This window comes from Cibotium barometz, chromosome 20, assembly GCF_041138505.1.
Source record: "Cibotium barometz isolate CiBa-2024 chromosome 20, ASM4113850v1, whole genome shotgun sequence".
Lineage (NCBI taxonomy): Eukaryota > Viridiplantae > Streptophyta > Polypodiopsida > Cyatheales > Cibotiaceae > Cibotium > Cibotium barometz.
The window spans coordinates 9490784-9553769 of record NC_141065.1 but is presented as its reverse complement, the minus strand read 5'-3'; the positions used below and the strand labels follow the sequence as shown (position 1 = coordinate 9553769).

At 41.7% G+C, this 62986-nt stretch overlaps 1 protein-coding gene across 1 annotated transcript; it reads right to left on the bottom strand.

Annotated features, from left to right (window-relative positions):
• Window positions 1-30321: 30321 nt before the first annotated feature.
• LOC147627526 (stomatal closure-related actin-binding protein 1-like) lies at window positions 30322-62559 on the bottom strand. The gene is made up of 12 exons (XM_086814449.1): window positions 61830-62559; window positions 61627-61755; window positions 61445-61537; window positions 45984-46124; window positions 45830-45898; window positions 45150-45233; window positions 33177-33357; window positions 32130-32249; window positions 31792-31850; window positions 31150-31284; window positions 30806-30955; window positions 30322-30699 (listed from the first exon to the last, which is right to left on the bottom strand). The coding sequence occupies exons 1-12, from the start codon at window positions 62145-62147 to the stop codon at window positions 30655-30657; spliced, it is 1524 nt and encodes a 507-aa protein (XP_086670575.1). The 5' UTR covers window positions 62148-62559; the 3' UTR covers window positions 30322-30654.
• Window positions 62560-62986: the final 427 nt, after the last annotated feature.

Sequence of the window (62986 nt, the reverse complement as noted above, 5' to 3'; positions counted from 1 at the left end):
TTGTAGGACTCGGATTGAAGTGCTTTAAAAACACACTTGTAGAGGATGGTAAGGGGCTGGTTTGAAGCCTCTTGCATCATTGAATGAGTGCAAGGATGATGAGTAAGAGCTTCTGCAAAAAACGCAAGCAAAAATTCTGCATGCAGGCATTCTGCGAAGAATAACTCAAAAACGGTGAGGAATTTGTGAAAACTTTCTTCTGCAAAGTTGTAGACCACGATGATTCCAGTAGGTGAAACGAGCACAACCCTCAAAAACGCATTCGTTTAGCAGAAAATCAAAGAATGAAAAAACGCAATTGAAAGCGGGGTTGTTGAAGAGGACTAGAGGTAGAGAGGAAGAAGGATAAGGAGGCTCTATGTGTGCCACCACCTTGCTCTGATACCATGTGAGAAAGAAGAGATGAGAGAAGAGACAATGTACTCAAGAACTCATCAATGATCCACTAGCCAACTTCATTAGAAATGAACTACAATGCCTTATATATATAGGAAAGTTCCTCCACCCAAAAAAGTGTGTAAATAGGAAAAAATGGAAATGAATGCTATAAATCCTAAAAATGCCTAGAGGCTAAAGAGTGTGCCACTAGCGTGACACCATCTGGAGATGACACTCTTCCATAGGGAAGGAATGGATGGATCCCCCCCAGCTCATTTTCCTCTAACATTCTAGACATTGTGTTTGTTTGGGAGTCCCCTTCTGTTCCTTCTGGAATCAGGGCTGGCATGTTCAATACCCTATTCTGGGTTAGCTCATCTCGTGGATAGATGGTATCCCTTACCCAGCTGGTCCTTAGCTTAGTTTCATGAAGTCGTTTTGGTACTCTTCGACTAAGGCCTTGGCATCTTCGAGCTTTCTTATTTCTTCGTTCGGCATTGGGATATTCACCAACCCCCTTAGGAGTTATTGGTTGTTCTCCTTGCTTTCCCTAGTCTAATCTTCCAAGATTGATCCCTTGACCCCCTCTCTTCCTTTGATTGGGTGGATCCGGTATCAATTGTATCTTCTTCGGATCCATCTTGGATTGTAACCCGCGTGTCCCCCTTACCTACTTTCTTCACTCCTCTTGCGGCCAGATCTGGCTGGTTTCTTCCCTTTTCTCCTAGTTGATCTTGAGCTCTTGTTAAGACATTGAGTGGTGTGATCTTCCCAGATTCTACACTAATGGTTCGGATGGTGGCCTGATTAGCAGTAGAAGCAGAGCCACTTGCTCAGTAGGGACAATCCTTGATCAAGTGATCAACTCCACGTTTAGTGCACAGGTGAGCACTGGCATGTCATTGGGCGAGGCCGCCACTTGTTGTGGTTGATGTGTATCATTCATATTCTTGTTTGGGCACTCGGCTACTCAATGTGGCCCTCCTCCGCAGCCAAAGCATTGTAAAGTTCCTCTTCTCAAATTCGAGTTTATGTCCTTGCCTTTCCATTGTACCGTGGTTTGAAACACAGGTAGTATTGGCGTGTTATTCTGTAGGACGACGTAGTATTCTGGCATAACCTCAACCGTATTCTCGTAGTATTCCTCGTTAAGTTCTATTTCTTGCACCATGTCAACATCTTCTGATGGCTCTTCAATCACTACTTGATTGATCTTCGCCTGTGGTGGTTATGGGTGGCGGTAGAACTAGTGGTGGTGGGGCAAGGGCGAAGCGTCTTGTACACCTGGAACATCCCCCTAGGTAAGTAGGAAGAGTTGGGTTGTCCAACAGTGGTGGTGATCTACAGGTGGTGCCGTCAAAGCCAATGGGGCTCTAAGTGTTGGTAGCTGTGCCACATTTTGAAACCTTGGATTTTTACACATTGAAGTGTCACGATTTCCCAATTTTACACAGTGAGCACAATAGAGTAATGGCCTTGCTCTTAACTATGGACATTCGGTGGTGGTATGATTTAATCTGCACATAGAGCACCACGCCAATTCCGTATGGAGGTAAAGGTGGTTATGCCCATGCCCAGATGTTTCTCTTTTCTCCCTGACTTTTAATTTTTCTAATATGGCAATATTGAGCTCCATCCACAATCATGTTTCCGACTTGCTTACTTCGATCTCCAATTTCTTGGTGACTCGAGACACACGAAGACGTGGTTGCTGCAGATGTTTTAACATCTTTGGGTTGTGGCGATTCTAACATATTATCTTCATATTCGATTGCCAATTCGCAGAGCAGGCATTAAGAGTAGCTAATCAGGCTAGTACCACGTAAAATGCATTTTATGGTCTCTAACCCCCCTCCAGAAGAAACAAGGCAACAATTGATCATCTGTCAACCTTTCCTGAAGTTTGCACCTTGAATTTAAGTGCTTCAGACGAGAGATAGTCTCTATCATCGACTCATCTTCCTTTTGTTTGATGTTATGTAACTGTACCACAGGGCTCCATTTGTCACCACTGCGGCGGCGGGAAAAATTGGGCACAAAAAAACACTTTCATAATTTAAAAAGGTTTGACACGTGGAAATGAGCAAAGAAATCATACAATATTTTATTGATAAAAATGCTATGAAAATGTTGAGAAAATGCCTCATAAATCTAGGACTTCTGTGCATGGGACTTGTGAGATATAGGAAGTTCTTCTAGCCATGTATAAATAGGTGGATATCTTACTAAGTGAGGTTAATGAAACACTCAGTTCTCTAGGATATAAACATATTTCACAACCCACTTTCTCCCAATTGTGGAATACAACATTCAAGATAGTTACTCTCTCAAAAACTAGCACATTTTCAAAGTGTGACATATGTACATCCATAAAGTTGAAATTAGAGTCAAAACAAAGAACCAAGTGGAGCATGTTAACTACTTTTTGGAGAGAAGAAGGCATATGCTACAATAAATGAAATGAAAAAATGAAGAAGAGACATATGCTACAGCAAATGAGCAAAAATGTGCACTATGGTTGGAGAATGTACTCAGAGTTGTTTGCAACAAAATATCTATGCATCATTCATGACAAAATGGACCAAAAGAAAACTTGCATACCATAAGTTACTCCAGTTCCTAAATCACTAAACCAAGTGATATCTCTTCCAATATCATTGACAGGAATTCTCACTCATGGTCATGGACAAAATGCTTATGGACACTTTGCAATCGGATTATAGCCAATTGTGATCCCAATTTCATAATTAGTTCTTTATCAAAATGTCTTGCAAACTTGGAGAGAAGAGATAGTCATGTGCATGGTGATTCGGCTAGTGGCACTACTCAAACATCACATAGTGTTCTTGATGTCTACAACATCATTAGATCATCATATGAGGATAAAAAGTGAAAAAATGTTATTTTGTGCATTAAATAATCCTAAGAAAATAAATTATATTGCAAATGGGGACACTCAAGATGGTAGTTCAATAGCAAAAGATGATGCAAATAAGAAAACAAATCAGGATAGTCAATATGGTAGTTCAATGGTGAAAGATGATGCAAATAAGCAAACAAATGAGGGCAGAGAAACAAATGATATCACAATTCAAGACACTCAACCTACCATTAAAATGGTGGACATATTCAAGAGATTGCCAAAGACATTGTTGCTTTAGTTGGATAGCTATGGATCTCAGAACAAGAACCGGTATGCATTTGCGTATTTATCATTCTTGGTGGAAAAAGGAGTTTTTGAGATGGTGCAACTTGGTTTTCTTATGGTGGGACACACACATAAGGATATTGATGCATTGTTTAGTCGGTTTTCTGAGAAGCTTAAAACCAATCAGACATTTACCTTTTCTCATTTGATGAGAAGTTTTAATGAGCACACAAGAATGAAACTGGCATATTTTCTTATGAAGGAGGTGCCAAATTTCAAGCAGTATGTGAAAGGGTACTTGCATGATGAGGCAGACAAATCAGTAGGCCATTCAAAGCCATTACAATTTAGATTTAACATGAATGATGTCATACTATTGATTCAATACAAAGTGCATCCGAAATCAAGTGAGTGGTTGTCTCAAAGTGGAATTGAATTATGGAAGCATAATGAGGAAGGGGCACCTATGTCTCAAGGTGTACCCAAGGTTTTTCCTATGTATGAATACATAAAGGATAACTTCCAGGTTGTACAAGGCCTCAATACCTTCTTGACCTGGTGAAAATGTTTTGTGGAAATTAAAGGAGATAGTTCAGCATATGCAAAATGGATTAAAATTATCATTGAGTATTGGGAGAACATGGTTGTTGCTTTGAACACTGCAAATGTGCAAGAGAGTGCTTTTGTCATGACTTTTGGCACAAAAGTATGTCTTCAAGGGATGCTTCCATTATGACGACCCTAACAACACAACGAGGTTACAATTGGACTAGAGGAGAATGAAGGGCACTATTGTGGACCATCACGTCGTAAGCTGAGAAAGGAGTTTAAACTAGAAGTTAATGTGACAAAAGATAACTTTGTTCATGTGCAACATGAGGATTAGGCACTCTTCGAGATGTTTTCAAAGGTAACTTTACACATATACTTCTATATGGTGAGCAGAGGTGAGGAAGCAAGACTTTATGCATGTATATTTTCCTTCGTTTATAGCTTAATGTGAAGTACTTTGGTTCCTACCCAAGTTTACTACTTGTGATACTATTATTATTTGGGTTACATATTGCCTTAGTTATGGATACTGAGACTTAAACATTTGTAATTGTGCTTTTTTATCATGGAAATAGCACTTGCCACAATTTCGTAACATGTTCTCTACATAATTATCAAGTTTGAGCCTAAAGTTCTTTGAATATTTATTTTTCTCAGGAATAATTTTTGTGGTGGTAAAAAATCAATTGAGGACATTAATAAGTGTCATGAAAAGGCACTGCCCTTTGTTGGAGTCCGCTTCTCTGCCAGCCTCAAACTTGAGATTGATCCTGAGGTAGAGGTTAAAACTTGAGATCAAGCCTTAAACTTGAGATTGAGCCAATGCTTGAGGCTTAAACTTGAGATCAAGCCTCAAACTTGAGATTGTGAGGCCCAACATGAAATAGAGGCTCAAAACTAATGTTTGGCGTATAAAAATACAACATGCAACAAGATAATATGAAAAGAAAGTTTGGAGCAAGAAGATGTGTATCTTTTAACTTCTTTGGATTTGTTTTGTGGCTATTGTACAAAGTTTGAGATCAGCATACATCGTCCTCCAGGATCGGCTTTTGGATAAACATCCATTCGGATAGTCACTCGATTGGATTGCCGTCTCGATGGATTGCCAAAGGGTTTTTTTCACTAGAGGATTTGACTATATATGAACGTCTATCCATCGATCCAAACTCTAGATGTGCACCTACCCCCTTCACTGGAGTCCACTTCTCTATCAGCCTCAAACCTAAGATTGAGCTTGAGGGAGAGGCTTAAACTTGAGATCAAGCCTCAAACCTAAGATTAAGCCTGAGCTTAAGGCTTAAACTTGAGATCAAGCCTCAAACATGAGATTGAGCCTAAGCTTGAGGCCCAAACATGAAATACAGGCTCAAAACTACTGTTCGGCATAGAAAAATAAAACACACAATAAGAAGACAAGCTATTGAGATCAACATCATTGTCCTCTGGAATCAGCTTCTAGATCAGCATCCGTTTCGGAATGTCCCTTGATCAGATTGTTCATCAGTGGTTCTACTGCTATAGGGTCCATCACCGGAGGATCTAGCTACATGAACATCTATCCATTGATCCAAATTCCAGATGTGCGCCTCTCCTTTGCTGGATTTCGCTTATCTTGCTTGCCTCGAGCCTGAGATTGAGCTTGAAACTTAAGATCAAGCCTCAAACCTGAAATTGAGTCTAAGCTTGAGGCTCACACTTGCGATCAAGCCTCAAACCTAAGATTGAGACCAAGCTTGAGGCCCAAACATAAAATAGAGGCACAAAACTAATGTTTGGCATAGAAAAATAAAACACACAACAAGAAGATATGTTATTGAGATTAGCATATGACGTCCTTTAGAATCGGCTTTTGGATCAGCATTTGTTTGGATAGTCCCCTGATAAGATTGTCCGTTGGTTCCATTACCCGGAGGGTCCATCACCAAAAGATCTAGCTGTATGAATGTGCATCCATCCATCCAAACTCTGGATGTGCACCTGCCCTTCATTGGAGTCTGCTTCTATGCCAACCCCAAACTTGAGATTGAGCCTGAGGGAGAGGCTAAAACTTGAGATGATCAAGCCTCAAATTTGAGATTGAACAAACCTGAGCTTGAAGTTAAAACTTGAGATCAAGCTTAAGGCCCAAATATGAAATAGAGGCTTAGAACTAATGTTTGGCATAGAAAAAGAAAACACGCAACAAGAAGATGTGTTATTAAGAACCTACTTTTTGTACACATTGTGATGTTGGATATGAAAAGAAAGTTTGGAGCAAGAAGATGTGTATTTTGTAGCTTCTTTGGGTTTGTTTTGTAAGGAATACACTTGAGTTCGAGCATGGCTATCATACAAACTTTAAGATCATCATCCATCTCCTCTAGAATCAGTAGAGGTGGAGTTAGGAATTTGTAAAGGGTAGGGGCTTGGGGGGCCTCAAGGTCCCCTGGCAATTTGGGGGATTTGAGGGGCCGGCAAGCCCCCTGGTGGTGAGGTAGGGGGTCTAGGGGGCCAATAGGCCCCCCCAATGTTGGGGTTTGAGGGCCACCCCACAGGCCCTCGAGATGATGGCTAGCTTGCAGAATAAATTGCTAAATTTTGCACCATTAACTCATCATATGTGAAAAACCCACTTTTGCATAAAAACAAGGCACTATCAAATCTGTTGACTCTACCTTTTTTTCATCACAATTCGGTGCATTAAATAAGGTAAGCTTGAGATTTGAATATTCTAAAAAATACCCTAATTTTGCTTTCTACGAACAAACAAAGCAAGGAATGAAACACCCAAGCTCCTTCACCACCATTGCTTGTACCTATGTCCCCGCCTTCTTCATTAAGCGGCCCTCCTTCTTTGTCAAGGTCTCATGCTTATGTCCCTCTTCCTCCTCAACAACCGTGTTTTCTTCTCCTTTTTCCATCCTATGTCTACGATTTTCTTCTTCTTATTAGCCTCCCCTTCTTCTCCACCATCACCATCCCCTCTATCTCCTTCTCCTACTTCAAAACCAAGTAAAACCCAAAATCCTCTGTTTTTTACTACGTGATTTTGGAGAGATCTATTCTCTCATACTATGAGAATAAATAAGGAATACTCCATTTCTTCACACTTCGTCTCTCACATAACAATCGGTTTGCTAATTATTCCTCTATGAAACACAAATCTTTATCAAACATTAGATTTCAAAGCATTCACATTTTATTATCTCTTCCTTTCTACCACACACACAACGTTTTATCATATAAATAATCAATAAAGTCACAAAGTGATGAATGGTACTTTCACTAATAATAATCAATAGAATCACATAGTGATAAACGGTACTTTATACCATATAAATAATTAATAAAATCACATAGTGATGAATGGTACTTTCACTAATAATAATCATTAGAAGTTATTACATGAAAGCATTGTTATGTCCTTGCCTGACTCTTATTCATTCCTCTTCTATCTATGTTGCATTTTGATGTAGGTTTAGGGTCGATAGCTTCACGCTAATTAAGAGCCTCTACTTTCCCATTTATACTTGTTGTAACCTCTTCTCCAAAGGTAATAATCGAAATGCCTATTCTTACTTGATAATTTGAATAAGGAAAAAGAGGGTTGAACCTATAAGAGAAGATGGAGAGGCTAAAACTTGAGTGGAGAGCCTCATGACACTTTCTCTCTGAACCGTTTGAGGCTTAAACTTGAGTTTGAGCCCTACACAACACAAATACACAAATACATGCTCAAACTCAAGTTTGAGCCTTGAGACACTTGACCATATTCTCTGAACCATTTGGAGAGAGGCGGTTCAAAACTCAAGTTTGAACCTCAAGACACATGCTCTCTCAACCATTGAGGCCTTACACAACACGAATACTCTAATATAAGATTAAAATCAAGTTTAAGCCTCAATGGTTGAGGGAGAAAGCATCATAAGAGGAGAGTCTCAAAATCAAGTTTGGACCTCAAGAAACTTTCTCTCTCAACCATTTATGCCTCCATAACACTAATACACTTACACGGGCTTAAACACAAGTTTTAGCCTCATGACATGACCATTCTCTTAACCATTGAGGCTCAAATTTTAGTTTGAACCCTACATAACACAAATACACCTATATAGGCTCAAACACAAAAATACACTAATACAACCTCCAACTTTGAGGCTATATTAGTGTATTTTTATGTTTGAACCCTAATAAAACAAATACACTTATATAGGCTCAAATACAAAAATACACTCATAAAGGCTCAAACAAGTTTGAGGCTGAAGATTCTTGTCCATACTAGGCTTCTCCATACTCTCAAAATGATTTCAGGCCAAACTTGAGTTTGAGCCTTGCATAAACAAATACACTAATACAGGCTCATGTTTGAGCCTCATGAAAGTTGTCCACTCTCGGCCATTGAGGCTTAAACTTGAGTTTGACCTCTACACACACAAATACACTAAAAAAGGCTCAAACTTGTCCATTCTCTAAACAATTTTAGAAGAGGCTCAAACTTTTTAGGAAAGGCTCAAACTGAAGTTTGAGCCTCAGGACACTTGTCTATTCTCTCACCATTGAGGCTCAAACATTTGTCCTACACACATATATACTCTAATACAAGCTCAAACTCAAGTTTGAGTTTCATGAAACTTGAGAGAGATCCAACACTAATGCATGATCAAGCTCAGCCTCCTTAGGACACTTTTCCATTGTCTCAACCAATTCAAGAGGGGTGCAAACATTTCAGGAGAGGCTAAAACTCAAGCTTGAGGATGAAGACGATTGTCCATACTCCCAATGATTCAAGGCTCAAACTTGAGTTTGAGCCTTGCATAAACAAATACACTAATACATGCTTGAACTCAAAGTTTGAGCCTTGCATAAGCAAATACACTAATACATGCTTGAACTCAAAGTTTGAGCCTCATGAAACTTTTTCACTCTCAGCCATTGAGGCTCAAACTTGAGTTTGATCCCTACACACAAAAATACACTAACACAGGCTAAACCTATAGTGTGAGCTTCAAGACACTTGTCCATTCTATCAATCACTTTAGGAAAGGAATATCTAGGGTCGAGAGACATGGTCTTCAAGACACAAATATCCCTATAGTGGCTCAAATTTGAGTTGAGCCTCTACAAACATTTGCTCCATGTTTCTATATAATAAGAAAGTCTCAAAATTCATTTTGAGCTTCAAGACACTTAGCCCTTGGCTTAAAATTGAGCTTGAGCTAATGAGCTTCATACACAAATATATTCAAGTATATACATTTATTATTTTCATAATGATACTCTGATATTTGATTTTTAGTCAAATGTTTACTATTCATGGTCTCCTCATGTTGTTATTTGTCTTTTGAAATTATTGTGAAGTGCAGGCATGGAGCCACAAAAGAAGACATTTTGCTTAGAGAGTGCTCCCCTTGCAAACAAACCCAAATACAATCCTCCCTGCCTCAAGATAGGAAAGAGGTATGACAATGGTGGGTAATAAAGAAGGGCTCAAGTGGTTCTTTGACACACAACCATAAAACTAAGTACAAAGGCGACATTCCCATATACTTAACAAAAGGTGATGAAGACTATGGAGACATAGGGATTGTTGAAAGATTGCAGTGCAAGAAGGAATTTCTTGTATCACTATTAGTGTGACTCCAAATGCCAAAGAGAAGTTAGCTAATGCAATGTCACTTCCATTCAATAGCTTACATCTTTTTTATATAAAAGGTAGCAAGGAGGGACTGGAGACCAAAAGTTCCAATACAGGAAGACAAACATCATAGTTAATTCCCTTCCAAAGTTATAAAGATAAACATCATAGTTAATTCCCTTCCAAAGTTTACTACTCTTATATCTAAGGATGCTAATATTTCTATTGCCAAGTCCATGCAAAAAGATCCTTTCTTGGATCATCTCACTCAAGCAAGGGGAAAATGGTTGGGATGTGGTAGACCACAAAGACCAAAACCTAGCATAAATGTCACAAAGAAAACCACCATGATTGGATCGTAAGTATTTCTCACAATTTCTCAAAAATATTGATGATCCTCAATAATTTCTTTTGTGAATATAGTTATCTTACTAGCTACCATTTCACGTTATTTTTTCAACACTTTGTGGACACAACCTAACATACACTTCATTGTGGCTTTTATAAGACATACGACCATCTTCTATTTTGTGAGGATGACATTTTCAAGAATTGGCAATTAATCTTGGATGAATATGAACATGGAAATCTACCAAATACAAAGGGAGAAGTAAAAGCTCCTACCTCTACCGATAAGATAAAGATAGAGAGTACTCTTAAGGGTGGCCAACTTAAGCAAGCTCCTGGCACTGTGTCACTAGGATCCACCTTGTTTAGATGTATTGTTGGCCTTTTACCAGATGAGGTAAGGACACTTCAAGCTAAAATAATGCAAGGAAAAGTTATATTAAAGAAATTAAAGACTGTGAGTGACTTTAAAGATATGGAGGAAGGGAAAAAAAATGAAAATAGATCGTGTTCTCAATGAGGAAATTGTAGGTTTTTATTATGACCTTACAACAACGTAGAAAGATTGGGATGAAACTTGTCAAACATAATAGATAGGGGAGGATGAGTACGATAAATTGTGCTCTTGATCTAGGGATTGGGTTAAAGATATGCTTAATCATACAAAAGTCACACCATCCCTACCTAAGGTAGTGATATACTTCCTACATTACTTATACAAGAAAGCAACTTGGCAAGTTTATGAAGAACAAGCACTTCCATGGATAATTTCAACAAAATTGGCCTAAACATGGAGAATATCAAAGAGATGAGTAGATTTGTTCATTCTATTGCTTTTGGTCATCCATGGAGATACATGTATCATCCACATGATGACCATGCATGATGTCATAGATCATGGCCTTGGATGGTCCATACATGTGTGGAATGGGTTGTATGGGATCTCTACATGCTTGGCCTTCTCTCAGTGTACTCTATTCCATCCATGTGATCTGCATATGATCATAATGGGCTCTATGTGATTTCTATATGCCTAGTCTTCTCAAGGTGTGCTCTGCCTTGTCCTTTGAGATATGTACATGGTCCAGATGGGTTGCCCAAGACATTTACATGCTCGGTGTCATCTTGGTGTGGTTTGCATGGCCTTGGATTATCCATATGGTATGTAAATGTGCAAGATGGGTTGTATGGGATCTCTACTTGCTCGGTCTTCTCCCGATGTGCTTTGTACGGCCCATGTGATCTCCATATGGTTGGTATGTGCTCTATGTGATTTCTATATGCTTAGTCTTCTCAACATGTGCTCTAGACCTCATCCTTTGTGATATGTCCATGGTCCAAATGGGCTACTCGAGACCTCTACATGCTCAATGTGCTCTACATGGCCTTCAATGGTGCATATGTTTTATACATGTGCGGAATGGGCTCCATGCAATTTTCATATGGCTGATCTTCTCAAGGTGTGCTTCTGAGACATGTTCATGGTGGTCTGAATGGGTTGCCCAATGCTCGGTGTCGTCTGCATGGTCTTGGATTATTCATATGGTATGTAAATGTGTGAGATAAGATGTATGGGATCTCCACGTGCTTGGTCTTCTCTCGATGTGCTTTGTATAGTCCATGTGATCCGCATATGGTTGGTCTATGCTCTATGTGATTTCTATATGCTCAGTCTTCTCAAGGTGTGCTCTACCTCATCCTTTGTGATCTATCCATAGTCCAGATGGGGCGAGACCTCTACATGCTTAGTGTTGTCTCGGTGTGGTCTACATGGCCTTGGATGGTCCGTATGGTCCGACATGTGCGGAATGGGCTCCATGTGATTTCTATATGCCCAGTCTTCTCAAGGTGTGCTCTGCCTTTTTCTTTGAGATATGTACATGGTCCAAATGGGTTTCCCAAAACATTTATATGCTCAGTGTCGTCTTGGTGTGGTCTGCATGGCCTTGGATTATCCATATGGTATGTAAATGTGCGAAATCGACTATATGGGATCTCCACATGCTTTGTCTTCTCCTGATGTGCTTTGTATGGTCCATGTGATTCGCATATGGTTGGTATGCGCTCTATATGATTTCTATATGCTTATTCTTCTCAATGTGTGCTCTACTTCATCCTTTGTGATTTTTCCATGGTTCAAATGGGCTTCTCGAGATCTCTACATGCTCGATGTTGTCTAGATGTAGTCTACATGACCTTCAATGGTCCATACATGTGCGAAATGGGCTCCATGCAATTTCTATATGCCTAGTCTCTCAAGGTGTGCTCTCCCTTGTTCTTTGAGATATGTACATGGTCTGAATGGGTTGCCCAAGACATTTGCATGATCGGTGTCATCTTGGTGTGATCTGCATGGCCGTGGTGGATGGATTTTTTATGATTCTAGATGGGTTGTATGTGCACAAAAGATGGGTTGTTTGTTGTGAGATGGATCGGTTGTATGTATAAAGGAGGGCTTGTATAGGCACCAAATAGGTTGTGTGTGCGTGATGAGATGTATGGATGTGGGATAGGGGTTGTATGTGCATGGGATGGGCTGAATGGCCATGAGCAGTATAAGTTGTATGTGTGCAAGATAGGTTGTATATGAGCATGATGGCCCTACATGTGTGCAAGACAGGCTGTATATGAGCGTGATGGACTACATATGTGCGTGGGATGGGCAAGATGGGATGTATGCCAATGGGATGGGCTATTTTTGATCTGGATGGGCTCTTTGTTGTCCATGATCGGCATCATATGTCCATGCTTAGATTGGTCTCAGAATGGATTTTCCAACTTGGAGAACACTTATTGCCAAAATAGGGAGAGATGTATGGCCATGCTTTCCATGGGATGTCCATGAAACACTTAGATTGGTCTCAGAATGGGTTGTTTAACTTGGAGAACACTTATTACCAGAACAAAGAGAGGTATGGCCGTGCTTACCCCGGGGGTTTTCCAACTGAATGGGGAGGCTTGCCAATGGGGCTCCAATTGGGCTATCCATGGTCGGAATGGTCTTCTATTTAAACAAAAGAGGAGAGGAAAAAATGGGGGGGAAAAAAGAAAGAGAGGAAAAATGAAAAAGGATTTAAACGAAAGAGAAAAAAAATAATTTAAATGAAAGAGAAAAAAACAAAAAAAAAACCAAAAGAGAGAAAAATGAAAAACACTTTAACCAAAAGAGAAAAAAGAGTGAAAGAGAGGAGATAAAAAAATGAGGGAAAAAATGAAAGAGAAAAAAAAACTAAAAATGATTTAAACAAAAGAGTAAAAGAAAATCAAAAGACAGAAAAAATGAAAGAAAAAAAAGGGGGGGAGGGCTATAGCGCTCGGCGCTACAACCCTCCCCTCTCTTTTTTTCTTAGGTTTAATTTAGAGAGAGAGAGAGAGAGAGAGAGAGAGAGAGAGAGAGAGAGAGAGAGAGAGAGAGAGAGAGAGAGAGAGAGAGAGAGAGAGAGAGAGAGAGAGGCATTAAACTAAGGAGAGAGAGAGAGAGAGAGAGAGAGAGAGAGAGAGAGAGAGAGAGAGAAGGCATTAAACCAAGGAGAAAGAGAGATAGAAGACATTAATGCATTAAACCAAGGAGAGAGAGAGAGAGAGAGAGAGAGAGAGAGAGAGAGAGAGAGAGAGAGAGAGAGAGAAGGCATTAAACCAAGGAGAAAGAGAGATAGAAGACATTAATGCATTAAACCAAGGAGAGAGAGAGAGAGAGAGAGAGAGAGAGAGAGAGAGAGAGAGAGAGAGAGAGAGAGAGAAGCACAGAGCACTTTAAACTAACAAATGTTCATTGACTGTTCAAATGTTGTTCTATATAGGAAATTTATTAAATTGAATATATTGTGTTCCTTTAATTCAATAGTTACTTGTAAAGTCCTAAACTTGGATCTCCAATCATTCATTGCCTTTCTAGCAAATGATTCACAAAAACAACTTACAATATCTTGGTATTGTATTATCTAGTTATTCCCTAGAGATGTCATAAATGGTTTACAAACAACATTCTAGAACATGGTTTGTTGGATAGGTGTCATCTCCAGATGGTGTCACGCTAGTGGCACACTCTTTAGCCTCTAGGAAATTTTGGGATTTATAGCATTCATTTCCATTTTTTCCTATTTACACATTTTTGGGTGGAGGAAAGGGTGGAGGAACTTTTCTAGAGATCCGTTCATCTTGTGCCTATATATATGAGGCATTGTAGTTCATTTCTAATCAAGTTGGCTAGTGGTTCATTGATGAGTTCTTGAGTACATTGTCTCTTCTCTCATCTCTTCTTTCTCACATGGTATCAGAGCAAGGTGGTGACGCACATAGAGCCTCCTTATCCTTCTTCCTCTCTACCTCTAGTCCTCTTCAACAACCTCGCTTTCAATAGCATTTTTTATTTTTTGATTTTCTGCAAAACGAATGCGTTTTTGAGGATTGTGCCCGCTACACCTACTGGAATCATTGTGGTCTACAACTTTGCAGAAGAAAGTTTTCGCAAATTTCTCACCGTTTTTTGAGTTATTCTTCGCAGACTGCCTGCATGAAGCCCTTACTTATCATCCTTGCACTCATTTAATGATGCAAAAGGCTTCAAACTAGCCCCTTACCATCCTCTACAAGTATGTTTTTAAAGCACTTCAATCCGAGTCCTACAACTCTACTTGCGGTGAAAACATTGCCAACTAGTTTTCCCTACATGCGGTAGCGTTTTTTTTTAAAGGCTTCTTGTGGAGAGATTTGTAGCCATTTCTTGGCTGCGTTTTCATCATCAACTTCAGTCCTCTTCATGGTGTTTTGAGGTACATATTCATCCTCTTTTCTACACCTTTCTATCGCGCGGCTGAAAATTCCACTTTGCTACTACACACTTTGTGTTTGCGTTTTTGTGGACAATCAACTCCTCCATACTCCTTCTACCTAAGGCTACATTCTCAGCCCTCTTTTGGTGGTTTCTACGGAGTCTATTGGTTCATATATCGACTGCGTTTTGTGGCTGCATTTTTGCACTATCTTTGTGCAGATACTTCCTTGGTGGACAGCCCATCTATTGGCTGCGTTTTTGGAGATACGACAGGTCTTGGGGTTTACTTTGATGGATGAACTGATTGAAATCATTGATAGACAGTCACTTTCTTGTGTGGCACATGGTTATCAAAATGCTGGGCTTTATCATATAAGCTCTTTTATAGCACAGTTGCCACCACATGAGTCTCATCTTCATCAATTATTTGCTTCTCCTAAAGCCCTTATTTCTAATGAAGATAGTGATCTATGGCATTTTCGCTTTGGCCATGTTCCTCTTGCTACTTCGCAACATCTTGTCTCACATAACATGGTTACAGGTCTACCAAAGCTTCAGAAACCTCGCCATCACATTTGTCCTTGTGCTCAAGGAAAGCAACATCGGGCTTCTTTTCCAAAGGAGGCTACTCATAGGGCCACACGCATACTTGAGCTTATTCATGCTGATCTTGCAGGACCTATGGAAGTACAATCGCTTGGTGGATCCAAGTATTATATGCTTCTTGTGGATGACTTCTCTCGCAAATCATCGGTTTATTTCTTACCTAAGAAGTCTGATGCTCTTTCTCATTTCAAGGTTTGGCTTGCCCAAATGGAGAATCAAGCAAGTCAAAAGGTATCTTTTCTCAGGACTGACAATGTAGGTGAGTTAACAGCATTTTAGGTAGTTGGTAGAAGTGGTTGGCACCTTGTGAGATTAGCGGAATGAGCGTCAAGACCGCCATGGAATGATTTGCATGGGTAGATAGTCGTCCAAATCTTCATGCGACATGAAATTATATCCTGAGCTCATAGCATGTGATGTTTAGAGATTGATACTTAGAGATTAGGTTTCTATTGAAAATAATACACCAAAATATACATGTGACATTGGGGATAAGGGCATATGGTCCAAAGGTCACTTTAGCCTTAGCTAAACTTGATATACTGGTATCTAGTAGAATCTTTTGAGCATATGCTAGGTGCCTCGATCAAGTGGGACAAGATCTCTCTTGCACTCCAATCTAGGATTTTGGGTGCTCCCTTCAAGATATTATTAGGGTTTTGCTTAGGGGTTAATAACACCGTAATCACTTGTATTCTAGCTTATATAAGAGGCTCTCATCTAATGCACATAATCACTTGTATTCTAGCTTATATAAGAGGGTTTTGCTTAGGGGTTAATAACACCGTAATCACTTGTATTCTAGCTTATATAAGAGGCTCTCATCTAATGCAAGAGTACACAACCTCCATTATCCCATCTCTTGTGTCATTATGCTGCTCATTTAGTAATGATGTGATTAGCATTGATTAACTTTGTTAATCATGCCCTCATCATATGAATCCTCCAATGTAAAACATCTGAAGCCAAAGAAGAAAGGAAAGAAAAAAAACAACAAAGCCCACAGATAAAAAGCCATGGTACCATTACCTTGCAAAAAGTCAAGATTTTTTAGAGTTTTTATCTTCTAACATGTTTCTCTACGGTGATGGGGGCTTTTAGTTTCTAGCTTTGCATCTCAAATCAGTGTAAGAACTTAAACATTGCCCTTTGGCTTCCAGTGCCAAGAGGTAAGACCTACCCAATATAATGGCTAGTACAACTAAAGTAGATAAATTTGAAGGGTATAACTTTCATACATGGCAAACGAAGGTTAAGTTTACTCTTATGAGAAAAGGGCTATGGGGTGTGGCGAATGGAAAAGGGCTATGGGGTGTGACGAAGGGACAAGAAAACTTTATGGATTTGCAAGGATGAAAAGGGCTATGGGGTGTGGCGAATGGAAAAGGGCTATGGGGTGTGGCGAATGGAAAAGGGCTATGGGGTGTGACGAAGGGACAAGAAAACTTTATGGATTTGCAAGGATGAGAAGGCTTTGTCCATCACAGCCTTGGGACTCAGTGATACCTATATCCATCACATAGATAGATGACTGATCCAATGAGGCTTGGAACACCTTAGAAACTCTCTTTAGAGCTCAATCAAAGAACTCTAAAATAAGCCTCCTAATTAAATTCTTTGAGCTTAAATTGAATTTAAGAGAGTCACTCCTAATCCATCTAAACTACATGAAAAGTATTCTCACACAACTGCTAGGATCAAGAAGACTATTGAAGAATATGTAATCATAGCCGTACTTTTAAAAATTTTACCTCAAGAGGAGTATGGTAACATAGTTACTACTCTCACTAACTTGCTAGCACCAAACCTTATGGATGTGGAAGCATCCCTCTGAAGATACAAAAGTTAAGCAAAGGCAGGGTATTACAGATGGTGCCTTCTTCAACAAAGGGGGACTATAAGAAGTCCAACAAAGGGTTCTCCAAAGGACCAAATTCAAAGAAAGACTTCTCCAAGAAATCATGCAACTTTTGTGAAAAACCAGGGCATGAAGAAAAAGATTGTTTCTTTAGAAACAAAGCTCAAAAAGCTCTACTTGTAGGAACAACATACATTTCAAGTGAAGACAAAAAGGGCGACAAAGAAGAAGGAGCCTTAGTAGAGGCTAACTACATCGAGCATGATTGGGTTTTTTAGACCTTCTAGGGCCTGCCTACCTGTAGTCACCCCTCTATCCTAAGCGAAATGTAAACTTGACTAGAATCCTAGCATCTGTCTAACCATCAACTTTTGGCATTATAAACTACCATGAGTAAGACCGATAGGCACTTGGACGTCATCATCATAACTAGAGCTATAAATAGTAACTAGAGCTAGCATTGTCATCTTAGTAGCCATGGGTATTTTGTTGAGGGAGGGTGTTGAAAACAATACACCAAAATATACATGTGACATTGGGGATAAGGGCATATGGTCTAAAGGTCACTTTAGCCTTAGCTAAACTTGATAGAGTATGGTTTATAGTATCTAGTAGAATCTTTTGAGCATATGCTAGGTGCTTAGAGCAAGTGGGAGAGGATCTCTCTTGCACTCCAACCTAGGATTTTGGGTGCTCCCTTCAAGATATTATTAGAGTTTTGCTTAGGGGTTAAACAAACCCTAATCACTTGTACTATAGCCTATATAAGAGGCTCTCATCTAATGCAAGAGTACACAACCTCCATTATCCCATATCTTGTGTCATTATGCTGTCCATTTAGTTATAATGATGTGATTAGTATGAATCTCCATCCCATCTAGCTTTTCTTATGCAATTATCATGAGTATGATCATGGTGTCTCTCCATCCATCCTAATTCTAACAGTTTCTTCATGGTGGCGAATACATTCGCCAAGGAGAGGTGGTGTTGGTGCTGAATTAGAGTTGAAGTAGAGGTTGCATGTATTGAAGCTCTTTGGAGGTACCTACAAGGTTGAGGGTTTTCTAGGTGTTACCATGTTATAACCTGAGCTCATAGCGTGATGTTTAGGCTTCTTTGTAGCAAATACGTTGTGTTGGTGCTAAATTAGAGTCAAGGTTGCATCCATTGAAGCTCTTCGGAGGTACTTGCAAGATCGAGGGTTCTCAGGTGACGGGTCGCACCATCTAGAGATGTACCTAGAGTGTTGGCATTGACAAGGATAGTTGCAAGTGCATGTGCGCATGCATACTGTGAAGTGTGAGATGTGATTTTTTTTTTGATGCTTGTGAAATATGTAGGTGAGATGCATGGGCAATGGGTGGCGAAAAGGTGTGTACTCCTCCAACTTAAAGATTTCTCTAACTCAATTGTTTTCTTTGAATCTTATCTATCTGCTTCCTTTGACATTTACTCGACATACCTTTTCTTGGGGAGTCAAGATTATTAGATTGTAGGCATGGCAACAGACTTTGCCCATAGCTATGATAGAGGTGGGCAGTGTGGATAAATGGCTGATAAGGTCGAAGAGAAGAGGCTATGGAAAGTTCTTACTGATTTGAGAAAGGTCTAGGTGATGGGTCGTACCCTGGGCCATGCTTACGTCTACCATGGTCATCCCACCTAGAGATATACCTAGAAGACTGTTGATGATAAGGCTTATGCAGGGGCTTGAGATATCTGTGCCTATTGATGTGTTTACTATATGCAGAGTCCATGTGTATATTGCAAGTGTCATGCATGGGCATTGTGGGTAAAGGGTGGGTATCTAGCATGTTCACCAAGCTAACCATTAGCACTATGGCTCCTTGCTAGAGAACAAGACGGTTCTTGACATGAACAAATGGAGTCGCTGTGCCAGGGATTAAACTAGTCTTGGATGAGGCAAGGAAATAGAGCTGTTTTTCTACTATAAAAAACTTATATTTTTCCCACTTTATCTTGCCCTTGGATGCAAATCCTTGGTATATTATTGAGGAAATATGGATTGGAGTTGCATTATGTGATTATGTGTACTATTGATGTGATTAAAAGTAGACTTATGTGATTAATGTGTACTATTGATGTGATTAAAAGTAGACTTATGTGATTAATGTTAGATATTTAGTAGTACTTTATCGTGGGGACATGCACTTATACAATGGGCACTTTGGTCTCACTAGATTTTTCCCTATGGCAACGGTCACCTTAGGGTTAACTAGTATATAAGAAACCTCATTTATAGTTTAGGGTTGCTTGCTTATTTGTACTTTTCTCTTTATACTTGTTGTATCTCTCTCCTTTGAGCTTGCCATTCCCTCTCCTTTGATCTTGCATCTCTCTCCTTTGAGCTTGCTATTGTCTCTCACTTTTATCACACTGGGTTTTTTCCCATGGCCATGCAGGTGTAAATGCGGACCTTGGGGTTAGCTAGTATATAAGTAACCTCATTTATAATTTAGGGTTTCTTGCACATTTATACTTTTCTCTTTATACTTATAGAGAGCTTTCATCTCTTTCCTTTGAGCTTTCATCTCTCTCCTTTGAGCTTCCCATTCTCTCTCAGACTCTACAACCTTTTCTTCTTGTCATTAAGCATTGTGTATGTGTGAGTTTGTCTCTCCATTCTATGAGATCCAATAGTGGTATTAGACTACAGGTTTTCCATGGCTTGCTTTTTGGTGTTTTTTTATCTACACTATGTTCAAGCTTTCTGTAGCTTGTTCTACTTGGATTTTATCAGTCACAACATAGCTTGAAGATTTTTAATCAAGCTTTCCATTGAAGCTCTTTTTCTTTGTAAACAGTGAAGGAGGCTTTTTCATCGACTCCCTACTTCAAGAAAAAGCTTCATTGTAAGTGTTTATAATCATTGATTCACCAGCAAGAAGCGATTCCATCATAGCTGTAAATTTTAAAATTTTACAATCGGATAATTTCATACACTCAAATCATTTTGCACACAGTCAGATTGTTTTGTCTGATCCCACTTTTCCACCGCGTCACCAGGTGTTGACACAGGTTTTGCAATCAATTGATTTAGCTCTTGAATCATTTATTTTTGCATTCATAATCGACTCCACTCTTTCATCGATGATTCTTGTCTTGGAATCATTTTGATTCCTAGTTCTCTAACGATGATCAAACTCTACCAATCCTACTTCATTGATTCCACTCGTTCTAACAATTCCACTTTCTCCAATGATCTTACCACGACCGATTCCATTTCAAGGACCATCCAATTCTACTTTTTGGGATCGACTAATTCCACTTCTTGGATCACCTAATTCAACTTTTTGGATCAAACAACTCTATTTTCTTGAATTGCCCGACTCTACCTTCAAGGATCGTTTGATTCCACCCTCAAGAATCATTCTATATCAGTGATTCTCCAATCATGTGATCGATAATTTTTAATAGTTTGAGTGGTGTTTTCCAATCATCAAATCGTCTGATCAATGTTTTCTAATTATCCTATATCAGTGATTCTCTAATCATCCTATATCAGTGATTCTCTAATCATGCGATCGATATTTTTCAATCATTTGATCAGTGTTTCCAATCGATCTTCTTCAATCATGTGATTGATCGAGTCCAATCATCCAATTTTACATTTTCCAAGCGTTTAGTCGATGATTTATCTCGTTGTCCAATCGGCAATCTGAGAGTTCAATGGACAATTTATCGTGCTGTCCCAATGGGCGATTCTTCATCTCTAATCGTCCAATCGGGGATTCCATTGTCCCAATGGATGATCCTTCATCTCTAATTGTTTGATTTATCTCTAATCGTCCAATGGGGGAGTCCAATACAATAGCTTTCCAGAGAGTTTAATAGATAATACTGACATTAGTTTAAGCTTAATTTTAGCATCTTTTCTTCTCGAATTATGCAGTTAGGTATGGCCAACAACTCTGATGATTTTTTTGTATTCTTTAAGAATAATTTAGGAATTTTGGCACTTATTCAACTGCCATTTTTCAAGTCCTTAATAAATCTTCCACTATTTGAGGATAGAAATTAGTGTAAAGATGTTCTTCAAACAAATGAAGTGGACACAATTTCTCTACATTATACTTGCGATTGTAAGCTTTTTTGGTACTCATTATACTTGTAATTGTAAGCTTTTTCGGTACTCATTTTATTTACTCTACCAAGTTGACCTTGTAGAATTGGTTTTGTAATCAAATTAAAATGTGAACCTCTAATAAATGGAGCTACGTTGTAGAGTGATTTTTTCAAAGGCACAACCTAAATTTTGAGGTTGATTGTACATTAACCCTTTCACAATCAAACTCAAGTCTAAGCCTATAATTTATGGAGCTACTACAATGTACAATAATTGCTTTCAAGCATAAACTTAAGTTTGAGGCTCAATGTGAATTAATCAACTTTTTGCTAGTTAGAATAAGTTAGAAAAACAATCAAATTCATCTCTTTTAATTGGAAAATAAAGTTATGTTTTTCTATATACATAATTCAATTTTGGGTTTAACTAATTAAAATAATATTTATTTAAATATTTAAAATCTTTCATTTTGAGGATGTCCACACATCCATGCACCCAAAACAATGCCTAAATTCCTTGCAATATCACCCAAACCATATATCTTAGTATGGAAATCAAAGTATAAGATTTGAATTAACTTCCTTGATTTGGTTCAAACATCAAATATTTATATATCGCATATTAACATCATTCAAATAAAATATTATGACACTCGTCTCATGGATTGTGTGGTGTTGATTGATAAACACCATCATAATAAGTCTAAATCTTAGGACACTATTGGGTTGACATGGGGAAATGAAATCATTTGGTGTTGCTACATGGTTTAGTCAAAGTCATACTAAAAAATAAACGCATCTTTTACACATGTATATTCAATGTCTTCAGTGATCTAACCAAATTCATTATGTCTTCTAAAATTCCAACATGCATGAGACATTGGTAACAAAGTGGTAACATCATTAACTTTGTAGGTACAACCATAGCTTAGAGAAAATTGAGCAATACAAGATGAAGTGATATTGCACTACAATATAGAGAATTACAATGCATCTAATCAAACTCATAGTCTACAAACAACTCATCACCTATATAAATCTCTTCTATAGTTTCAATACATATTTGACAATATTCGGAATTATTTACTACCGGTACCTATTTTAGACCAAGGAGGTAACTCTGGGACAAGAGTGTAGCAAACATTTGGTCTTATATGTGTATTTATACAACTATTGATATATCCTACCACATTGCCATCTTGTACACATTACTAACAATGTACACACCATATCTTCATTATAAGAGACCTTTGGGTCCTCTTGAATTGAGTACTTTTTAATATGTGGAGAAAATCGACACAACTCTTTCCAATCTTTGTGTAAGTAATTGCTACCTCTATAATGTAGGATTGTAGTATTTCTCTGAATATGAGCATGCCCAAATAGTCCTAGGCTAGTGCTAGAAATGGTTAAGGTCTTCACTTTGAAAATCACATTTCCAATCTTAAAAAATTGATCAATTTGGATAGGGAACTTTGGTATACAAAGAGGATCATCTTCCATAACGTATGTACTCAAGCACATTTCAAGAATTGACTTATACTTCTCAATATCTCCATGAAAGGATATAAAGATATTGTTAGACTTGAAACTAGGATAATGAAGGTCCATAAAACAATTACCACTATTGAAAAATAAATCTTGTTATTTGTACCTTCAAAAATTAGATGAAACCATATGTTTTTTAGAGGTGCTTTAAGAAGTCCTTAGTGACATGCGGCTTGATTGTATTACCTTTGTATCCTACTTTTTGAGCAAGTAGCATAGCTTCCATATCTTTGATCTTAGCTATGTATGAAGCTTTTGACCTTAAAATTTTAATTTGTGAAGAACTAAGTTAAATGCTACCACCATGGATATTTCTCGTGCTAGAGCTTACACCTTGTGACTCTTTGCTACTATCAACTTCATCATTCTCATTTAGGGGACTTGCTATAGGAAGGCTTCTTGTGTTGAACCTCATATTTGACTATTGTTTATTTTGATCCTTCCATTTATACATAACTTCTTTGACTAAAGAGTACAAATCATGACCATTGTTTATTTTGATTCTTCCATTCATACACACCACGTCTTTAACCAAGAGTACAAATCATGACCATTGTTTATTTTGATCCCTCTTAAGTATAGCATCCCTCTTAGCTCCAAATCATAAAGAGAAAGAGAGTGTTTCTCCTACATAATTTTGCAAAGCTTTCACCATCGAGAGTACATTATGCTTCATTGCAGTTGACCAAATAACTACATTGAACCTCCCTAACAAGGCCTTCAAAAATTCTATACATCCAAGTCAAAGAACTATGAGCATGTTGCCACATTGTAGGGATGTGTGTGTTAGTGGCTTGTACCAAGATAAACTCATTCAAATCCAATATCACTATTAACTTGGTCTTCTCCAATATCACTCTATTAACTTGGTCTTCTCCAACAATGCCAAAAGAATCATCAATATTGATTACCATTAATTCCTTCAAATTACTTTGTGGTACAATTTTAATGAAGCTTGCTAGTGTGTCCACTTCTTTGCATCGTTAATTCACTTCTATACAATTAAACATTGAGAATATTTTGTCAAATTCTAGTGCTTATGACTCGAAAGCCATAACTTGCAGGAGAAAAGGTGAAGAGGTTTTCCATTGAGACCATGAGTCATAGCCTTAAGGTCATAACAATTTTGTCTTTTTTACTAAAGTTTCTAGTATCTATGGCTCTAGAACCATAAGTATACTAAAAGAACAATAGGTTGGCCATATGTACTATATATATATATATATACAATGTCAAATATAAAAGGTAATGGACTACTTAAAGTTATAAAGCTATAAGATTAGTTATGAATATGGGCAAATAAAACTAGGCTTTATACAAAAACAAATCATCAAACTCAACCATCAAGAAAAACTAATCATCAAGCATAGAAATAGCACGTAGATATAGTAAAGTATCTTGATAATCAAGTGCCATGAGTATTAGACATTATATATAGTGGAGGGAGTGGCATTGAAGCCATAACTATAACTATAACTATATATATATATATATAGTTATGGCTTCAATGCCACTTCCTCCACTATATGCAATGTCATTATATATATATATATATATATATATATATATATATATATACATATACATACATACATACATACATACATACGTACATATATATATATATATATATATATATATATATATATGTATGTATATATATATACATATACATACATACATACATACATACATACGTACATATATATATATATATATATGTATATGTATATATATATATATATGTATATATGTATATATATATGTATATATATATGTATATATATATATATATGTATGTACATACATACATACATACATACATACATACATACATACATACATATATATATATATATATATATATATATATATAGTTATGGCTTCAATGCTACTCCCTCCACTATATTCAATGTCTAATACTCATGGCACTTGATTATCAAGACACTTTACAATATCTACTTGCTATTTCTATGCTTGATGATTAGTTTTTCTTGATGGTTGAGTTTGATGATTTGTTTTTGTATAGGGTGTAGTTTGATTCACCCATATTCATAACTAATATTACAGCTTTATAACTTTGAGTAGTCCATTACCTTTTATATTTGACATTGTAGAATCACTAACTTTATCTCCTTGGATGTTATGTCTGTGGACTTTCTCGTCTTTGCAATTTTTAATAGATTCTTTGTCTCCTTGAAGATCATGACTTATTTTGTCTTGCTGCACATCCTTGCTTCCTTCACACTTTTGAAGAAATATGGTAGATTCATTTACGTTGAAATCTAGCTCATTGCTAGTTTTCAAAGCTAATTTGGATTGATCTCCTTGATGGTTTAGCATGGTGTGGTGAGTGCAAATCATCTCCACCTATAAAAGCACTTTAAACATTAGCTTGGAAATAGACTCTAATATGAAATCTTATTATACAAGCATTGATTTTTAGTTAGTATATCCAACACCTTTTTTTGTCTCCTAGTCATAATTTTTAGACAATGGTGGTGGACAATCTTTGTGACCTAGAAAACCAAATTTGATTTCAATCATGATGGAGGCTTGAAACCAAGGTTGATCCCAATCACTACTACGATAATACATGGTAAATCTTATGCATAGAGACCAAAACATAAGGTTAAACCATCAATGAAAGCACTAATTTAAAACATAAGGTCAAATCGTCAATAAAATCACTAATCCATTACTATTAAGAGAAATCATTAAACATTACACCACACCTGATAATAATTTATAGTAAGTAATGTAAGGCACATTCCTATTAGGGCTCAAGCTTGTGCTTGAGCCCGTGCTACAATTTTTTTGATGTAGGGTGAATCATTCAAGTTAATTAAATTTCAGCCATTTTTTGTATATTAACACCGACCTCAGTCTAAACTATCAACCCAAGAGATATTCTCAAACTTAAGTGTGAGCCTCATCCTATCATTACAACATTTATGATATCTCTAGAGAATAAGTAGATAATACAATACCAAGGTATTGTAAAATGGGAATCATTACAAGATTTACGAAATCTCTATAGAATAACTAGATAATAAAATACCAAGATATTGCAAGTTTTTTGTAAACCATGTGAGAAAGAAGAGATGAGAGAAGAGACAATGTACTCAAGAACTCAACAATGAACCACTAGCCAACTTGATTAGAAATGAACTACAATGCCTCATATATATAGGCACAAGATGAACGGATCTCTAGAAAAGTTCCTCCACCCTTTCCTCCACCCAAAAATGTGTAAATAGGAAAAATAGAAATGAATGCTATAAATCCCAAAAATGCCTAGAGGCTAAAGAGTGTGCCACTAGCGTGACACCATCTGGAGATGACACCTATCCAACACCTCCTCTTCAGGTCCAGATGGGAGGACCAACGCCAACGCACTGAAGAAGATAATCCAAGGTAGGTCGAGGAAGAGGCTTAGTAAACAAATCAGCAACATTATCTTTGGTAGGACAATACTCAAGCTGAATGCGACCTTCAAAAATCCAATCATGAACAAAATGAAAATGAACATCAATGTGTTTGGATCGTCCTCAAATAACTAGATTTTTGGCTAAAGCAATAGCACTCTGTGAATCTGAGTAGATGAGTGTCAGAGTAGATGAACATCCAAGGTGATTCAGAATTTGCTAAAGCCAAAGTGCTTCAGAAGTGGCATCAAGATATGACTTGTACTCTGCTTTTGTCGATGAAGAAGAAATAATTCGCTGCTTTTGACATTTCCAAGAAACGAGCCTGACATGGAACGCCTAGTATCAATACACCCTGCCCAATCAGAATCTGAGTAACCAATAAGTGTATCTCCACCTGCATAAGAAATGCCATACTCAAGAGTTCCATGAAGATATCGAAGAACCCTCAAAGCTGCCTGTCAATGAGATCGACGAGGCTGTGAAGAGAATTGGCTGAGAATACTCATAGCATAGGAGAGATCTGGCCGAGTGTTAACCAAATAAAGTAGAAAACCAATAAGTTGGCGATACTCTGTAGAATCAACCTCAGGGGAATCATCATCTTTGGATAATTTTGAATTAGGATCCATGGGACAAGTGAGTGATGCACAATCATGCATGCCATATTTCTCAAGCAACCTTAAAGTATACTTCTTTTGACAAAGAAAGATGCCAGAAGCAAAATGCCACACTTCTAAACCAAGAAAATAGTGGAGCAGTCCAAGATCAGTCATGGCAAATGATGTTGTGAGTTGAGTTTAAACCCATTTGAGTAGGTCCAAATTAGAGCTAGTGAGTGTCAAATCATCCACATAAAGCACAAGAATGCATATATCATCATCCACAATAAGCACATAAAGATTAGGATCTGCATGAGTCATCTCAAAATGTAGAGAAAGGAGAAAACTGTCAATCTTCTGATACCAAGCTCGAGGAGCTTGCTTAAGACCATAAAGAGCTTTCTATAATAAATACACATCATGTTCATGACCCTGTGCAATAAAACCTTCAGGTTGTGCCACATAAACTTCCTCCTCTAAATCTCCATTCAAGAAGGCACAGTTAACATCCATTTGATATATAGGCCAGGAATAGTGAGAAGCAAGAGCAAAAACAACACGAATAGTAGAATATCTGGCAGTAGGAGTAAAAGTTTCATCAAAGTCTTCACCTTCTTTTTGAGCATAATCTCTAGCAACAAGTCGTGCCTTGTACTTATCAAGAGTACCATCAGAATGAAACTTGACTTTGAAAATCCACTTAACACCAATGACCTTTTTATGTGAAGGTCGTGGAACTAACTGCCATGTGTTATTAGATTCAATAGAAGAAATCTCTGCTTGCATTGCTTCACACCAATGTGGTAAGGAAAGAGCTTCCTTAACCGTTTCAGGCTCAAACACATCACCAATATGAGACATCAAGGTAATATTTACTAAAGGGCGTGTACGTAAGACACGTGTAGTAGATTGTTGAGCATCTGAAAGTGATACACCTGAATCCTGAAGTAGAGAGCGAACCCATTTTGGAGGGCCAGAAGTCCGTGTAAAATCCAATGAAGTAGTTAAGGATCCCAACCATTTTCACAACAGAAGGAGACTTTGCATATGACATCGCATGTACCTTTCATGCCACCTCGATAAGTTGCCTATCACTAGGGCTACTCAAAGCTTCTCACGTACATGCCCTACATCTGACTATGGAGCGGTCCCAAACTATACCACTTAACCTTGCACGCCAATTTCATATTGTACCTTGGACCATCCACACCTTTCCACCTCAGCAACGACTTCACCACCGACTTGAGTGATCGACCTGGGTGATGTAAGGACATCGTTACCACCATTAGGAAAGGGGGTATGTGAACTTCTACATCGCATGTATCTTTCATGCTACCTCCACAAGCTGCCTATCACCGGGGCTACCCAAAGCTTCTCATCACGAATATGCCGTCTGTGGATTGGTCTCAAACCATACCACTTAACCTCGCATGCCAACTTCATGGTGTATCCTGAACCATCCACACCTTTCTACCCCAACGGCAACCTTACCACCAAATATAAGAATGCGGTCATTAGGAAGAGAGGTACATTAACTACTCTATAGGTTAACATGGTTTAACTTGCCCGACCTATCATAAGGCGCCTTACCATCTTACCTACTCAAACCGGCACTTTTCTTTTATAAGACTGCGCTAGAACATATAAAACGACCTTACTTTGAGCTTAATGTCGAATAGAAAAAATCTAAGGACTTCGTGTACATATTATCTTAAGACTAGTAATAGAGACCCGACCATTTTTAATTTTGCTCGGCCTGTTGTAAAAATTAGTCAATTGTATATAAGTTATTTTTTACACTAAGCAATACACAATCATTCTCTTGCAATACTTATGAGGTCCCCTTCTTCTCTATTCTTGCTTACTGGTATGCTATTGGATTCATGCATGTTAGATGGATATTTGCTTAAAAAGATTTACTTGTAGGTTTCTCTCTTGCATTAGCTTCTTGTTCTTCCCCCACTTTGGCATTAGCTTCTTCTTCTTCCCCCACTTTGTGCGAGAGAGAACAATCACAACAAAAGAGACCATCTCTATCTACCTCCATCTAGGTGAAGAAATCTCTCCCTTCACCCCATTCACAAGGAGCATTCCAGTGTGAACGCAATGAGGACACGACGAACAAGCTAGCACACCCACATTGTAAAGTTACATTTTGCAGCTTGAAGGTAAGAAACGACACATAATTCGGCAAGGCTAAGGTAAGCTCTTGACTTGTATTATGTTATCTTGGCTCTCATAGGCCACCTTGGCCTTCAATGTTAATTTACAAGTCAAGAGGGAAGGGCAATTGCAAGTCCCATGCAAGAAAGAGCTTTCCTTGGAGAAGATATAGGGAGAGGAAGAAAGAGAAGGCTAATTGTAGGCCCCTTGCAAGAAAGAGCTCTACCCACACACACACACACACACACACACACACATATATATATATATCGAAGGTCCCATGCAAGAAAGAGCTTACTTGGAGAAGATATAGGGAGAGGAAGAGAGAAAACGCTGATTATAGGCCCCTTGCAAGAAAGAGCTTTGCCAAGAGACGATACACACACACACACACACACACATATATATATATATATATATAGAGAGAGAGAGAGAGAGAGAGATGCTTTTAAAATGACAACTACAACAAAAGCTACATGCAATATTGTCATGCAATCATCAATTATCAAACTTTCCAAGAAGAAAGATTCGATGGATTTGTCACTAACAATGCAACCTTTTCCTAAGTGATGTCTTCAACAAGGTAATACTTCTATTTGACTACACATTCTCTCAAGGTTCTACTCCCCAGTGGCTTCTCTTGTGAAGATCCAAGATTGTTTTGAGCTCTCCCTAAGCTACTGAAACAACTTGCTAATCATCTAAGGCATGGATTGGGATCTTGCACATACTTTTTGAGGAAAATGATATGAAACACACCGTGGACTTTTCAAATATGGTGATAGTAGAAGTTCATTAAAAAGGAGCACGTGTTTGAACCTATATGCAATTCCCATGAGATAGAAGGTGAAATAGTTAAGAGCTTTTTTTTTCTCTTAAACAAGAGTTACAAACTTATCAAATAGCATCAAACACCTTTAAAAAATAACAAAGAATTTTCTGATTTAATTAATAAGGTCTCGGATAACGACTAACTAGGGACCTAATAGGGGCTACAATAAGTTTTTTTTTTTAAAGAAGATCAATAAATTAATATATGGAAGTGACTTTTCTAAGGTTGAGAAATAGATTAGTCCGATTAAGGTTCAAAAATGGAAAATTGTCACGTTTCGAGTTGAAATTCAAGTTTTTTGTTCAAGGTGTGTTTCTTGCTAGCGACAGTTTGATTGCTACAAATGTTTTACCTTCGTGAACTAAATGGAACCCACCCAGGAAACTATAAATCACGCGCTTTCCATTAAAAAAGCTCATATACAGAAAGAAGAAGCCCACAGAGAGCACAGCTTCCTTCAGGTAGAAGAATACGTAACAAACACAACCACTACTCTTGAATCAAGAAACGTTTTGCTGCATACTGCTGCTTGGTAATCCCAGATTTTGCCTTCATAAGAGCCCCCCCATATGGGATGATAATCAAGGCTGTTGACCAATCATAAGCTCTAGAAGCTTTTTCTTTACATAAGCCAGGTATGCACAATCTTATTTCTACCACAGCATTCAAAAGTTGAGTTGGATACATAAAGTAATGATGTTGCTGGTCGACCGGTCACGTTCCCAATGGAGCCCTATCATCTGGCCCAGCGAGCATTATCTGTATGAAAAAAGTTTCAGCATGTCAGGTCAGAGAAAGACTTGGTTCGTCACTCACCAGATGCAGAAGCGTTTTCTTCACACTTTGTAATAAGATGGGACCATACATTACAGTCAAACGAAAATCTCCGCGCCAACATGATTGCAGCATTCCGTTCACGAGCAGATTCAAAGGCTAGCAAAAAAGACAACCCCTTTTTGGCCTGCCAGAACAGGCCTTGAGCAGCAGCAAGTCCTCCACCTCTGGCTCCACAAAGCTGCTGATATATCCTCAATTTAATCTCTTTGCAATATGCGTGCACATCTAAACTACCCTTTTTTAAAAAGCCCCTTGTATAAAATTGACTAACCCTGGCACCTACATGTATTAATTTCTCGGAAAAAAAACAACTATGTATGTCTTGATGAGCTCATTCGACTTCAGACAACGTGCAGGGATGGAAGAAAGGACCTGCATGGAGGCGGAGAAAGGCTCCTTTGCCTTGGTACTTCGCCCTTTCCTTAGCTTGATACGTACCCGCCCAATATTGAATCCATGGACACTTTGCTTTGCAACCACCTCCCCATTCTGCTGAATTATAACCACCTAAGGGGCCACATGGGGGAGAATTAAAGCAAACAAAACAACATCCCTTAGGAGAGACTGAATAAGCCACTCGGGGAGGAAAAGAGAGCATAATAAAGAAAATTCATGAGCCCCTAAAAAACCAATGCAACACTGAGTAAATAAAACAGAGAAGGGTTCTCAATAGGCCTTCCTTGCCTTTGATTTTGAAAGATATTAATTCCAGAAAGCATAACGAGACGATAATAACTTATTCATTTATAATTGACATGTTTATTTTAATAAGACATGGACTTAAAACTGTTATTATGCAGGTTTTTTCTTTTATTTGCATTGAAAAGGATCAATTATTATTAACATAAAGGTTAAGCAATTAATTAAATATATGATATTTCAACTATTTAGTAATCCTATATATTAAGTATATTAATGAAAAGATTGATTAAGATTTTCGTGTTTTGTGTTACATGCCGCGTTTTTTACAGGACAAAAACTACTCTAGCATTGCATGACCTTCAAAAGACTTGCCTGGAATTCAGCACCTCCCTTTCTGACAAGAGCCTCCACGTAATTTCCTAGACCAGGAGCTGCCATTCCAAACACAAAATGCGACTGTCATGTCAAGAAATTGCTTTAAAAACCTCAAATTGACAAAGAGGAAGAGAAGCCAACCACGAGCAAGCATAATCTGCTCTTAAAAAACGACACACTACAAGATAAAGCACTGCCTGCACATGTTGCAAACTAGCTTCATTTGGAATTTCCAATAATCAACAAGAAACAAATGTCGAGTTTTGGAGAAAACAAGAATGTTGCTTTGAAAGAGCTTCTAAAATAAGCAAACTGAACGACAGCACCCATGTTACCTGGATCGATCACTCCATGAGATGAGGCTGTGCACTTCTGTCCATTTGGTAAAGTAATATCCACTCTTAAAAATCTCCCCACATCAAAAGGCTCAGGAGCATATTGCGACTTCATTGCACCTGATAGCATTCCACTATATCAAGAATCTCTCTCTCTCTCTCTCTCTCTCTATAGATGGATGGCCGAATCAAAAGGGTCAATCACATTATCGAGCTCTCTCTCTCTCTCTCTCTCTCTATAGATGGATGGCCGAATCCAAAGGGTCAATCACATTATCGAGGATATGCTTCATGCATAAGAGGAGGCAGACTATACATCCCAATATTAGAGTTTATCTACACCAATGCAATCGTTCAGTTAACCTAAAGCTTCACAGGAAGTTTGGATTAGGGAAGAAAAGGGTACAATTAGCCGAATACTTTTTTAGGATAAGAACCAAATGGTTAAGCTGGATTGAAACTGCATTAAGAAGGCTCGAGCTTGAGCAAGAAGTATGTAGACTCATACTGAGGATGGGTAGAGTTTTCTAAAGATGATAAAGTCATGATTCGTCATAAACCCTGAGGATAGGCAAGTGTCCTAAGCAATCTCTTGAGTGTTGTGATTTATTCACAAAGCTTAGAAAGATAGGTGCGGTTGCTTATGAATCAAAACTACTTATAAGATGTTAAGTACATTCAATGTTTCATGTAAATCGCTCTAGAAGAAAACTGGGCAACTAGGATAATCTTGTGGATGATGAGGCCCTTGCTGAGTTTACAGAGCCACCTAGTCTTCCAATGGGCCAAGAAAGATTCTTGATGTGAAGACCAAACGTACTCGACATACTATTATATTTGGTAAAGTGAAAGATGAAACTCAACCTGAAAGAAGGTAAGCAATAATTCCCTTATACAAGCCCAAAAGCCTAGGGAATTATTGTAAAAGCCTAAAGGGTTAGCCTTTGTTAAAAGCCAAAACCTTAGAAAGAGGGACCTTTGTATTATGATGCTTACGTTACACCTTAGATAATCGGTAAGGCACTACCAAAAGGAAAAAGAGCTCACCTGAAATAAGTTCAGTCTTGTTCCCTTCAGCAGATATGCGATGCCATTGGAAATTGCATTGTGAAACATCTATAGTAGATTCGTCCAAAATAGCCACTTGCAAGCACGAACCTAAGGTTTCTACACCTTCAAGTCGAAAGACCTTGCTCTTTTCCCCATCCGGTGCTCGCATTGCCTCCAACTACATGAGAAAAACCTCAAATTCGTAACTTGTAATTCTCTATATAACCAACGCCATCTAATGTATTAAAAGTATCTTGTAACACCCTAAAACATATATAAACAAACACACACACACCCGCATGTATGTCACACATACACACACATGTATATGCATATGAGAGAGAGAGAGAGAGAGAGAGAGAAAACAACTAAACATAAAAGACTCCACCTTTTTACATGCATCATATATATTTTGATCACTTAAATTTTTCAAATGGCTACAACTTTTTACTTGGCTTGTTTCAGAAGCATAAAGAAACACATGAACGAGATAACAGTGGGAAAACCCCACATAAGTGCTCTTAACCCATCAAAGAGCAGCACAAACCCTTTCACACTAATGCTATACACATTCTTTTATTACAAAAAAGGGCAACCTGCTTTGGTCTTCAACATGCGCCAAGAGGCCCAACACTTTTCTCACCAGTAAATGTTGATTTGCTTCATGAGCAAGCACTCTTGATTGTAAACTATGATGGCAAATTGATCCAACACAAAACTAAATAAGTCTCAACAAGCCACAATTGCTTTGGGAGGAACTTGTCCTCTTTTACCTTTCATGGGACCCATGTTAGTAGATACAAAAGAACCAGACAACTCTCAAGCCTAAATTATTTGTCAACAAGCCTCTATTTAGATAATTTTTCTATTCCTACACATTATCGTTTCAATACATTTCTAGGTCCTTGCCATCAGTGGGTTACTTGGCATCTCTCAAAGTTACCATTCAATGGATTTGGGTGTCTCTAGTGCATTGTGCTCAAATAGTGTATTTGTTTGGCTCAGATAGTGTATTTGTTTTTAGTAATGGCTGGCATTGATGTATTCGATTGGTTGGAAGCAAAGGACAAGTTGGATGGTTCCAACTACCCTCTTGGGTCATATCTGATGCGTCATGTTTTGTGTTAATAACTACATTGGCCAACATTACTCCGAACGCGCGGCCATAGTTGTCTCCGTACGACGTACAACAACATATCGTACAAAATACCGTACGGTACGATACCATACGAACTCGTACGAATTTTTTTCGGAAAAATATTCGAAACTTTTTTTTTCAAAAAAAATCAAAAAAATGTTTTTTTTAGCAAGTTTAAAGATAATCCAATTCAACAAATATTTCTATGAGTAAATAGAAGAGCATTGTGCTCTAGCGCATAATTCCTTGTAGCCAAGGGTGGGCTTGACGTTCCTCTTGAATTAGGGGACCTCTTTCTGATTAACATGGAATGTCCTTCTCGACACTTTCTATATAAGAAAACTTTATCATAGTCTCTAGCTATAATTATGGCTTCTGAAATAGAGGATGGTTTTGCATTCTTTACGAGGCTATTCAATGGTATACATCCTCCTTTTTAAAATACTCCATATTTCGAAATCGAAAATACCTAAGTTTATAAGTAATTTTTTAAAACACCATATTTTATCGTACGATAAGAAAAAAAATTTCCCGTTTCTCGTTTCTGGTGACTATGATTATATCGTATTTTCCCGTACTGTATCATATCGTACGGTATCGTACCTGACAACTATGCGTGCGACAACACCTTCAAGCCACATACTTTTTACACTACGCAATACACTTTATGTAAAATGATTATGGAAAATCTCCAAGCTTACAACTTGTGTAATACCGAAAGATAGTCAAAACCAAGCTTACAACTTGTGTAATGCCGATAATGTATACCTAGAACTAAGTAATTAGCCTGGACTAGCTTTTGGACCCTCGGACATTACTTGGGAAGTCGGGCATTGTATATATTAGTCTTGTATATAAGACAATTTTTGACTACTGAGAAAACATATATATCTCACAATTGAGTTTGAGAACTTGCTTCTAAGCTTTCTCTTCTTCGTTACATAAATGCTTAAGGATTGTGTGGCTGAGTGATGGTGTGTTGATGCAAGTTCTCTTCTCTCTCTCTCTCTCCTCTTCTCCCATGCTCTCACTCACCGAGGCATCAAAGTAGATGTTGGGCTTTCCATAGCTCTCTCTCTCTTTGCTCTCCCCACCCATTTACTAAGCTCCTTTATAGTGATAACAAGGGAGGCAAGGTTGAGGACCCTAGCTCTCCACAACAGAGGGTTGCTCTACTAAGAGTGACTAGAGGTGCAGCCCGGTAAGACCCTTGCATTCTTCCTCTTCTTCTCTCTATCTTGCAAGGCTCAAGTGTTCTCAAATTGGTAAACATCTTTGACACCGTTGCGAGAAAAAACTACTATACTTTGCATTTGGAGTATCGCCATAGCCCGGTTGGAGTACAAATCCATCGGTTGGTAGTGTTTAACTTTTGCTTTGTTGATTGTTTTTGGTTTATTTGGTTACCTTGGTGCAATGAGGCATGAAGCAACAATTCAAGCTCGAGTTGCATGATTACAAGTAAGTGTTCTATTCCATTTCCTTTGATTCTTGCTCTTTCCTTATTGCATTTGCAAATTTTTCACTTTTCGTTCATTTTAGGTATTAATCTATCACATGCGAAAGCTTTGGGAGTCTTCTTTCAACCCTAAAAACCTTCTTGGAACATGCTTATGCAAAACACAAGCAAGAGATGGAGAGAAGACAGAGATGGCTGGGTTTCAATATATTATTATAGTACAAAAAGATGTACAATTGTGGCAAGCCATCGGCTGCCCTTGAAAAGCTAGAAAACACCTTCTTGGAACATGCTTATGCAAAACACAAGCAAGAGATGGAGAGAAGACAGAGATGGCTGGGTTTCAATATATTATTATAGTACAAAAAGATGTCCAATTGTAGCAAGCCATCGGCTGCCCTTGAAAAGCTAGAAAACACCTATCTAATCCCTAGTCTACTGACTCAGCCCATAAGGGATTGAATGCCTACAATGAGCTCAGCTTTAGGTCCTTGAAGCACTTCTGGACTGGCCGACCAACACAGAAAATCCTCTTTAATTGCTGGCCGACAGCCTTTCCAACGTCTTCCCTGCCCATGCTTAGTTGCTATAGCTCCGAAATTGACATCCCCCTTTGATAAACTTGATAACGAGATTCCAACTTTTGACCTTGGATGACTGTCATCATCCCTTCGTCTCCTCATGGACTCCCAAACCTATCATTTTTCCCTTTCTGGCAACCTTTCACTGAAAACCCTACCCCGTCCCAAATCCACTCCAAATCTAATGAAGATCTGTGCATTTGTTCCAACTTCTTCCATGTCTTGTGTTACTCTCCTTGGACTGTGCACCTTCATCTCGGACTAAATCAGTACTTAGCCTTGCTAAGCCTGATGCTTTGATACCAATGTCACGTGAGGAAGCTCTGGGAGTCTTCTCTCAGCCCTAAACACCTTTTGGAACATGCTGATACAAAACACAAGCAAGAGATAGAATAGAGAGAAGACAGAGATAGCTGAGTTTCGGTATATTATTATAGTACAAAAAGGTGTACAACTGTGGCAAGCCATTGGCTGCCCTTGAAAAGTCTGGAAAACACCTATCTAATCCCTGGTCTACTGACTTAGCCCATAAGGGACTGAATGCCTACAACGAGCTCACCCTTTTGCTATTTATAGGCCCTTGAAGCACTTCTGGACTGGCCGACCTGCTGTCCGCCAGGTCCCTGGACAAACACCCTCCACTTGCTGCAGCCAACACTGAAAATCCTCTTTAATTGCTGGCCGACAGCCTCTTGGTCTTTTCCAATGTCTTCCCTGCCCATGCTTAGCTGCTGTAGCTCCAAAATCTGGTCCTAAATCTTGTCTTTATCTATTGCCCCTTCCGGAACTAGCCTTGGGATTAGCATGTACATGTCATGCGCATGACATAATCTCACCATTAATCCTTGTAGAAATACTATTAGATTGCATTGAGCATATCACTATATAGGTTAGGAAAAGCTAAAGCATCCTATCAAATCAAAAACCCAAAAACATACACCATTAAGCAGTAATTAGAGGACAAAACTTGGATTTTTTTGCCAAAACTCAGAAGCCAAATCTTGTTCCTGCACCACTCCCCATGCCTCTTCTTTCCCTTGCTCTTACTCCATCTAGGTAATAATAGCCCTCTCTCACTTCTATGTATGGAACCCTCAAGCCGTGGGCAACTCTTCAAGGCCTAGCTGGTGGGGCCTAGCTGGTGGTCCTAACTAGTTCCAAGGGTTATACTACCCTCTACTAGTGGTAGGCATTGCCACTAATCTATGCATGATGATTGTAGTGGTGGGTGCAACTCCGCATCCATATTGTCTAATGAGGCCACAAGGTGCTTCACTTCTCCTAGGGTGGCCAATCACTAGTGTCCTTGAGTGTCATAGAAGTTATCAAAGGCACCCAAATTTTAGATATCGTTGTGGAGGGAGGCTTGGGTTTGCCTGCGTACGTGCTCAACTGGGCCTGTGAACGCACATTCCTAAGTCTGGCTGGGAAAATCTACACAATATTCTCATAAGGAAAGGTCAGAAGATATTCTTCCCATAAATGACAACAGAAGCACCAACCCTGTAGAGGAAAGAGTAATCCTTCCTAGAACCACAACTGGCATGGCCACAGACACAACGGTTACGTCAGTAGCTTTTGGCTCAGCGAGCTCTCAAAACACAAACCTTGGAGCGTTCGGAACAACCTAAAGGCCCACCATATCCTAAAGCTTGGCAGCATTAGCTCCTGGTACAAGCAACACAGGGGGGATTTAAGTTCAACTCTGCTACCAAGGCTGCAGCAACAACACATGCCACTAGGGCTGACAAGACAACCCAAGCCCCTCGTTACACAACAAATGACTAAGTAGTGGAAAGTTGGGGTCCGAAAAGACAAACTGCTAACAACCAACTCCACATCAACTGCTCCATCATCTTGCTGCTCTCTGCCCACCAGTATCTCCGTCACCTCGTGCTGCCGTCTACCGCCTATGCAGCAGTCACCTGTGCGCTTATGCAGCGCCATCACTGTGACCAACCTATGCTACTCTCGCACACCACTGACCACTGAAGATATCTTGAGGATAGCAACCCAAATAGCGAGAGGGGTAGCAACTGGGCTCGCAGCAACACCACCACCAGCTGCAGCGATGGTGTTGGGTTTTATGCTGTGTATGCACCCAGCGGAGTGCTAGTGATCATCAGTAGATTACTGGGGCACTTTTTACTTCAGTTAGTGGAGGTTTTTTCCCCAGTTTAGCTTAGTTTCACTTATAAGCAGTTTATAGGTGTTTTGGTCCACCCGGCACATTTTATGGCCGGACATGTGAACACATCTCTTTAGGTCACTTATCATGTGGCTATTGTACTTCACATTTTTATCAATTGAATACACTGAAGTCGTGTTCTCTCTCTGTTGCTCTCCACGCCTGTTTGCAGCATCTCTAAACCCTAACCCTAACTCTCCATTGGCCTTCATTTGGTATCAAAGCTGTGTTGGCCTGCCATTGCCCAGGTTGTACACAGCCGCCTTCTGTTACTGTCCATACTGCACTATCCGTACATCTGCCCGTACACTGTGCGCCGTGTACAGTACCCGTACACTGTTCGCCTACAGTTGCCGTACATGTTCGCCGCCGTACTGCAGCTTCAATTACTGTCAGCGCCGCTTTCCACTGGTATCGTACTGTACCAGCCTGTACAGCACCTGTCAGCGCCGACAGTTCTTGTCAGCGCCGACTGCACCAGTCAGCTGTCAACGCCGACTGCATCTGTCATAATCCCTCGTACTGTACCTACCTTCCTGCAAGCGCAGCCGTACTGCAACTTCAGTACCTGTCAGCGTCGCCTTCCTTCCGTACCAGTCAGCGCCGCCTTGTCAGTACCTGCACAGTACCTGCACAGAATCAGCCTGCAGTTGCCTTCAGTTCTGTACAGTACAAGTCGATTGTACCTGCACAGTACAGTCAACTGTACTTATTCTTTTGGTGGACTCTACCTGCATATGTACCACAACCTGCTCAGTCAACTTGTGGTAAGCATTACGAATTTTGCTTTTTGGGCAATTCTATTTTCTCTGTGAAAATCTACAAGCACTACACGCAGACTTTCTAGCAAAGAAGTCTACAAGCTTTTTGCACAGTTTTGGGTGCAGTAAATTTGGGCATTTTTGGGGCATTTTGGCATTGCGTACGCCATTTTTGCTGCTCTACTCAGTCGTTGGTGCATTGAGCTGCACGTTCAGAGGATTGAGAGTGCAGGCATATTTGGGTGAACTGTATTCAATGGAGTACAGTTGTTTTCAGGGTTCTTGCTATTGGGTTTTTTGATACACAGGTACAACATTATGCATAGGCATAATGGCAAATCAACAACAGAGTGATGTATTCACATATTTGTCTAAGGAAGACAAATTGGATGGCACAAACTACTCCTTGTGGAGTTTTATGCTGAAAAATGTGCTTGTGGCAAAAGGTCTTTGGGATTTTGTTAGTGGTGATGAACCACGTCCAGGTCCATTGGCTCCAGAGACTCCTCCCCAAGGGAGTGCTCGTGGACGAGGACAACAGGTACAGGCTCCAGGGCAGCCATTGCCTGTTCAAAGAACAAATGCTCAAAAGACATGCCTTAAGTATCAAGAACTTGTAGCTCTCTTGCTACAAGAAGAGCAAATGAGGAAGAATATGAATATGAACACAAGTGCTGAACAAGCATTTACTACAGGTCAAAAGGGGAAAGGAAAAACTCAGCCAAAGAGTTCAAATCAGAATTCAGGTGATGGTGGTTCTTCTCAGGATACCAAGAAAGGTGATGGACACCCCAAGAAGAAGGGCAAATGTCATTACTGTAAGAAGCCAGGTCACTACATCACTGAATGTAGGAAGAGGATTGCCAAAGAGAAGGCAAAGGAAGCTGGGATGTCTGTTAATGATGCTTCTAAAGCTCCTCCAGAGACTGCTTCTTTTGTTGAGGACAGGGATTACTGTTTTTATACATGCAGCTATGATGCCTCTTGGTCTTCACAGGCACTCAGTATGACAGAGCATGTATGTACTTGGTATTTTGATAGTGGTGCCTCAAAGCATATCACATCTCGCAGGGATTTGTTTAGTCATGTTGGCCCTGCCCCTGTTGGCAAAACTGTTCAGTGTGCCAACAATGCTTCATATCCAGTTCGTGGCATTGGGGAGATTCAGCTCACAGCCATTGATGGCTCCATTCTCCGCCTTACAGATGCCTTATATGTACCAGGGATAAAGAAGAATTTGTTGTCCATTTCTTCTTTAGCACATTGTGGTATGCAGGTCCACTTTGATGATGATAAATGCATGGTCAGAGACAAAGCTAATACCTTGACCTTGATGCTTACTGGTACATTATGTCATGGACTTTATCAATTGGATGCATTTCAGCCAGTGGATCAGTCTGCTTATAATGCATTCACTCTTACTCCAGCTATGGTTGATGCGGAGTTATGGCATGCTCGCATGGGACATGTAAATTTTGGTAGTCTTATTCTTATGCAGCGACATAACATGTTTACAGATCTACCTCTCATGGAGAAGCCTCCAGATCACATTTGTGAAGGATGTATTTTGAGAAAAATGCATAGGTTTTCCTTCCCACGTGATCACGCTCTAAGAGTAACTGCAAAGTTGCAGCTTATACACACTGATCTTTGTGGTCCCATGCAGACGAAGTCACTAGGTGGCTGCTTCTATTTTGCAACATTTATTGATGACTTCTCTCGTATATGCTGGGTCTATCCTTTGACACAAAAATCACAGGTATATGATGCATTTTTTGCCTTTGTAGCACTTGCTGAGACAGAGTCAGGATGCAAGGTCAAGACTCTCCGTTCTGACCGAGGGGGGAAATATATGTCACACATGCTGAATTCCTTTCTTGGGAGTAGAGGTATAAAACATCAGTATACTACTCCTTAGACCCCACAGCAGAATGGGGTTGCAGAAAGGAAGAATCGGTCACTCATGGAGATGGCCAGATGTATGCTAAAGGCAAAAAGTCTACCACATATCTTTTGGGTGGAAGCTGTCATGTGTGCTTGTCATATTTTGAATCGATGTCCCACAAAGGCATTGGTTTCTATTACTCCTTTTGAGGCTTGGCATGGCCGTAAGCCTTCTGTATCACATTTTCGTATCTTTGGGTGTCTTGCATATGCACACATACCCAAAGAGTTGAGGAGGAAGTTGGATGATAAAGCCACTAAATGCATTTTTGTTGGGTATAGCCGTGAGAGCAAGGCTACCGGTTATATGACCCACTATCCAGGAAGATATTCACTAGTCGGGATGTGATTTTTGATGAAAAATCAGAAATATCCATGGCTGGTTATGATGCAAATCAGGCTGAAAATGATGTGTTTGAAGGTCTACTACCTATGGAGTTTCATTCCACAGTTGGTGAACCAACTCATGAGGGTACAGGACAGCCAGCACATGATGAAGGTGGTGCAGAAATTCAGCAGCAAATTGAGCCAGAAGCTGAACCAAATATGGGGCAGCAAGCACCACAAGTCACACACATACCTAGATGGTATTTGAGGACATTACAGGACAGCCATTTAGAGGGTCCTCTTGCCGGTCGTACTCGTAGGGAGACAGGGACAAATGAGCGTGCACACATCATGGATTTGAATCTGGTTATGGCAGCCAGTTTACAGGATGATGATGAGCCTGATTCATTTGTGGATGCACGAGATAATGTGCATTGGAACAAAGCCATGCAGGATGAGCTTGATTCTATTAAAAGGAATCAAACATGGGATTTGGTTGATCTGCCCAAAGGCAAGAAAGTAATTGGTACTAAGTGGGTCTATAAGTTGAAAAGACATGCAGATGGATCCATTGACAGGTACAAAGCCCGTCTAGTTGCAAAGGGCTATGCACAGAAGAGAGGCATTGATTATGAGGAGACATTTGCTCCTACATCCCGTATGTCGACACTTAGGTGTGTCATTGCATTGGCTGCACATCGTGGTTGGGTTGTTCACCAGTTGGACATAAAGACTGCATTCCTACATGGGGACCTCGAGGAGGAAGTTTATGTATATCAGCCCATGGGTTTTGCAGAACATGGTCATGAGGGGAAAGTATGCAGGCTGAAAAAGGCCTTGTATGGTTTGAAACAAGCTCCACAAGCTTGGTATGCAAAAATAGATGCTTTCCTACTCACTCAGGGATTTGTGAACAATCCATCAGAAGCCACTCTGTATGTAAAGAAAGAAGAGACAGATCTGTTGGTCATCAGTCTTTATGTGGATGATCTCTTGCTCATGGGATCAAATGATGACAAAATTGCAGCTTTTAAAGAGATACTGCAACAGACATTTGACATGTCTGACTTGGGGCTTGTACACTACTATTTGGGCATACAGTTTGTGCAGGATAACAGAGGCATTGGGTTGTTGCAATCACGGATGCAGTAAGAGGATGTTGTAGGAGTGCCATAGATTTTGAGACAATAACTTCATGGAAACTTCTTTAAGGAATCTCCTTGAAGGAACCCCACCAGAAGCATCTTTTGGCATAGTGCCTTCGAGGATCCGCAACAAAGGGAAGGAGCCACACACTATACCAGCCGTAGAAGACCTAGCGGGCCGCACATTTGCAACAAATGACTAAGTAGTGGAAAGTTGGGATCAGAAAAGACAAACTGCTAACGACCAACACCACGTCGACTGCTCCACCGTCATCTTGCTGCTCGCTGCCCACCATTATCTCCACACCTCGTGCTGCCATCTACCGCCTATGCAGCAGTCACCTCTGTGCTTATGCAGTGCCATCATCGTGACCAGCCTGTGCTACTCTCGCACGTTGCTGCCTTCGCCTACTACTTTCGTCCTTGTGCAGCTCCTATCCACCCAGATGTGCAGGCATCAACACTTACCTGCAAGTCCACATCAGAAATCGATTTTGGGGGTTTTCTCAATCGAGGTACAGATCATCTAATTGAAGCTATTATTTCAACAAAATTTAGGGCTTCTGCACAAATCAGCCCTCTGCATCACAATTAGAGCTTCTGCAACTTGAAATTTTTGAGGGTTTCTCTGAAATATGGAGAAATTCATCAAATTGGAGATCCAACACCCACAAGTTTTTGGGGCTTTTCCAAAATTCAGCCTCCTAATCAAATTGGAGCCTCTACATCAACAAAAATTAGACAGCTCCCAATTTGTGCAAATACAGGTCTTCATTGCCGGCACATCATCGAGGAGTTTTTAACTTCCAAAAATTTAGATAATTCCTATTATGTTGAGTCATGGGTTCTCATTCATATGTGTTCCATCTTTGTAATAACCCTTGAATCTTATAAAAGGGTCCATCATTCCCATCTTACCCCTGTTTAGGTCTGGGGGGGTTGTCTTGGATGAATTGATGCAGGCTATCATTTTGTCAATTGTTGGTCAAGTTGGCCAACATAAGGATATGGGTGTTGGTGCCATTGTCTTCTTAAAAGCAAACCTTGGCCCCTGATTCTTTCGCGAAGACCGTGCTTTGGTGAGCCCCTGAGCCATGCTCATATGTGAGCCTCTAAGCCATGCTCATACGCAAGCCTCTGAATCTGAAGCAGAGAACACACCTTGTTCCTGCTATAGGGGAGTGAACCAGTCTAGAGGCCAACTCATTATGACTATGGAAGGTTTTCTCAAGCATCTCCACCTTTGCTCCGAAGGGGGTTTGTTAGGATTCGTAGTCTCGTGTGTGTCCCCTCATGTGTGAACCCGTCCGTGTTTGTGTATCCGCGCACACGCGTGTGTGTGTGTGTGTGTGTGTTGCTCGTATCAAATTCAGCAGAGGGGTTGCAGTGGCTGTTGGATGCACTTCAGACATTCTGTGAGGAAAAGGATCTCACATTGGATCTTGGCAAGACCAAGCCTCACATCAGGTAGCCACCACACATGCATTTTCATTCAGAGGCGAGGCAGTTGAGATCGTCACCTCTTATGTACACTAGGAAGTCACCTTCACGAGACCTAAAAGTGGCCTAACTTAATCATGGACTAAGCTTGCAGAGGAAGTACAGCTTTAATCATGGATTAAGCATAAAAATACGCAGCTAATCAGAGGAGATTACCGCCGTTAAGCCAGAGGACGAGGGGCATTTTCACCCTACTACCGGTGGCAAGACACCGATGCCTAGAGGAGAGGCAGTGTTTCCAGGCCCACTTCCAGGGACTGAGCACAAAGAGCTGGCTTTTTGACACATTGGTCAGACCCGCCATGATGTATGTACTATGGAGCTTCTTTTTGGGGGCCAGGTTTGGGAGAGGAGGATTGGCAGAGGATAGAAAGGGTGCAGTCTCATAAATGATCAGGAAAAGCACTCAGTGCCCCATGAGATCTACCTTACAGAGTTTGGAGCACTATCCCTAGTTTTTGATGCCGTCTTCCAGACTCACGCCTTTATACTCTGGTTACAGATAGACTCCCGAGACTGGCACTAGAGTCCTCCATGCAACTGGCATATGATGAACACAGTAGGTCTTGGTACTCCCAGGTGGGCTACAGATGGGCTGCCTGCCACACTTTGAGCACTCAGACTCCCATTTTTTGAGCCTCTTGAGGCAGGAGATTGAACGTATCATCCATCTGGATCTTACTCAGCTTCACACTGGTAAAATGATGTGCCCCAGATAAGAGCTATCTACAAAAAAGAATTTTTTTGTCTTGGGATTTAGAGAGAGAGATTATGTCACACCTCAAGTTAAAACTTATGATGCATTTTATGATCTGCTTTTCACTACAGACCAAAGTATCAAACTCCACATAACTTTCTTTCTAAATCCTCTAAAATTCATGACTCATCAATCCTTAAAAATAGTTTTTGTGCAAATTCTGCACTTACATCTTTTCGCAATGTTGTAACCTCAACAGTTTTTTGGACAAGTTGCTGCCTTAAACCCTCTAATTCATGCTCCATATCCATTGCCTGTTAAACAACCAGAGTTAAACAAAACCTCAAAATTTGAGTCTCCCAAACACCAACGGTGGATCCAAATATAGATCTTAATGCAGCCACAAGAATAGATTTGCTCGATATGGCTGCTAACACATGAAATGTGCATCTCTAAACTAAGAAGGAAAAGTAACAATGACATGCCGGCCAGTCTTGCCCAAACAATTAGAAATAGCCACAAATTGTGAAACAGCACGTTATGGGTTCACCATGGTGAGTATTGCTCAAAGTTTTCAAAAAAGAATTCCAAATCACCAGACAAGTGGGTTGCCTCATTGAAAAAGTGGTCCGCTCATATACTTGCCCTCATAGGTTCAACCCCCCCACATCGCCTGTATTCCCCGAATTCCTCTAAGGAAGAGTATGTAGTAACGGGACCAGCCAAGTCCACATAAGGCTTTTATGGTGCTTTAATCTACTACAACCCTTGTACAATGCATTGGCACAAACACCATACATTTTTCAATCAATAACGTGTATTGCAACATATCGAGTATCGGCATTGTATCACCTCAAGATCCTAAACAGAAGAGTAGAAACCAGGGACATGAACAAGGATAAATCTTCACCTTACTTGACTCGTGCAGCATCTTTATTCTTCTAGCTTCCTGCACTTCCCTCCTCATGTCTTCCAGTTCCTTTGACAAAAAAGTGAATTTCATCTTGCAAGTGAGCAGATCTCTACCAAGCAAAGCTTTAACTTTCAGACTTCCTATAAAATACCTGCTGGCCTAAAACTCCATGAAACTTGTCTTTCTCTTCTAGTCCCTCTTCAATCCTCCTTGCAGCAGCTCTAGCAGACTCTATCTCTGCATGTGCAACTGCCCTCGCCTCCTCCACCATCCTCTTTGCATCATCAGAAGCCTGACACACATGCAAGCACCAAACAATCAGCACATAGTTCAAACAAGGCTTCAAAAAAAAGAAATCAAGGCATAGAGATGAATCCTAATAATCAGTTGAAACTGATTTTGAATTGCGAGGGTCTGGAGCAAAACCAGTATCATGAAAAAGGGGAACAGAGTTGAAACTGTTGGAAAGCTAAAACTTTAACTCAAAAGTGGAAACTCATACATAATCCCAAAAACTCCAAACAGCTGGCCAAAGCAACCTAGGCTCACTAATATCCTCAACTATTAAAACGAATAAAATGTAATCTCTCTCTCTCTCTCTCTCTCTCTCTCTCTCTCTCTCTCTCATACCAGCCTTAAAGACGGGGATAAAGTTGAAGAGGAGGTGAAAGAACTTATGGTGTTGATGGGGATTGACAGTCCGGCACACGCAAAAGCCTAGAGAGTGGGCAAAAAAAGCGGAGGCAACGGGGAAACATCAAAGGAAAGAGCTCTCATACTTCGCTTCCCCTCTATTGAGGCGAAGAAGGAGTTCTTGAAGAGACAACCCACTTCAAAGAATACAGGCATTTTTCTTGGTGATGATCTTACTCTTTCACAGCTTGCACATATGAAGGAAGTCATGCCAGAGATTAGGGCGGCAAAGAAAAGGGAAAGATAGCATTTTATAGAGAAGGGAGGGTGGTCATCGTGGAGCGACGCTCTACATGACGGTGCGAGACCTATGGGACCAAATTAAAGCTGGCAGCCTGGAACTGCAATGGATCCCTCAGACTTGATGTAGGTGCCTTTGAGGACAGCTTTAGAGATAGAGATATAGTCTTCTACTCGGAGACTCACCAGGCCCCTGGTCAGATGATGCCACAGGTGACAGGATACAGATGGGAGACAGCTTGCAGAGTAGGGACGAGATCGGTACACAGTAGTAGAGGATCAGGGGGGGTGGCAATTCTTTTCAGGGAGGAGCTGCAACTGCTTCTACACATCGTTCGGGGAGATGATCGGGCCAGATATATGTGGGTGAGACTGAGGGCCGACACAGGCAGATTCCTGTATATTGCCATATGCTATTTTGCTCCTAGTACATCGACATATGCAGCACCTAGAGGGCAGTCTCCTTTCTCTGTGCTAGATGATGACATATGGGAGTTCTCTAGGGATGGAGACATCATCCTGTTAGGGGACTTTAATGCCCGGACGGGCAACCGCCAGACAGCCTTTTATGATACCTCGGAGGAGATGTTGAGAGAGTTGGATACTCTGGATATGGGATTAGACAGACGCTCACAGGATGTGGAGTGCACAGAGAATGGGAGATATTTGGTAGATATGGGGACTGCACATGGGTTGGCCATACTTAATGGCTTGCAGAGGTTTCCGTCAGCAGCACCTGGATTAACTTGCTTTCCACATAGACATGGTGCTAGCACAGTGGATTATGTTATGGCTATGCCCAGCTTTGTTTCATGCATTGAGGACTTCACAGTTGGATCTCGGCCCATTGGGGTAGTAGTGGATCATGCATTGTTGACATTGACTATCTCTTTTCACTTTACCACAGCTTAGATGACACGAAGGGCAGATCACACTCTATATACTTTTACCTCAGAGACTGATGCTGTCTACACAGATGGGATTTATAGACGTCTGTACACAGAGGAGCCAGGGAGACCTTTGGAGGAGTTGACCCATATACTGACAGAGACTTTACAGGATGCAGCGAGAGAGGCATATCCACATACTCAGCCTGGACAAAGACAACGTTCTGGATGTATGCCCCAGAACAGCTGGTATGATGAGGAGTGCAGAGAGACCAGAGCCCGACTGCAACGGGAGGTTGCTTTGGGAGTCACTACTCACCGACAGTCACATATTGCCTTCCGACGCCTTGTGCGAAGGAAGAAGCGGGCCTTCCTTGCTCAGCTAGAGCAGGAATTATACCAGCTGTTCTTGAGCCAGGATTCAAGGGAGGCTTGGCGTCTGTTTCATGAGTCCTCCCCTGCTTTGGCCATCACTTCTACAGAGGTCTAGGGTAGTTATGCAGCATCTCTATATACAATTCCTGGACAGACACCTTTTCCTGACCCGCCAGCACCATGCCCACAGACATGTACTTTCTTTACCGCAGAGATGGTAAGGAAGGCCATTGATAGGATGAAGACTGGGAGAGCATATGATCATGATGGATTGGTCACTGAGCACTTTATTCATGCGAGAGACATGCTGGCAGAGCTTCTAGTAGTGATGTTCAATCGTGCTATGTGCGAAGGCTTACCCGAGACTTGGAGTAGGTCCACCATCGTGCCTATCTTCAAGTCAGGGGACCCTATGGAGCCAGGGAATTATCACACTATTATGATTGGTCACACACTAGCACGATTGTATGCATCCATTCTTGATCAGCAGTTGAGTAGATGGGCAGAGAGAGAGGGCATTCAAGCAGAGAGACAGGCAGGGTTCAGGAGAGGTTTCTCTACTCTTGACCACATCTTGACTTTGCGGGCCATTATTGAGGAGGGCAGGTCGCATGGGCGACGGATTTATTGTAGCTTTGTGGACTTCCGCAAAGCATTTGATACAGTGCCCAGAGCCAGATTGATGAGGCGATTACAGGAGATGGGGGTACCCACAGAGCTCCTATGGGGGATCATGGCTTTATATAGATCAGTTGCAAGACAGGTACGCACCTCAGAGGGGGTCTCTACTTTGGTTCACTCCACTATAGGAGTGAAGCAAGGTTGCCCGTTATCTCCTTCATTGTTTGGTATGTATGTGGATGAGGCTTCTGACTACATTGAAAGATTGGGGGACAGAGGAGCCCAGCTAGCAGGTACATGGATCCCACTATTGTTATATGCTGATGATATTGTGTTGATCTCTGACTCCCCTGAGGGTATGCAACGTCATATGGATGCATAGTTCAGCTGGACATTAGGAGGACATGGATACAGCCGACTGAGGAGCTAGGCACGAAGATGGCTTTCTACAGAGAGCATTTTCTTCAGCTCACAGCAGATGGTTTTGTGATCAGACCCAGTTACATGGATGTACACTTGTCTCATGCAGTACGATGTGCTATTGGTCAGATTCGCGCATCCTCACACCAGCTTGAGATTGAGATTGGCCGATATAGAGGTATACCAGCTGAGGCCAGGATATGCCGAGTATGCCATGGGGAGCCAGAGACAGAGCTGCATTATATATGCCATTGTACTGCATACTATGAGATACGTGGTCGTTTCCACTGTTTATTCAGAGAGGGTTTTGGACCACTTTCCAGAGTCATGGGGTACCAGGACCAGAGGTGTTTGGGATTGTTCTTGCTTGAGCTGCGGAGACATAGAGATAGCCTGCTTAGGCGCACAGAGAGCCAGACTCAGAGGCACATTACAGACTTCTTTAGTCCGGCCATCACTGCGCCAGATGGACCACAGCAACAGCAGGACATGGATACCGCCCACACCAGGGGTACACTGATTGATCGTGCGATTGAGCTTGGGTGGTCCAGACGCCCACGACTACGGAGGAGGGCATCCCAGCATAGACGGAGGTTGCAGCGGCAGATTCGGATTATTCTTGCGAGGCATGCGGGACACCCAGTCAGGGTGCTGACCACAGAGGATATTGAGGAGATCCGCTAGTGTCCGATGCGGCACATATTATGAGTTGGAGGTACCTCCATAGTGTACCTTGCAGTTCCAGTTTCATTTTCTAGGTGCCAGTAGTATCATCTTTATTTTTCATTTTCTGGGTTTTTTTATCCAGACATTGTATCAAATCCACCATGATGTAACTTTTGGTCTCATAGGTCATTATGGCCTTTTGAAGACGTTAATATAACATTTCATCTCATCTCATCTCATCTCATCTCTCTCTCTCTCTCTCTCTCTCTCTCTCTCTCTCTCTCTCTCTCTCTCTCTCTCTCTCTCTCTCTCTCTCTCTCTCTCTCTCTCTCTCTCTCTCTCTCTCTCTCTCTCTCTCCACGCAATGGCCGTGTCATCATCGATGGCAAGGCCACCGATTAGCGCTAGGCGGCCTATGGGACATCGGCTATGGAGGATCCAGATTCACAGATACACATAGCAGTTTGGAACTGCAATGGAGCAATTCGGACACATCCTGGGAGGATGGAGGAGGTCATGGAGGGACGGGACATCATACTACTTACAGAGACGCACCAGACCCCAGAGAGGGGGCTACCCAAAGTACAGGGCTATCAGTGGGAGTTTACATACAGGGGGACCACACGGCAGAGCACATCGAGAGGATCTGGAGGTATAGCGGTACTCTTCAAGCGATAGCTACATGAGCGCCTACAGGTGGTAGCACGTGACCAGGAGGCTAGATACATGTGGATTAGACTGCAGCTCTAAGCAGACAGGGTGTTATACATTGCTCTATGCTACTTCTCTCCTAGAGGATCGAGATATGCCATCACAGCAGAGGATGAGAGTAGAGGCAGGGAGGAGGACACAGGGCCATTGGGAGAGTCACCATATGCAACCCTTTCAGATAAGATCATTCACTACTCCAACCTGGGGGAAGTCCTCCTTATGGGGGACTTCAATGCACGGACATAGAGCCGACAGTGCGACATTTATGATTTTGAGCACCCCGAGGTGATGCACACACTAGAGGTGGACACAGGGGCTTGCAGGGTGTCAGAGGACATGGGGCCGGATAACACCAGATATGGTCATCACTTACTTGAGCTCGGAGCGCGACACCATCTCGTTATTTATAACGGGATGAGACAGTGGCAAGATTCAGGAGCACTGACATGCTTTCCACGATCAGGGGGGGTAGCACAGTGGACTACATCATGGGGTCCATGGAGACCACACAGGCAGTGACATCTTTCACCATCCCCCCCTGTCCTATTGGTGCGTATCACACGTACCTCTTACTGTCACTGGCGAGCTCCACACCAACACCCACACAACCCACACAGGCATCGCATACAACTTTCTACTTCACCCATGACTTGGCAGACATATATGAGCATCATGTATATGACGGGCTATTCCAGATGGATCCGCTGTCACCTCTAGACAGACTCACCACCTAGCTGTCATCTCTACTACATACGGCAGCCACCCGTTGCAGCTTCCCCCATCATACACACATTGCACACAGATAGATCTAGGAGCATGCCCCAGAATCGGTGGTATGATGATGAGTGCAGAGAGCTATATAGACACCTCCGTGCCCTAAGAGCATTGGGGACCATTACACAGAGACAGGCGAGCCGACAGATGAGGATCCTCACACGCCGTAAGAGGCGTGCATATGAGGAGGCACAGTACTAGGATATATACCACCTACTCATGAGTAGAGATGCAGCCACTGCATGGCATAGGATGAGAGAGCCTCGCCCTCGTACCCCGATTGAGGATCCACACACATGGCACACATATGCAAAGAGCCTCCTACCATATCTCTCAGCAGCCACCCATACCACAGCCACAGGAGCCTCGCCCTACCACCTCTACTTTCTTTACCGCCTCGATGGTAGAGAGAGCTATCCGCCGGTTACAGCATGGGAGATCGGTGACCACACAAGTATACAGAGTGAGCATCTTATTTATGCGGCTCACACACTGGGACCCTTTGTTGCTCACCTCTTTAATAGGGCACTAGTGGAGGGCCTACCAGCTGAGTGGACTATGCACACCATCGTGCCTCTCCACAAAGTGGGAGACATGCTAGACCCCAACAACTACAGGACTATCATGATTGGTCATACATTGGCCAAACTTTATGGCACAGTGCTCGAGGCAGAGTTGAGCTCATATGCAGAGAAGGAGGGACTGCGAGCACCAAGGCAAGCTAGATTCCAACGAGCTTTCTCCACTATTGACCATATATTCACTCTGAGATGTCTGATTGACCAGGCTAGGGCGCGGGAGAAGAGATTATACTGCTGCTTTGTGGATTTCCACAAAGCATTTGACACGGTGCCACGAGAGAGACTCATCCAGCGCCTACAGTCATTGGGGATCCCATCAGAGATGGTTTGGGGCATCTATGCTTTATATGAGCAGGTCTTTGGGCGCATACGATGCCCCGGGGAGCTATCTGATGTTATTGCTAGCATAGGTGTGAAGCAAGGATGTCCACTCTCTCCTGCACTATTTGGGCTATACATCAACGAGGTGGCTGACTTCATTGGTCACGGTGGTGGGCACGGGGTAGACATCTCAGGTACCACAATCCACATTATGCTATATGCAGATGATATTATTCTGGTCTTTGAGTCGCAGATGGGACTACAGCACCATCTCCATGCACTCGATGACTTCTGCACACAGAGGGGGCTTACAGTGAACCTTGGGAAAACCAAGGCCATGATTTTCCACACCTCACGGCCGGTTCGCCATCTTCACACTAGTAGGAGGACAAGTAGAGGTGGTAGACTCATACCTGGGGATTACATTTATGACTCCGCCACAAAGATTTACTATGGCACAGGCAGCCAGGGAGAGACTCACACGAGGGTATGCAGCTCTAGCCATGCTAGAGAGACAGTGTCACCAGGCACACTTCCAAGAGCCCCGCACGAAGGGGTGGTTGTTTGACACACTAGTCACCCCTACTTTGATGTATGCTGCAGCAGTATGGGCACCTGGGCTCGCCACCTCCACATGGTCTCAGATAGAGAGGCCTCAGATTCTCATGCTCTCAGGGATAATCCACAGCAAACCCTCCATCCCACATGACATTGTCCGGACGGAGTTTGCTGCACCTCCTATGCGAGTAGAGGCCCTCTTCCAGACGATCTCCTTCATACAGAGGATCAGAGATATGCCATCAAATCGACTCTCACATAGAGCTTTTGAGGCGTCCAGGCAGCTCGTAGAGAGTGGAGATAGGAGATCATGGTATTCACAGATGATACAGTGGCTCACTCAGCATGGTCTTGACATAGATCACTTGCCACCTTTCCAGTATGATATACATGCACCACACATCCAGCTCTCTCACAGTGAGAGGAACAGAGTCCTTCGGCAAGATTTAGGGCAACGATACACTCAAGAGACTTGGATTACACCCAGTCAGCCTCTACCGCCGAAGATGCTATACTACAGAGATCAGTTTATGCGTATCTCAGCGGATGGATTCATACAGAGACCTGGATACATGGATGTGTACATGCCCTACAGTGCCCGAGTGGTGATTGGCCAGCTCAGAGTGTCATCACACCAGCTTGAGATTGAGGCATGTAGGGCAACACGGACCCCCAGAGCAGAGAGGATATGCAGACTATGCCAGGAGGAGGTTGAGAGTGAGGAACATTATGTATGCAGATGCAAAGCATATAGTGTCATTAGAGAGAGATACACCACCATCTTCAGGTTACATCCCTCACTCCGCCAGATCATGGAGTCCGCAGACTAGCACAAATTTGGCCAGTACTTGCTAGAGACACAGCGCCACAGAGAGACACTGCTACGGACTCATACCACAGGGAGAGGTGGGCGACAGCTCCAACTCACTGATTTCTTCCAGAGATCTATCCCAGTGCCTATCCTGACACAGGAGGGGGTTACACTTCAGCGCGCTGCGGACCTCCGAGCCAGACGGAGACCGAGAGCACCAGGCTACCAGACTCCCAGACTACATCAGAGGGAGATCACAGAGATACGGGCTCAACATCAGCACCATATCCAGGAGCGGCTAGCTCACTTACACTCACACTCGAAGATCATGCTCCGAGGTATTTTTGCCTCGCCATCGCCTATGTATCACATATTACACCCCCATTATGGTACTGGTTGGAGCTAGACAGATCTGCATTGCATTCTTGTATACCCTGCGCATATAGGTTGCATACTGAGCCTCTAGCAGTAGTGCTCCATCCATCACACCCCCCCACTAGCTCAGTACTTTCATAGTTTATTTCATGTTCATTTTGTCCTTTTTTTTTCTCTGGACATCCAGAAGACATTGACAGTTGTACATTGATTTGTCTCATAGGTCGAGTTCGGCCTCTAGTAGACGTTAATACAGCTTTCTTTCTTTCTCTCTCTCTCTCATTGGGCAGCCACCTCATCCTCACAGCAGATTATCGACATCTCTAGCCTTCTTGTATCACCCATGATGGACCTGTCAAAGGGCAACGCAAAGATGTAGACAAATGACAAAAACGCTGAAGCTCCAAGAGAAAGATGAGAGAAAACAGCAAAATGCTAATGCAAGAAAAGAGTGGATACAAGCAGCCTGTAGACAAGGAGTGGACTTCGTAGACAGAGGGTTGAAGATGCTCACCAAAGTGATCAAGAATGATGAAAAGTGAGGAAGAGGGCAACATATATATACACTCCTATATGAGCTGGCCGACTACCTCCTAGGCTCCTACATGACTTGAAAATAGGTAAAATACCATAAAAAAGGGTGGGCAACCCACATCAAAGGCCCATGAAATAGGGGAAAAATATGGGGAATGCCAGGGCATAGAAATGGCCCCCGTGGACACCAAAAAAGCAAGAGATGATATATGCTAGCACCCCCTCTCAGGTCTTGGGGGTGGCCCAAGACCCAAGGAGATGCCATGAATGTCAATAGCTGACTGAGATAATCCTTTGGTGAATAAGTCTGTAGTGTTGTCCTGGGTAGGACAATATTCAAGGATATTGTCTCCCTCCAAGATCCACTCCCGCACAAAGTGGTACTAGATCTCTATATGCTTGGTCTGCACATGAAATACCAGATTCTTAGCAATAGCCAAGCAACTCTGGTTGTCGCATTAGATAAGGGTAGGCTGCTGTCAAAAACCAATCTCCTCAAGTAGCCACCGCAACCAAATCACCTCACAAGCAGCTGAACAAGCCACTCGATACTTCGTCTCGGTGTCGATGAAAGCGCCACTGTAGGCTACTTTTTACTCGTCCATGAAATGGCTTCAAATCCAAGAGTAAAGCAATACCCTGTAGTAGATCATAGGGAATCCGGATCTCCAACCCAATCGAAGTCGCTCCAACCACGTAAAGTGGCCCCCTCTCCATAGATAATGCTAAAATGCTTGTTACCTTTCAAGTACCGCAGCCTGCACAGTACTGAGAGTTCCCACCACAAATGCACAATCAGGTCGTGTGTTGAGCAACCAAATCAAGGAACCAAACAGTTTCTTGTAGAGAAGTGTATTTGCCGCCCACTGGATCAAATCCAGAAGAGGAGAGTTTGATGTCGGGATCCATGGGGAAGTGATGGGCTTACAATCTGTCATCCTGAAAGCCTCTAGCACCTCTGTAACATATCATTGCTAAGAAATGAACATGCCATCTCAATGCTGAAAATCCTCCAATCCAAGAAAGAAGTGAAGCAACCCAAGATCTGTCATCTCAAATTCCTTACTGAGGGTAACCTTTGTCTGAGCAATGTGTGCCGCATGGCTGCCTGTGATGATCAAGTCGTCCACATAGAGAATGATAAGAGTATACAACCCTTTCTCTGGATATATGTAAAGATTTGGATCAGCCGCCCGACCGCTTGAAACCCTTCTATTGAAAGAACGCATCAATCTTCTCATATCAAGCCCTGGGGGCTTGTTTCAAACCATATAAGGCCTTTTTCAGCCTATAGGCCATACCTTCGGAGCCACGAACCTAAAATCATGGGGGCTACTCCACATAAACTTCCTCCTTTAGCTCCCCATTGTGGAATGCCGACTTGACGGGCCAATGAGAGTGTGTAGCAAGAGCAAGAATTGGTCGCCATCTGAGCAGTCGGTGCAAAGGTATCATCAAAATCCACACCAGCTTTCTGTGAATAGCCTTTGGCCACAAGCCTGGTCTTGTGCTTATCTAGAGTCCCATCCGATTTGCACTTGGTCTTATAAACCCATTTGACACCAATCACCTTCCGCTCTGCCAATCTAGGAACCGACTCCCAAATCTGATTCCGCCCAATAGAGTCAAGCTCCACTTCCATGGCCTGCTTCCAAGTCGGTTTGGAAAGCGCTCCCCCAAATCTGGATGCATGACATCAGCGCATAATTGACACACGTTCTCCTGAGAGAATATCATGGTATGCAACCGTTCCGATCAACGGGGACCCCCTGCTAAGGGTGAAGGGAACTGTGTTACCCTTGAGTCCCGCAATGTCTGGGAATACAAGATCCCCCCTCAAAAGTCGAACCCTGCTCCTGAGATGTAACCTGTTGTGGAGCATCCATTGAAAGCTCCTCCTCCTCATCAATGTCAGATGATTCCTCCGCCTGAGGTGCTCAAGGACGTGCGGAGTCAAATCAAGGAAGAGGAACTACAGAATCCAACAAGGAACCAAGGAGAGGCTGAGTCAAATCAGCCCCTGAAGATGAAGAAGCCCCCTTTGCAATGGAAGATGAAGTCTCATCAACCACCACATCTCTGCTAATAACGATGATCTTCAAGGTTACAGGATTAGAGAGCCGATAACCTTTGGATTGTGAGCTGTAACCAACAAAAATATGAGGCTTGGACTTAGCATCCAACTCCCCCCTGTCACCGTCAGGTACATGAACAAATGCATCTGACCCAAAAACCAGAAAGTGAGAAACCGTGGGTTTTCTTCCGTGGTAGGTTTGAAAGGGAGTCTGCCATGGAATAACAATAGTAGGGGACTAATTGAGAATATAAACAACAATAGCAATTGTCTCCGCCCAAAGCTTTCGAGGAAGACTCCAATGTTCTGCCATCTCAATCACTGCTCGGTTCTTCCACTCCACGAAGCCGTTCTCTGAAGGAGTACCTAGCTCAAATATTGGTTAACTGGCAAGAAGTAAACTCGCCTCCTTTGTTGGCTCGTAATGTCAAGACAAAGTGTCCCGACTATTTCTCCACCAAGATTCTCCATGTTTGGAATCTGTCGAAAGTTTCATCTTTGAATTTGAGAAAATAGGCCCAGGTATACCAATTAAAATCATCAACCAAAAGAAAAACATAACTGGCAAAACCAAGAGATGGAGTAGAACCAAGAGACGGAGTGCGCATCGGGCCGCACAAATCTACATGAACCAACTCCAGACGTGACGTAGCTCGCCGTGTAGCCTTCTTTGGAAAGGCCTCTTGATGTTGTTTCCCTTTGAGCAAGAGTGACAAGGGCCCTCATGTGTGCCACCATCTAGTAATCCATCCACCAGCTGCTTTCGAATGGCCTTCCGCAAGGCCTCCAAATGAAGATGTCCAAATCTAGCATGCCAAAGATCGCTTGTGCGGATACCTGTGTAAGAATAAAGAGCCGTGAGATTGTATAGGCCATGGTCCTCGATGCCTTGCCAATTAATGAGAGGTCTTGTCAATGAGAGGGTCTCGAATTATCACAGGAGTATAAATTCCACCTTAGTGCCCAATTTGCAAATCTCATGTACAGAAAGGAGATGAAATCCTAAATCTCCCACATATAGCACTCTCGAGGTGTACTTCCCTTGGAACTCCATTGCCATCCGGAATGAGGGGCATTGTCTCTTCACCAAGAATGGAGACAGTAGAGTTATCTCCAATGGCAACTCTATCACGGCGTTGCTGCAGTTCATCAAGCCAATCCTTGCAATAAGTCATATGCTGCATGGCACTACTGTCCAAAATCCACTAAGGAGAGTGGAAACAAGAAGGTTTGCTCAACTAATCCTACCCTTAATTAAACTAATCCTACCCTTAATTAAACTAATCCTACCCTTAATAAGTTAATTTTAATCATTAAACCATTAATTAAACTAATCCTACCCTTAATAAGTTAATTTTAATCACTACCCCCAATTCAAGAAATTCCAATTTTCAAAAATTTCCTCTATTTTCAGCCTTCAAGAATTCCATCTATTTTCAAATCATTTCCTAAACCCTCTATTTTCAGAAATTACCTCTATTAACTTTGTATTTTTTCCAATCATTTCCTCTATTTTCAGAAATTCAGCCCCTTGAACAATCCCTTTTTAATGTATTTTTTCTAATCTTCATTCCCGAATTCCTCTATTTTCAAAAATTCAACCACTAATGTGGCTTCTAATGTTTGATTTTTTTAAATTGCAGCTTGTTCAAGATACCAAAGGCACCAAATCCTTACTGGGCTACACACACCATCATACTTAATAGCACATCATCAGCAGGTTCACGTACTCGTCATTGAAAGTGCCGTTATTGTAACTTGCAGCAGTCTAGCTCGATCACGCGGGCCATCCGCCACATGTCAAAGTTGGGGAGCAAGGGAATTGGTGGGTGCCCAAGTATTCCACAGGAGATGGCTGATGCTATTATAAGGGAGAACCCCAAGGAGTTCCCACATGGCAGAGAGATTCGTAGCACTATCGTTGATGACGATGTGTTGGATCCTTTGCCTACAGATGCAACACCTAGCAAAAAGAGGGCTAGGATTTATGAGGATGAGAAAGTGCTTGCTTCTTCTGCACTTGTTGGGCAACCTTCTAGGCAATGCAACATTAATTCCTCCTTGCACTCCATGTCGTGGATCAACTCACTTGGCATTTGTATAGCATACATGTTTGCATTTCAATTGTTTTTTGTGCATCTTTGCTAAATTATGAATGATTTATAATGTGTTTTTTTTATATACACATTTTTTAAAAAAAAAGTAAACGTACTTCAAGTACTCATCCCGATGCATACTTTACGTACTCGTACGCATACCATACCATATCGCACCGTACATAGAGTACTCAACCACTATGCTTTGGTGGCAGATGAGCTTGTCCCTTTATCCTTTGACTTCCCTTCCAAATCCCACATGCGACTCCGGCATTGTAGCCATAAGTGCCCCTATTTGGGGCAATAATCACAAACCTTCTGGTTGCCAAAAGAATTAGAACTTGAAGACCCCTTCGTCTTTGCATCCTTGTAGTCAAAGTCCTTAGAAGGAGGTGCCCCACCTTTGCCTTTGTTAGGTTGCCCCCTCTCTGTCCAATGAAAGCCTGGTTACCTTTCTTTGAAGAAGAATCCCTAAATCTGCTCTCCTAATCAAGGACCATAGGCACCAGCTCATCCCAAGTAATGGCTTCCATCCATCCTGAGGTAAGAAGTGAAGAATAGAAGCTCTCATATTTTGGGGACAACTGAGCAAGTAGCCGAATGGCCGTATCCTTACTGGAAATCTCCTTCCCGCACCCAAAAATCTAAAATCGCAATGACTCCAATTTGTTGATGTGATCCCGCACGGAAGTTGAATCGATGGGCGAAAGCTTCAACATTTGAAGCTCTAGGGAAACTCTCTTCATGGGTGTCTTCCAATCGTAGATGTCGGAGAGTCTCTTCCAAGCAACATGTGCATGGGTATCCTGTTTGATGTGAGCGATGAGGGTTGAGAGTTCAGAAGCACGCACATTAAGCCAATCCATAGAGCAACTTCGGGCATAAAGGCAACCCTCGTATCCTCATCCTCTGCAGTGTCCAGGTTGGGCCAAAGGACAAGTCGAGTGATGAACTCCAAAAGATCATAAGTCTCCAAGACTGCTTCCACCATGACTTTCCAAATGTCGAAATTTGTGCCATCCAACTTGGCATCTAAAGGAAAAGTCGAAAGAGTGGTGTCCAAACCGCCCGAGGTTGGATGAGTGCCATGATGTACCTTCTCTGAAAAACACAGCCACCAAAACAGCCCAAGAGCTACTCTCTACACTTGTAGGGAGAGTGGGCGCGATAAAAAGAGAGTGGAGGAGAAAAAAAATGCAAAAATGCAGATCTGCCCCTCCGAAGAAGAAAACACAGGTTTGAACCATTGCAGACAACCACCAAGTTTGTGTGAAAATGCTGAAAAAAAACAGCACCAATCAGCAATTCCAGGTCTAGAGGTCTCTTGGCTCTAATACCATGCCAAAGAGCAACAGAAAGATGTAGACGAATGACAAAACACTGAAGGTCCAAGAGAGAGATGAGAGAAAACAGCAAAAACGCTGATCCACTAATCCTCAAGAAAAGAGTGGATACAACCAGCCCGTAGGCGAGGAGTGGACTCTGTAGGCAGAGGACCGAAGGTGCTCACCAAAGTGATCAAGAAAGAATGATAAAAAATGATGAAAAGTGAGGAAGAGGGCAGCATATATATACTCTTATATGAGCCGGCCGACTGCCTCCTAGGCTTCTACATGACCTGAAAATAGGTAAATAGCATAAAAAAGGATAGGCATTTTCTGAGGCTTACAGAGGATGGATTCATATAGAGGCCAGGGTACCTTGATGTTTTCATGTCACATGCCATGAGGATAGCACTTGGTCAGCTCAAGGTCTCATCCCATAGGCTCTGGATTGAGGTTGGTAGAGCAACAGGAATCCCTAGAGAGAGCAGACTCTTTAGATTGTGCCATGGAGGAGTAAAGTCTGAGGAGCATTATATTTGTCAGTTCCCGGTGTATTATGAGATCGGGGGGTGATTCCACTGCCTATTCAGAGAGGGGTTTGGGCCATTATCTTGGGTTATGGAGTATCCAGATCAACTTGTATCGAACTATCCTGGACTTGCATAAGTGGCCCAAAAGAGTCTTCTACACTGCACTTGGATTGGTCGATGCTCAGCCGATGTAAGGTCTTCCTCGTCCTTGTGTTGGGCAATCATATCGCTTGTTCTCAAGCATTGTACAGCAGTTCTCCAAAGAAGTAATATAAGAAAATACTCCTGCTTGCAAGGGGAGGCCCTTTAGTGGGTAATTGGGATCCAATACTATGTTGTCTACTTCCTCTTCTATTCTCTCCTCTCTCTCTCTCAGTGAATAGATGCTAAAGATCTCACCAAAGTAAAGGTTTAAAGAAGGCTTGTTGCGCGTTACCACAATAAACCTACTAATCTCGGTGAAACTCAAAAGATTCACCTCACTCAAAGCATTTGCAACCCGATTCAAACTACCCTTCCTATATTGAATCAAGTCCTACATAAGCTTTGCTCACCGTGCCTTCCTCGTTGTTCACACCCAAAGAGGGTGTTCACACCAAAACTAACTCCGAAATATCCAACAATGCCAACCATGTTATGACCTTTTCGAGAATGTATGCCCCTAAGCCAGCTGATAATATATGATCCATATGACGACACCGTGGCACAAGGAATGGGACTTGAACCCTTAATCTCTAGACTGGGAGCCAGCAGCCCCTTAACGTCCCAAATGTGAGAGACGGACACGTGCAAGTAATTTATGGATCAATCCAATAACATCGTGTGGTCTCATCCAAGCACCACCTGAAATGATTATAATCTAGGCGTGTGTGTATATGTGGGGCCTTCTTTTGTAAAGTGAAAATGCCTTCAGGAAGTTTGCTTGGTGAAAAACGAGACGCTTCACCTTTGAATACGCCTGGGTACATACGTGGTCCACCACAACAGAAAACTTCTCCAAACGTACAGCTTGCGACTTACTTGTTTGAAAAGAGCTGCCAGCTTTCTGACTTCCAACTTTTCTTGTGCGAGCTCTGCCTCTCTTTCTGCCAATTGGGAGGATAATGCCTCTACCTGTACGATTGTTTAAAAATTTGTTTATTTAGTTCGTCTACACCATTGACGAAAGTTCTGGCATGTGATTGTCGACGGCAGCGACTTACGGAGGTAAGTGCTTCTTCTGCGTCGTCTTTGTTGCGTCCGGCGACTCGCCCTCGCAGGGCCTCCAGAACCTCGCGGAGTTTCTGCAGAAGGACCTGCTGATCGAGCGAGGCAGCCTCCCTGAACCTCACCTGAGAAACACGAAAATCCCGTCAGAAAACCATCTATGGCGCAGCGATAAGACAGCGACACAGCCGCCCCTTACATCGTCCGAGAGCTTTTCAACGGCGGCCTGCGCGGCAGCCTGTCCTTTCTCGAACTTGCTGGCGAGGTCCCGGACGGAGAATCGCCTCTGCAGCTCCACCAGCCCGGCGGCTTCTTTGGCCACGATCTCTCTGGCGATGGCGGAAGGGGAGGCGGGCTCCTCGTCGTCGTCCATGCTGTCGGCGTGCAGGCCGGCGCTTCCACCGGCAGCGGCGCCGGCCCTGCTGCCGCTGTAGCTCGGGAGGAAGAAGCCATGCGGAGGGGCGGCAAGGGCCACGTCTGCCGCAACGCCCTGGTGCGGGGCGGAGCTGCGCTGCATGATGTTAAGAAAGGCAGCGGCTCAAGTGAAATTGGCGCTGGGGTGCAGGATCGATGGACAGAAAGCCTTGGTTCTGAGCAGGAGAGGGAGGCAGGCAGGCATGGAGTCTTGGAGATCGAGGTAGGAATGGGCTAATGGGTATGATGTGAGGGTCAACAAGTACGTCACGAGTCTGAGTTAGAGAGAGAGAGAGAGAGAGACAGACACAGACAGACAGAGAGAGTGCTCCTGCACACACAAACGCAAACAGAGATGAAGACGAGAGAATCAAAAGAAAGAGAGGGAAACGCGCCTGAGGAGCCTGCACAGTGCAGTGCAGTGACACTTCCCCCCTGACGAGGTACGCTCAGACATGAATATATATTTTTACACACTCCTTTTTTTGAATCGGCCCCCGAGGCCGCCCCCCCCAAATACACATTGGTAACACCCTTTCTTACATAAATTGGGCACGTTTGACCTAATAGTCGGCCACGCCAAGAGCATGTAAGCGACAATGACACCCTCATCAGATTTCTTTGCTTTGAATTCCAATCTCCAGTGTCCACCACCATTCCAACTCTCCCCCACCTTAGAGGTCAGTACGTTACCCATCAAACTTGGCACCAGGCGTATCTTCTCTTTAAATCCATGCCTCTTTGTTCCTTTAAGGCTCCTCCTCCTAGGGTGGTTTCAGTAATTTATTTTCTTCAGTCCTCTTTCGTGAATATATCTCATGGTTCTTCTGAAACTTTATGGAAACAAATTCATCTCCTCATCCATAAGGATATTAAAACATTCTTTGAATTTATTTATTGATGTTTTATGATGCAAAATGTCTACTTAATGTGGAACACATC

Excerpts from the sequence above, each read along its gene's own strand:
- LOC147627526 (XM_086814449.1), bottom strand. The coding sequence starts at position 62,147 with ATGCAGCGCAGCTCCGCCCCGCACCAGGGCGTTGCGGCAGACGTGGCC. Across the intron at positions 45,234-45,829 it reads TGCTGCACGAGTCAAGTAAG|GCAATGGATATGGAGCATGA; the intron begins GTGAAGATTTAT and ends GTTGTTTAACAG. Across the intron at positions 31,851-32,129 it reads TCATGGAGTGATCGATCCAG|CTCCTGGTCTAGGAAATTAC; the intron begins GTAACATGGGTG and ends TTGGAATGGCAG.